Source organism: Lepidochelys kempii, chromosome 9, assembly GCF_965140285.1.
Source record: "Lepidochelys kempii isolate rLepKem1 chromosome 9, rLepKem1.hap1, whole genome shotgun sequence".
Classification (NCBI taxonomy): Eukaryota; Metazoa; Chordata; order Testudines; family Cheloniidae; genus Lepidochelys; species Lepidochelys kempii.
In genome coordinates this window covers 78191011-78263099 of record NC_136388.1, presented here as the reverse complement: position 1 = coordinate 78263099, position 72089 = coordinate 78191011, and positions in this window count along the sequence as shown.

Here is a 72089-nt window from a genome sequence, read left to right as displayed (position 1 = left end):
CTGGATGCATGTTTGTACTGATAAAGCCCATAATGTGTTATTTCTAGATGGAGAAGTCTGAAGTCAGCATTTGTAGATAGGAAGCAGAGGTAGCCCTCGTTGCTGTCCAAATCCTCACTCATCCTTCTCCCATTCATACTCCTGCTAACTCCGCTCCTCATATGCCCTCACTCACAGTCACGTCCCACTCAGCTCCCCACAAACCTATTACCTGTTTTGCCAAGGAGCTGAGGTAGCAATCCAAGTCCGCTTCTCCATCTGTATCCTCATAACCTTTGTTCCCCAGCCCCTGCAGACCTCCAGTGTCCAGAGCTCCATCTGCCCAACATGACACCTCAGCCCCTCTCCTTGCTCCAATTCCCTGCTTCCCAGTCTGCCTCTCCATAGCTGGTGTGTCAGACTGGCTGGCTGGAAGTAATGGAGGATGGAAGCAGCTGGTGGGACTGGGTAGTTCAGTTGGATTTCCTTGTAGGTTATGATGAATATGGGGAATAGCTCGTTTTATGTTCACATTATAAAAGTGGTCTGTGTCTGAGAGGTGAGGGAATGTAAACCTGTGGGAGGTTTGGAGTTAGTAGTGACTGTGATTCTGTAGTTGGAGAAGCCCAAACAAACACTGCGATCTCAGTGGAAATTTTGCAACACTTTAGTTTGAAATGTTTCCTCTGCCTAAGTTTGTAAATATTTGACCAAAAGCATATTATAGAACATTTAGGTAGCTCATGAAAAGGTAGTGTGTTAAGTTCAGAGACGAAATTCAACCATTAAAATGTGGGGGTGGGAGAGGGGAGATTTTGATTCTGTTTTAAATGCAAATTGGAAAGCAACCTTAACTATGGAGTGCCTCCATAATATTTTCAAACAGGTTAAGCAATTGATAGGGAGACTGTGGAGAAAAGTCAAGAACATATACAGTTGGCCAAGGAAAAGTAACTAGAAATTGCCTGGGACTCAAGCAGGGAGAGAAGCAGCTCTGCTAGAAAACAAGAGACCCTACCTGATATCCAAAGTGAATACATATGAGTAGCTCACATGGAAAGGAGTAAGACTGGCCACTTTCTCTCATGGTGATGGCAGATCACTCCCCCAGTCCTGTCACCTCTCAGAGCCCCTTTGTTAATTTCTCTCATCTGCCGGTCTGGATTCTTTCAGGGTGGGACATTGTTCACCTGCTTAAATATCTCTAACGCTACCAGTAAAAAAGGCCTAAATTGGTAACAGATGAACCAATGCCCTTTAGGATGAATGGATTATGGATACAGATCTGTCATCACTCCCTTTCCCCCACCCCCACCTGTTCATGTGCTGCCCACCTGTGTCTTATTAGCAATGATTTTGGCAACTCTGTACACTATGGGGCAAGTTCTTCCTTGCTTATGGCTATTAAAGGTGCTTCTTTATACAGAGATGGACCTGAACTGAAGCCACTGGATCTTTGATGAAGTGCTGATCCAGACCTGGGTTTTGTAATTCAGTCTTGTCTCTCCAGTGAGCAGAGAAGCAAAGAAACTGGGAAACATGGACAGTGTAAGAATGAGTGATGGGTGAATGTAAACCATTTGGAGCAGCACTCAAAAATTTGCATGTCTGGCTGACCTTTCTGAACTATTGTTTTTTCTGGAAATTGTTCTGGAAGCCTTCTAAGATCAGGATCTTGCATAGTTTCTAGTACTTCTTTGTTTCATTTGGATCAGAAATAACGTGAAAGCAGCTTGGCACTTTGGCTGCTGGTACCAACTAGAACAGAAAAGTGCCGAGGCAATTTAAAATAAAAAAATGTTAACCAAATGGTTTAGACCCACATAAAAGGTTCAGTTTGGGTTCACTTCAAGGTTTGAACAAAGTTTTGAGTCATTTTTTATTTTTTTTATGAGTTGGCTGGTGCCTGTCCTCGTAAGAATTAGCAAAGGGGAAACATCACGAGACTCAGAGGTTTTGACTGGTGTAATATCCACTAGACTGGGCTTTCACAGAACTAGCCAAACGCCATGGCCTACATTTTCAAAAATGATTCGTGATTTTGGGTGCCCAATTTATACCACCTTGATTTTCAGGTGGTGCTGAGGTTCCACCCTCTGAAAATGAGGCTCTGGTAAGATGCCTCAAGTTGAGTGCCAAAAATTGAAACATCCCAAATCACTAATCCCTTTTGGAAATTTAGAGCAGCTTATATCATTGCAGCTGGATTGGAAATGCAGCAAGAACAGACATTTTATGGAGATATTTTGGTACTTCAGCTTGCAGACCCTGCCTGAAACCAGGTGTACAGAGGCAACACAGATGTCAAAAGTAATTGAAAGAACAAGTTAGCCACATTTCTTGAACTTCACAGAAGTTCCCAAGCTGGGTTTAGGATGAAGGCTCCAATTGGTTCTTCATTCAAAACAGTTTGCCCATCCTGCCTTACGGCAGATCTTGAGCTTGATGGGGAGCAGTCCCACACATTTGAATTCACACCATAGTTACACTAAACACAGACATCGCCACAAAGGGCCAAGCTGTGTTAATGCTGAAATCCATGAGGCTCTGTCCGACCCGAGAACAAAATGAGGAGGGACATGGAAAAAAGGACCATGGAGAAGGGTGGCTGACAGAAACAGAGACTCTGCTGGCCTGGATCAGACCTCTCCCCTGGAGTCCCTGCCTGTCTGTGCAAGGAATCCCCATCTGCAGACTCTTTTTAAACTATAGCTGAACTATATTGCGCTGTATTGGCCCCTGGGACCAATTAAGCTCTGGGTGGCGAAGAAGGGAGCTCAAGGCTGGGGAAGGGTTTGGTTATGAATGCTTACACAGGGTTTGGAGGTCAGTGGTGAAGAGGAATGGGACAGGGTCTCTCATCTATCCCACACTGTGTCTGTCTGTGCTCTTGCTCTCTGAGACTCTATCCAACCTCCAGGAAATGAAACTCATACTTTCTTCTTTTATTATTTTTAACTGTAGTTTTCCTTCTTTTGATCCTCCCCTTAGGCAGCCCACAGGCATGCAGCTAGCTGGAACCTAGAGAGAGAGCCAGAGAGACATCTCTGGCACACAGGTGGCACACCCCTCCTGCCCCCGATGGGATTCCCCAGGCTCTAGTTAGGGATTTTTCATGTCACTGCTACGTTATTCAAAAGCTGCAGCGATTCCAGCATCTCTCTCTTTGCAGCCTGCTGTCACTGCAGCACCCAGAGCCCTCTCGAAGGCTGGGTTTAGAAAGCTGCTCAGGAGCTCATTTGACTGTTTCCTGCCCAGGTTTGCTTAGGAACAGGGATGAAGGGCTTTGGATGCAAGGTTGCGTGAAGGTGCCTGCCTCCAACAGTGCACAATGGGTGGGGATTTTGTTTCTGCTTCTGCTTTGCAGGTCGCTTTACAAAGGGATCTACTATTCATTCCATGAAGAGTCTTTGGTCATTCATATTCCCAGGAGATGATCTGACCGAATGCACCCCTGTATTCACACCCCACATTCTACTGTAATAATCTTTCTGCAAAATATGTCTTGTGAGGTATCATTTGAAAATTAATACCTCACTGGTCAATAATAGCATGATGAAATGCATGTAGCAAAATTGTATGTAAAGTTATAAACATAAACTGAAATTAGGTCTGAAATGTCCATTGAAGTCAAGGGGGGTCTTTCAGTAGACTTTAATAGGCTGTGACTCAAGTGCTTGATGTCTACAGAGAAGTGCAGTGTATCATTATCCTTCAAAGAACAGAAGACATAGCAGATATTTCATTTTTACTTTTGGGGGGTAGGCAGGTAGGAGATGAGGAAATCTTCCATCCCATTGCCACACCTGTAGTAAGCTAGAGTCTTTAACTCCATCTCACCCCTTTTCCTCACTGCTTCCTTTCTCCCCTCCCCTCACCTGCATACACACATATTTCTGATCACTAGTAACATTCCCAATAGTGTTATCACCAAGGGGAAAGAATATGATTAGTTGTCACTGACATTCCCAAAAGTTGTCCCTTGGGTGTTACAAAGCAGATTTCTCAGCCCTCACCATCCCGCCCCAAACACCCAGAGGTTTGGGTCACATCTGGGCTTGAAGACCAGCTGCAAGACAGCTCAGTCATTATTCATACCGTAGATAATTGGCAGCTACAATCTGAACCCAACAGTGTCTTCTTTGCCAAATCCCCCGACAGAAAACACCCACCTGCTCCATTGCTTTCTCAGATGCGCAGAGCTAAACATTGATATTATCCCAGTGGTAAGTGGTGTTAACCCACTGATGGCCACTCATGCAAAAATATATATATATATATATATATATATATATATATATATATATAAAATTAGGTATAGAAGAGTAATATTCAAACTTATTTAAATTAGAATGTTGGAAGCTGTAATTCTGGAAACTTGGGGTAAAAATTTTGTTGTAGATTTTCTTGAGAAAGTTTTGATACTTCCTGTTTCTCTTCTGGCTGGACAGAATTAACACAAGAATAGCTTTTCTTACCATATGTATAAGTTCTCTGACATTACTGTGAGGATCATTGGATGGGAGAGATAGAGAGAGAAGCTATTTGGGAACATTTGCCATGGACCATAGTCCAGGAGTGAGAGTCTATAGAAAGAGTGAAAACAAACAAAACTTGCCCACATTGTCTCACACTTGAGAATACAGTTGTTTCCATTTCAATTCAAGGTTAGGTTGGGAAATCAGGTCAATTCTTATTTCATCTGGACCAGTTCAGCCATCCTGGGTCTCATGTTTCCTGAGGATGATGAAGTCCATCCATCACTTGTTCATTTAGAGCTGGATTTTGTCACCATAACTCACATTTTGCCATTACTCACTTTGTGAAGAGTCCCACTGAACTCAGTGGGGCTACTCAGAAAGCAAGGTACTACACAATCTGAGTAAAAGTGGCAATAATCTGGCCCTTCATTTTTCTGTGATTGGCTTAGACAACTTTCCCCTGATACATTTGGACATTTTTCCAGCATGAGGATCATTAAATTTATGTGTGTATTTGTGCGTTTTTGTTTTATTCAATTTTTTTTCTCATCTTCATCGAGGGATCTGAGGCGAGGAACCTGCCATGTTTCTCACTCTGGATTCTTTCATAGTAGCCACTAAACCTGTTTAGGCTGCAAGGTCTTTTGATTAATATGGACAAGCTTGGAGTGTAAGGAAAGTCAGAGGGTAATGGGGCACCTCCCTGAGCACGGCTTTCTGTGCAGAGACGGGTCACAGTGGGAAGATGCAAATGTCAGTTAACTTTTTTCTAGGTAAAGAATTTGACAGGAGGAAATGTTTTGGTGCAAGAAAACTCCAGGAACAAAGCAAAATGGGGAGCAGAGGCGAAGTCTGCATTGCTCCAGCCCCATATGTAACATGCAGTGTTTCAAGATCAGGCCTGAGGAAACAGGTGGGGGAAAGAGTCCTAAAACTATAGCTTTTTGACAAACAGAAGTTTCAGCACCACATGGTTCTTTGCTTTGATGTCAGCATTAAAAATACCCTTTGCAAATGACATGCCTCTTGTGTCTGCACCTGCCATAAATGCTTTTTCCCTGCCACACTAGCGCTTTCAAATGGAAAGGGCTGTGTACTGTGAAGGTCCAGTATATGATTGCTGCATCAGATACTGCTTTCAAAACGGAGCATCAGCAATGAGTGTAGGATGAATACAAGCCCCAAGGGGGAAGGCCTAGCCTTGACCAGCCTGCCTCTGTTTGGTGTGATATCAATGGGGGAGGACACTGAGTTGCATTTTCCTGTTAATTCTGAGGTGTTTTTAGTTCTGTCATAGCAGCCCTTTAGACCTGTGTTCTATCTTTATCCACAGAACATTGGCAGGGCAACATGGAGGAAACTTGCCTTGCCAGTCTCCAAGCAAACCCCCAAAGACTCCCCCCCAGCACTATAATTTACCCACTAGCTCCCCAACATCCTCCACCATGGGCTCTGCATCTCTGCTCAGCCAGTGAAGAGAAGTGAATCTCAGAGTCAAGGGTCCTCCTCTAAGAACACCCTGAGACCTCTGTGCTTCTGTGGACTTCTAACCCAAATACCTCAGCTAACTTCATTTGCCAGGGGAGATCATGGAGAGAGGGGTAGGCCTCTCAGGTAGCCAGAACCTATCTATGTCAGATATACAGGGTTTCATGGTCCAAAAACAATATATTGAATATCTGGCTTCTTACTTTCCTCATAAAAATCAAGCTTCTAATCCTCATCTTCAAAGCCCTGCACAATTCCACCCTGCCTAGATCTCAGCTTTCATTTCCTTCTCCTGCTGCCCAGAGTCTTCTCTCTTCTCTGCACCTTCAATCTCCTTCCCTGCTCCCTTTTTTTTCACCACCACTCTGTATGGAACTTCCTCCCTCTCTTCATTGACTCCCTTCTGAAAACAATCCTCTGCAAAGCCCTAAGCCAGAGAGGACAATCCAGGTAGTTACAATATCTTTCCCACTCCTGTCTGGCCCCTCCAAGTGTGCCTCATTTGTTTGAAGTCTATTGCCCTAGTGTGAATTAGACTTTGAGCACACTGGGTGAAATCCTGGCTCCATTGAAGTCAGTGGCAAAACTCCCCTTGACTTCAATAGGGCCGGGTGTTCACCACTTGAGTGCAAGGAATGTTTCCTCCTCTGTGTTTGTACAGTGCTGGTTGACCCTGGGGCACCCATTAAATAACAAAAAATAATGATAGCTATTTTTTCTATCAGTGAAATATCCACTTCAATGGGAGTTCCACTGGGGGGGGGGGGGAGGAATAGATGCAAGAGGCTACACTATTTAGATCCAAGGACAAGTTCATAATACCTGCCCTTATCCCCACAGCCCCTGTGTTCTGACACTCTCACCAAAGTTAAACTGAATAAGCAGAACCATTCTCTATTAATCACTGGTAGTTTGTCAAGTAGCTTGTGTTTCCAGGTGATAACAGGATTGTGTCGAGTATGCTTGTGGCCAGAAAAAGCAACTCTAACAGCAGCCCTTTGGCACGGATGCTCTCCTTTGTGTCTCTCTCATTTAGGTGCTTGGGTTACTGCCACAGACAAATTTTTCTCTAGCCGACCTCGCTGTGGAAGAGCAGGCAAGATGCTATTTTGGCACATGCACCATCAGTGGCTGAGTCAGGTTTTCATTCCGGACTCCTTAGTCCTGATGGCGGAGGGTGACGGTGTGGGAAGGAAAGAGGGCAAACAGCTTGATTTTCACATACCAGACTGAGTTGGTGCAGTCCATAGCGAGAGAAATCACATTGCAAACTGAGCACGTTTTCATCTGCCAGCCACCAAGAGAGAATCAGTGTGGAACCGAGAGTTGTCATTGAGGTGCGGGTATATTTTCCCTGCAGAATCACTTTTCTGACCAGGATCACACTTTAATGTTTAAACGGAGGCAATGTGACTTTTTGATGTCATGGTAGTACCATGCTAGTGTGCAAGTCTGAGGCATACAGCAAGAAGTTCTTGCTTGCAAAAAGCCTTTGGATAACATGCTAAGGAGAAGGTAGACAAACTTCTATTAGGGACTGTATTTTTTAACATGACCTGGATACACAGAACAGTGTAAAAGTTGCTGAATTACTGAGCATTCAAAACCAACTAGTGTACATAGATGGCCTGTATAAACATGTGATCTTATTACTAGTGTTTCTTTTGTCTTCCCACCATCATTTTTCCTTCTTACATTCACTTCTTGTGCCTGGTCTTAAATGAAGGGACTGTCTCTTACTCTGTATTCATACAGTGAGCCCCTTGACTTTCACAGGAGTCCGTGTAATATAAATGAAAATAATGTTGGCTCTTCTTTAATATGGCTGCAAAGATTTTTTTTTAAATGATCTTGTTTTTAACCCTTCCATGGACAAGAACTTGTTCTAAACTATTCCAGAGACCTTGTCTCTCTTTTCTTGTCTTTCCACTCCATCCCCTTTACCCTGTGTCTTTGCCCCATCTCACCTCTAACTGCAGCTCCTGTATCTCCCTGCCTCAATTTCCATCTCATATCAAATCTCAGCTGCAATCCTTTTTTCCCACTTGCCTACCTGTATCTCTTAATTTCTCTCCCCATATCCTATTTATATTGTGATTTTTAACAGTATCATTTAACTCTCTGGAGTTTGGGAGACACTTTGAGTACATATGAAAGATGCTAAACAATAGTGAGTTGTATTGAGGTGACCACTATCACAGATAGAGATGAACCTAATCCAGACCCCTGCGAGCCCTATCACCCCAGAACTTTGGGATAGTTCACTTGACAGCTTTGGTCTTCTTTAGTCCAACCAGGAGACGCTATGAGGTAATGTAGCCTGGTTCTGCTAATCCAGGTTAGGGGGCTTTGCCATTGTTATTTCAACTAAGGTTCCCCCCCACTCCCCACCACAAGAGAACTTTGATATTTTTCAGCTTGACTGTGGATTTTAAATAGGTTATTTCGCAGGGAGTCAAGTTTTTAGCTGGGGCCACAGTTGGAGGCATAATAAAAGCCAGCCGAAAACTCAAGCCCCTTCTCTATCCTCCCACCACCTGCGGCTGACACAGACATTCATCCACACAGCTCTCTGACACTTTTCAACATGTTTTCCACTGCACTGGCCCCACTGCCCTTACCAGGACCAGCCAGAGTCATCATTGCTTTCTGCCTTTTATTTTATTTAACTTTCTAAAGGCTGGATGGTGGGCAGAGAAGACAGAGCATTTCAAGGGAAGGGGGGCATGGTAAAGACCAAAGCAGGAGGCTTTCCTGTCAGTTAGCCCAGCGTCTCCAGGAGTGTGAAGGGTTGCTAAGTGCCAAGGCGGGGAGCAAATCATCACATGTCTCAGAACTGAACCCACCCACTTATGTGCACACACAGAGTATAAGACCCTGGGGGAATGTGTGTGTGTGTGCGTTGCAGCACCTGGCTTGTGTTGTATGGTGGTCAGTGTGTTGTGTGGGAAGGGGCCAGGAGTGAAAGGGGAAAACAGTTGTCTGCTCTTTCTTAGAAGTAACAGGAGAAAAGCCTTCGTTTTTCTTAAATAGGATCACTTGCCTCTAATGAGACTGAAAAGTTTTTTTTTCCAGGGAAGCTGGGAATGGAAAAATGTTCATTTCTAATAAAAATAAAGACCTAACACATCTTACTGTGTCAGATTAGCACCCAGAGCTCCCTGAAGATTGTCAGTGCCGCTCAGTCACACAGCCGTGTGTGAGCTGGCTGGGCTAGGCCCAGGTGAGTCCCTTTGCCCCACATTCACACTGAATCTCCAGGCCAGAAGGAGATTGCCTCCTTCCCCCTGCCACTAATGCTCCCTACTCTCTGAGTGTCCCCCTATGTCCTGGACATGCAGAGTCTCCTCACTGAAAAGCCCTTTATTCCCCCACCCCGCGTCAAACTCCTTTAACCTCTGACCCTGATGTGCTAATCCTCCTGTGTGAAGGGAGTGTCAAACCCAAGCTCAGGGTGGGGTAAGGGGTGTCACTCCCCCAGCGTGATAAATTGAAGCCACTGCTGTAGCCTAAAAGGGCCCCCGCCCCATTGCACAGAGGTCATTTGTTATGAGAGGAGAACTGGAGAGGGCAGTTTATCACTGAGAGCTCTCAGATCCCCAGAGATTCCGGGTTGGGCTGAATGAGTCTGGATTTAACTGGAATCATATAATAATCAAACCTGAAACAAAGAGAAGCCCCCTTTCACACACACCCTTTCCCCGCCCCCCCTCAGACTATCACATGAATGAATATGTGTTAGGAATAAATGGTAAACCTGGAGAAATAGCTACCAAATGGCTATGAGTCTAGCAGCTGCCAGCCTGATTTCCGCTTTGCTTATCGTTCTGTGTGCTTTGAAGGCTTGAGCCTCTGGATAGTGCAACACCTACTGCCAGGAGCCTAAGAATTTTCCTAATTGCTTCCTAGCCAGCATCCCACTCTTCTTGTGAAGTTGAAATTGATGCAGCAGCAGCAGCTGCCGCCACAACTGGAACCCAGGGTGAGACCTTGTGGGCAGACAGGAAGGACAGTCCAATCATTAAGGGACCCATCTAAAAGTTGGGAGACCCGGGTGCATTTCCTTGCTCTGCTACAGACTTCCTGTGGGACCTTGAGCAAGTCACTTAGCCTCCTTGTACTTTAGATCTCCATCTGTGAAAAGGGAATAATAGCACTTCCCTACCTCACAAGGATGTTAGAAGAGTAAAAACATTAAAGACGATATTACAGATATTACAGTCATGGGGACCATATAAGTGGATGAGATTGATTGACATCCAAGTGACTCTTCCATAATGCCAAGCAATGCCCTACTAGAACTGCATCCGCCCCCCCCCATCCCCAAAAAATGCACACTGCCATTGGGAAATCGGACTTTGCCAGTGATATTTCCCCTGTAACGTACTTTTGGAACTGTCATGATTTCGTCCATGGCTGCGCCACCACAGCTCAAAGGAGGGGTTAGCTTGTGGTTAAGTCATTGGGCTAGGGTTAAGGAAACCTGGGTTCAGTTTCTGTCTGAATGATTTCTGGCAATCTGCTTAGCTACTCTCTGCCTCAGTTTCACTTCACTTCTCGACTCCTATTCCCCTTCACACAGAAGTGCTCATGATTCTTTGACACTTCTTCCAGTCTGTTGCACAGGTTCATAGGTCATGCATTTCCAGTCCTTTTCTTGTCAGACTTCTCTTGAAAGAGTCTTTCCATTGCATCCTCAGTTTTCTATGTCCTTTCTTGCTGCCCTCTTCCTCCCATACTTTCTGTGCTGATTGATCTTCTCTCATTCTTATCACATGTCCAGCCCACCTCCTGCCACTCTTCTCACTGAGAGTCCCAAGTTCATTTCCCCCCTAATTTATTTCTTCCATGTGCATCCTGTCTACACCTCCCTTGCCTGCCACTCTCCTCAGCATATTATTTTCTACTTCAAGTGGTATTTTCTACTATCTTCTTTTCTTCCATCTCCATAAGTCCCACCACTTCCAAACCATACAGCAGGCAGGGGCAAACACATGCAGCATATACTTTTCCTTTCAGTTTGTTTCTTAATTACTGGCCCCACAGGACTCCTGCCACCTTTTTCACTGCCCCCTGTGCATATGGGGTTCTTCTTTTCAGTTGTCCAGCTCTCTCCCCAATGGCACAAAGTGTACTTCCCAAGTACGCAAATTATTTCTTCTAATTCAGCTTTTGTCATGAAATGTCAATCACAAGCTTGTCTTCCACCTTCCCTAATTCCAGAACTTCAGTTTTCTTTGTGTTTACCTTCAAACCATGATCTTCAAACACAGATGCCAGCTCTGATACCATATTTACCATTTTTTCTTTGCTGTCAGCCAAAAGGGTCAGTTTGTAAGCATACATTATTTTCTCTGTGTCTCCACAGGCTTGGTTCTCCTACTAATTAACTCCATAACTAGGAGGAAAAGAAGTGGATTTAGCACATGGCCTTGTCTCAGTCTCACCACCACCTGACAACTCTCTGAAATTCCATGTATTGTTTCCACTTTAGCTTTTGACCCTCGATACAGCACCTCTATCATCTCCACTTCTTAAAGTGCCTCTCCCGTCTATCTTAACACTCCAAACACCAACTCTTGCAGAACCAAGTCATATCCTTTCTCAAGACCAATAAATGCTACACAGCTGTTACACCTTCCATTTATCACCTTTTTAAACTTCTGTCTCATTGCAAATATTGCATCTATAGTACTCCTTCCCTTCCTAAAGCCATGTTGCTCTCTCAGGTGTATTCTTCCACCTTGTCTCCAAAACGATCTCAAGGACTTTAAGAGGCTGACTTAACTCTGTGCTTCAGTTCCGCATCTGTAAAATGGGGATAATAACAACCCCTTTCTCCCACCTTTTATCTGTCTTGTTTATTCTGATTGTAAACTTTTCAGGGCAGGGACTGTCTCTTATTATCTCTTTGTACAATGTGACCCCGATCTGGGTTGGGGCCTTGATGTACTACCATAATCCAAATAATAATACTAACAAAGCCCATGTTCTGTAGTGCAAATGGTGAGATTTTAACTGTGAATCAGTTTTTGGAATCTTGCCGAAAAGTCCTCAAGTTCCCTTTTGCACTGAGAAACAAAGTGAGAGAGCTTTAAAAGTTTGGCACAATACCATCTCAGGATCCTGATAACCGTCCTGCCCACCCTAGTGTTTTATGATGATACCACAATCTTATTAAAATACCTATGATATTCAGTGCATGCAAACAGCCTGATTTCATATCATAGTGAAGGGACTCTCCAAAGCTAGATATGTTTTAAACACATGACACAAATTAAATCAGTATGATTTCATTCAGATTATTTTACTGTATTTTAAATACATGGCAAATATATTTAGTTTCACACTATATATTTCTGACTCATGAACTCTGGTCAATTTGATCAACACTGTAGCTTTTTTTACACGTTTATGCAATAAATCTGCTCCAAGGCCTCTGATAAATAGCATATGACTATTACTTCATAAGGAAAAACAGTACGAAGGAATCATTTGATTAAGCTAGTTACTAAAGATGGTTGGAAATGGGAATTTCTGTTCCATAGGAAATTCTGACATTTCTAAATTTGGTTTTGTTCCAAACAGGAACATAAAGCTGAAATTCCATGCCAAAATAAAATTCTAAAAACTTGTGATTCAGAAATATCAACGTGTTTAATTTTGGAATCATAGAAATGTAGGGCTGGAAGGGACCTGGAGAAGTCAGAAAATCCAGCCCCTCGAGCTCTGGCAGGACCAAGTAAACCTAGACAACTCCTGAGAGGTGTTTGTCCAACCAGCTCTTAAAAGTTTCCAGTGATGAGGATTCCACAACTTCCCTTGGATGCCTAGTCCAGAGCTCAACTGTTCTTATAACTAGAAAGTTTTTCCGAACATCTAGCCTAAATCTCCCTTGCTGCAGATTAAGCCCATTACTTCTTGTCTACCTTCAGTGGACATGGAGAACAAGTGATCATGGTCCTCTTTATACCAGCCCTTAACATATCTAAAAACTGTTATCAGGTCCCTTCTCAGTCTTCTTTTCTCAAGACTAAACACACCCAAATTTTTTAATTTTTCCTCACAGGTCAGGTTTTCTAAACCTTTTATCATTTTTGTTGCTCTCCTCTGGATTCTCTTCATTTTGTCCTAATTTTTCCTAAAGTGTGATGCCCAGGATTAGATACAGTACTCCAGTTGAGACTTCGCCAGTCCCAAGTAGAGAGAGGCAGTTACCTTCCATGTTTTAAATATGACACTCCTGGTAATACTCTGCAGAATGATATTGGTCTTTTTCACAGCTGCATCACATTGTTGACTCATATTCAATTTGTGAGATACTATAACCCCCAAATCCTTTTCAGCAATACTATCACCTACTCAGTTATTCCCCATTTTGTAGCTGTGCATTTGATTTTTCCTTCCTAAGTGAAGTACTTTGCCCTTGTCTTTATTGAATTTCAACTTTGCTGAACTCAGACCAATTCTCCAATTTGTCACAGTTGTTTTGAATTCGAATCCTGTCCTCCAAAGTGCATACAATCCCTCCCAGGGTTGGTGTCATCTGCAAATTTTGTAACATAGTCTTCACTCCAGTATCCAAGTCATTAATGAAAATATTGAATAGTACTGGACCCAGGCCTGACCTGGACCCCTCTAGATTTGCCCTCCCAGTTTGACAGTGAACCACTGATAATTACTGTTTCAGTATGGTCAACCACTTGTGCACCCACTGTGATACTGGTAGACCAGATGCCATCTCACGCCAAGGTCTCCATATCTTAGCTGAACACTGACAAATAGATAGCTGGAATCAGTCTGGCTCACCTGTGTGTTAGTATTCTTAAAACAGGTATTAAAAGGTGTTTAGTGTTTAGATTTTATGGAATGCTTGTGAGTTGCTGCATGCATTAATCTAATTTATAACATCTGCATCCCATATTGTAAGGTAATATTTGAGCAGATTTATCACGACTGTAAATCGCCAGACAGGAGAGAGCAATTCATTTGTGTGAAGGGCTGATCATCAACAGAAGAAAGGTCCGTCAACATCCATGGACTATTCTGAGACGTTAAAGAGGACTAAAGACAATTGTTCTTCTGCTCTCCTTGTGAAGATGAGTCATGCAAGTGGATTCCTCCCATCAGCTGAGCTTGCAGCTCAGAGCACATGGTCTGTGTGTGGTGGAGGTTCAAAAACCCCTAAAAGAAGGACCTGATTATCTCTATGTTGCTTGGTCTCTGACAGGCAAGGGTTTCTAGGGGTAAGCAAGAGATCATCAGCTGCTTAGCTTAGGTTAGTCCTGAAAGACTTACATAAATTGCTTATCAGAGAAGCTTCTATTACCTTAAGAACATAAGAATGGCCATACTGGGTCAGACCAATGGTCCATCCAGCCCAGTATTCTGTTTTCCGACAGTGGCCAATGCCAGGTGCCCCAGAGGGAATGAACAGAACAATGATCCATTTCCTGTCACCTATTCCCAGTTTCTGGCAAACAGAGGTAGGGACACTTCAGAGCATTGTTTTGCACCTCTGCCCATCCTATCTAATGGCCAATGATGGACTTGTCCTCCATGAATTTAGGCAGCTCTTTTTAAAACCCTGTTATAGTCTTGGCCTTCACAGCATCCTTTGGCAAAGATTTCCACAGGTTGACTGTGTGTTGTGTGAAGTTTTGAAACTTAAGATTGTAACTCATTTGTGTATATATGTTCACATGCTTTAACTTTGTAAATAAGTCTCTTGTTTCCTTTTCCTATTTAATAAATCTTTATATAACTTATTATAGTATTGGCTACAGACTTTGTCTTTGGTATGAGATCTAAGGTGCAATTCACTTGGGGTAAGTGACTTGTCCTTTGGGTCTGGGAGTAAACTGAATATTGCTGTGACACTTGGTGTAAGGGACCATCTATCACCAAGGTACACTCATCTGGGTGGTGAGATAGATTGGAGTACCCAACGAGACTGTCTGTGACTCCATGCTTGGGCTGTTATAGTGCCAGAGGAGTTTCCACTTGATAATTGGTTGGTAACATCTAAATATAGGACTCACAATCAAGTTGGAGTTTGTGCCCCAGTTCCTACAGTTGGCTGCAATGCTCTTGAGTCACTGCAGGCAGCATTACATCCACCTTATAGTAATTTCATGCAGAACACATTTCCCTAGTTGGCTTATGAGAATGTCATGTGGACCGTGTCAAAAGCCTTGTGAAAATCAAGATATATCACATCTATTGCTTTCCCCCATCCACTAGGCCAGTAACCCTGTCAAAGAAGGAAATTAGGTTTGTTTGGTATGATTTGTTTTTGACATTTTGATAATGTCAAATTCATTTGGTTTTGCTAAGGTAAAAATATTTAATTTTGATAATGTCAAAACGATATAATAAAAATATTATATCTATACTTTATATAGATTGTATTGAATATAATATATAAATATAATGTAATATTAAAATTCATATTTTAATGGAATATAAAAGTCAAAATAAAATGAATCAAAATGAGAGTCAAAAGGAAACATTTTGACATTATTAAAAAGAAGTGAGAAAGTCAAAATGAAACGTTTAGCATTTTTCCTGTCTAAAATGTCATCAGAATCAATATGTTCCCCGGAAATGTTTCAGTTTGAATGAAACTTAATTTTTTGATGGAAAACAGTTTGGTTGAACTTTTTTGACCAATCCCACTTGTGACCCTGTTAAGTCTTTTGTTCTTTATTTTCACGGTGAATTTCATGCAAAGTGGCAGCCTATGTAAATTCTGGGATTGGTGGCAGAGCCAGCCAAAGTAATAAAAGGCCACCCCCTCAGATCAGGGCATGGCCACAGGACCAGGACTTAAATAAATACAGGCAATACTAAAATGAAAGAGCAGGGCCTGGGATGCAAGTCAAAATGAGGGAAACAGAAGGGGGCACAGAGCAGAGAACCCTGGACAACTCCCACTGCTCTGAGAAGTAGTCGAAGGAATCAGTGGACCTTGGTTCTGGGGACTGAAAGCCTCTTGCACAGAACAATACAGCAAGGGCAGCAGCTGTGTAAGTTTCCCCAAAGCCTCCCCAACTGACATGCCTCAGTTCAGATATGGGGTATTCATCCTTTGTGTTCATTCCATCCTTGTCCTTATTATTGGGCTTTGCCAACCACAGGGACAATTAATGTCAATATGTTAGTAGCAGTGGAAATTGCTGTGATCTAGAGTACACTTGTACACTAGGAACAGAAGACCTGACCCAGAAAAACTTTTAAGCATTTGCTTAACTGTAAGCATGTGATGTGAGTGGTTTTTTGACATTAGCAGGGCTACTCACATGCACAGAACTGAGCATGTGCTGAAGTGTTTCACTGCACTGGGACCTGAAATAAGAACCACTCACATCACAGCAGCCACTGAGTAGCCTCTTGAGAACATCCACTGCTACTTTCCAGTAGAGGGAGCAGCTGGCCCACTTGGGGGTTAATTTCTGCATAGCAATGAAAGGAAGCCTAAGCTAAGGAGCTCCATAGCCCTTCACACCTCTAATCACAGTGTAGACATATCCCTTAGTAAGGCCAGACCAGTCAGAAACTAGAAAGAAAGGAACTATCTTTGTTATAAACAAGGAGAACCTGCAGCTTGAGGGGAACTTTGCACATGTAACTGGCTGGAAAGATGTGTGATCTGGGCAAACAGCTTGCTTCTTTCTGGAAAGGAGGGTGAGGGGTGGGTGGGAGAGGGTGAATTGTTTGTTGGCAACTAAGAGTATGTCTACACTGCAATTAAAAATCCATGGCTGGCCTGTGCCAGCTGACTCGGGCTCGTGGGGCTGGGGCAAAGGGGCTGTTTAATTGCAGTGTAGACATTTGAGTTTGGGTTGGTGTCCGGACTCTAGGACTCTGTGAGGTTGGAGGATCCGAGAGCTTGGGCTGCAGCCTGAGCCCAAACGTCTATACCTTAGTTAAACAGTCCCTTAGCCTGAGTCCCACGAGTCCGAGTCAGCTGGCACAGGCCAACCACATGTATGTAATTGCAACATAGACATCCCTAAGAGTTTTCCTTCGTGAGGTTTAAGAAGCTAAAGCTTTCTGTGCTGCTGGAGAGAGGTGTCATGTTTAGAAAGCAGCAGGCAGCTAGAGCTGCTCAATGGATGTTGATAACTATTTATAAGTGCTGCTGTTGTCTTGTTAATGTTCATTTAAAGCAACGATAGGGAATTAGTTCTCTTCAATTTGGCCTTTTAGTTTGCAGCCCATGAGATGGGGCTGATGGAGGTAAATGTGCCCATTTAGGAGCGGGCTGGAGGGGAGGGTGGGTGCTGGGGAAGGGTGGCAGCTTGCATGATATACTGTTTGAAAACTTCTGGCCCAATTTTGTTAACACTCAGCCAGAGGGTGTTGAGGTCCCCCATGCCCCGCTTAATGTTCTCCTGTCAACACATTGTCTCCCAGGCCTTTGGCCAGAGCATTTTCCTTTCAGCCTGTGGTTTGATATTAGAGGAATCCAGACCTCAGATAACAGCTGAGGACGGGTTAGTTCTGTAGGTGGGTTCCACTAAGGAAGAAGGAAACTTATTGGCACAATCAGTATGTATTTAGCAGACTCTAATCTTCAAGGATGAGATCACGGCTACATATTTAAAGGGGCAGGTTAATGCTTAAGCATAGCCCTTACAGGGAAGGGCATTATGAACTTCACAGACTGTGTTAAAAGGGACTTGGTGAAATATTGGGAGTTTTACAGGGTTTGTTTTTATTTTTTTTTTTTTAATTATCCAAAGTAACAGTTCTTGACTTATTGAGACATTTATTGCTGATAACAGGTCTTCCATCCCTGATCCTTCCCAATTAGGATCCGATCCTGCCTGGATCTGGGTGGGCTCAGGGATATACTTGTATGGGATCTAGTCCTCAGTCTCTCCTTTCATCCTCCCCAAGAGTTCCACATCACAGTGATACATCCTTCAGGCCAAAGGGGGCTGGACTGGGCACCTTTTAATAGAGATGGGCCTGAACCAAAATCCCAGCTCTGAAACTCCCAGACTTTGAGATAGTTGAGATCTGGATCCAAACACTGGAGTGCTGGCCCATCTCTCATGTGACTCTCCCCAGCACCACTCTTCAGATGAGTGGAAGGGACTAATAATAAGCAATGTGGGATGTTCCCCCACCCAGCCCACCATGCACTGTGCACCCCCTGCCTCTGCCAGCACAGGGAAAGAGGGAGTAAGCCCCTGTTGTCGCTGTGTTTACTTCTTGTTGGTCCAATAATGTGTGTTAACAGAAACATCATCCACACTTAAAACACCCTTTATGGGGTTGCTCCTCCAGAGCCAGCATACATAGGATACTATTTTATCATTGCACACAAAAGCTTTTCAGGAGGGTTCTCATTCATCTGTGATTTCTGCCCCCAGTTTATTGTCCCTGTGCCTCAAATCCTCATATCATAGTAACTGTTTCCCTGACAATTCCCCTTCTGAATTCATCAGTGCTGCTGCTGCTACTTCAACCCAAGTGTTGTGTAATAGTCCGGAGGCACCCCCTGGCTGCAGGCTGACCAGTTACAGGGGTCATGCCTTAGTTCTCCAGCTCCCTGGAGCTCTTCAGCAACAACACTGTAATCTTTTTCAGTCCAACAACGCCCCTTCTTGGAATCGATTCCTTACTTAACATTCACTTTCCTAATCCACCCCTCCTGCCCTCTACTTCTAGTCCAACCAAGAAGCCTAGAGCTCCTCTTGGGCTTAGTCTTGACAAGTCTCACTGGTTTTGGCCTCTCCAGATTCTTTCTGGCCCAGGCATCACAGTGTCTGGCCTTCCCAGCCTCTCAGGCATTTCCTGACCCAGGAGCTCCTACCACCCAGGCCTCCTTTCCCTGTCTTGCCTTCTAAGCCACCTTATGTTACCCCCAGGTGCTATCCCACCTCCTTAATCAAGCCTAATTAAGGTGCACCTGTTTAGGCCCAGGAGGACTAACCCCACTTTTCTTAAAGTGTCTCAGTCACCCTGTGACAGATTGACTCACACCTGGCCTGAGGAGTCAGAGACACTAAAACAGACGTCTTTTGCATGGTAGCATTGAATATTGGTATCAGGGGACAACTCCGGGCCAAGTCAAACTAATAAATGGCTTTATTATTATTTATTATTATTATTATTATTATTTAATGCAACTTAATTCTGAGGAGATAGCTTTGCCCATAAAATTCAGAGGAAATTTGCTCACAAGATTGGACCCATCTTATTGCTAGAGCAAATTTTCGGTTGCAGATATGGTCACAGGAAATCCATGCCTACACTGAAGTAATGCACCCTGCAAAACATGCACATTGCATGGCTTCCTATATGATATCATACACAGTAATCACAGTGTATCATTTAAGCCAGGGGGCGATATGAGAGCATCTTATTCTCATCACAATACATTCATGTTTCCTTTCAGCCTGTGTTTTAGACTGGTACTCCCCCACCCCACCCCACTGGCTCAGCACCAGTTTCCTAACTATTTGTGGAACCCAAGGTTGTTGGTATTATGGTTTATGGGCTAGGAGAGATGGAATGAAAAATGGGTGGTGGGAAAGGGGGAAGAGAGAAAGAAACAAAGACAGCATTGTTATCTATTCCAAAAAACTGTAGACACTTATTCAAGGCAGAATGACTAGTTGGGATTGTGGTTTGATTTTAAATATGTGTTTAACCTTGTGAAACAGTCAACAGCCTGGAAAGTAAACAGCAGAGTCAACGGCAGAGGCTGCCCATGACTTCCAAAGACCATGCTGGATTTTCCGGTTCTGAGTGTTTGGCGGTAGCCCAGTGCAGTTCCTGATGGTGCCATGGCTGCTGCACCCAAGGGGCCAAATGAATCCCAAATCCACAGATAAAAACATCTCTCTACTGTCCGGCAGAAGCAGCGCTTTAGGCTTATCAAGCTTCTGTCTTATCAATTCCCAACAGACACTATGAGAGGCAGTTTTGTCATATAAGTCCTGGCATGCTTCACTTTTGCCAAATGGCAGCAAGAGCCAGAAACCAAAAAGAGGGAGGAGGGGCATAATGCGATGTGAGAAAACAAATCCATTTTGTAGCCATCTAAATATCAGAGAAAGAGCGAGAGAGAGCTCTACTCCCTGTGCAAGCTTCCAGGGGTGAGGACTCATTTTTTCCTATGTGATGGAAGGCATTTCACTTAACCCAAACTTTTCATAGCTGGCAGCTAACTATGTGTTCCTCACTTTCTGGGTGCTCAACGTGAGACCCTGGGGTCTGATCTGTAGAAGTGCTGAGCACTCTCAGCTACACCTGAAGTCAACAGGAGCTGTACTTAAACATATAAAGTGCTATGTAATGCTAGCTACTCTGAAAAATGAGAAAGCAGGTGTCTCAAATTGGGCACCCAAAATTAGTGGATTCTTTTGACCTTCATTTCTTGGTGCCTCAGTTTCCTATCTGTAAAATGGGAATAATGCCACTTGCTCACCTCACAGGAGTGTTCTGAAGATAAATTAATTCATGTTTGTGAAGCACTTATACACAGTAGTGATGAGCACCACAGGAAAGATCAGGAGGCAATTAATAGTTCTATCTTCAGAACAGGGATTGAATAGTGTGCAATAAATAAGGCCAAGGGCCACATGTTAAACAATTAGGAGAAAACAAAATACCAGATAGCTGCTCAGAAGGGAGCAGCATCCATCCTGTGTACTGAATGACACCGGGGCTCCGTGGAAAAAAAATAGCATGTGATCATGTAATTAAAGACTTTCTTACACACAAGTGAGCCCGAATTAAGGTTGCAAAAGCAACCTTAATTCTAACACTACCTAACTTTTGAGGGTTTGACTTTGCAACCATAATAATGTTCTTTTAACATGTTTTGTTCTTTCTTGTTGTGTGTGGGTCCGTATAATAAGCTTAACAAAGACGAGTACCATGAATTCTCAGCTTCCTCTGTCCTATCAGCCATCCCATAGTCAGAGTAAAAGCTACACTTAACTGACTTTCTGACTGCTAACCAGGGGGTGTCAGACACATCCATTTTCACCTCAGCGAACTAGCTACATTTTACTGTTCAGTCAAGCGTGGGAACGAAAATGCCAGCTTGTGCCAGGCAGGTGCTGGGCAAACTCCCCTCCCACAGGTCTGCCAATGTACTTCATTTCAGAAGAGAAGCACTCTCTGCTGTTCCAGACCTGGGCCTCCTCACTCGGCCCTGTCAGTGTACCTCCTCTAACCTGCCGCTCCCCCTGCTATTCCAGAGTTGGGCTTCTCCCAAGAATGTCAGTTCTGCCAACTGTAGTGGTTTTGTGATGCTGGCAAATATCACAAGAAACTAGGGACCTAGGATTGCTCCTATTGAAATGAGTTGCATCAATTCCGTTGGGCACTGGATTGAAACTAACAATGTCATTAGTTTTGTGACCAAATAAGGATACATTGCCAGGTCAGCAGAAATTAAAACTTTATGTACTGGGTTTTTACCATTCACAGGTAAAGAATGATGGACTTTTCAGGTTAAATCCTTGTACTCTAATGAGTGACGCTTGAGCCTTCAAAGGTTGGAAGGTTCAATTCAGAGAAGCATCCAAAACTTCGGGTGTTTTTCCAAATTTTCCAAGTAACATCTTTGGTGTGCAAATCGGCCAGGAAATTTTACCAGACCAGGCCTTCCTAGAAGATCCCAGTGCTTCTTGGGTTAAGCTCAGGCTGGAAAGGCCCCCTCCTCCCAAATAGCCTCCCTTCTGGTGATATTTTCCGTTTTCTGGATCTGCTTCAGAGTGGATCAGGACCTCAATTTCTGAAGTTGCATGAAAGAAAGCAGTAATGACAAAAAAGATTCTTGATTTTTTTAAAAAAAAAAAAAATCCTAGAAGGGCTTTTCGATGTTTGGTTTGTGTTTGTGGCAGAGGTTTGGACTGAAGCTTGTTTTACCCAAACTGGTTTGCTTGGCTTTTTCAAATTTCTTTGACAGTTCAGAAATTGGGTGTCACCTCCTTAGCCTTCTTCCTACCTTCAACACCTCCCTCACAATGACTGTACCATACAGGGAGGGAACCTTCATCCCAAGGGATTGTCTCACCTGCAATGTAAAGGTGATTTTTAAGCAATATTGGTTTATTCCCATTGACATCAGACGTGCTAAATTTCCCCACTCATCAGACTAAGGAGCACTTCTCACCCAATATTAGCCAGGCGGAGGGGGTAACTTAGCACGCAAACAACCAAAAAGCCTCAGGGCCCCTGAGCCATGCAGTGATCCCAACTTTCCCTTACAGAAGGGAGGTTCATTCACTTCCACAGCTCTGTCCACGTTTCCCTCTTCCCTGCATGGAGCTCTCCACGCGTTCAAAGATTGCCATCAGTAGCAGGCTGGGCAGCAATGCTGGAAAGAAGTCCATCTACTCCCTACTGGCCCTACAGAGGTCAGGGTGGAGAGAGAATGCAACCTTTCCCCTGATGGTATTATTATTTCATACCCTTTGGTCTTTACTGCAAATGTTTAGAAAACCCACTGTCAAAACCCTGAAACACAGCTGCCCTGCGGGTTTCATGGGTTGTATGAAAACAGTTCTGGCTTCAGAGTGCTGCGTGATGGGAACCATTAAACATATGGGGCTGTGGCCATATTTTTGTTTTAATCTGAATCCAGAAGGGAGAGAGCCAGGCCAGTGTATGACTCTGCGTACTACACACAGTGAGATGAAACGGGTCCACATACCTTTGGCCTTTGGACTTTTTTCCTTTCCTGCCCCTGCTGCAGCTAGGGGAAACCACTCTAGCTTCAGAGACCTGTTTGGAGTTGGGTGTATGGATGCAGGATTTTGGTAACGTGCAATTATATCTACAGGCCTCTCCTTGTAGCTTTAGAAGGTTTAATATTACAGACAGGCACTGGAAATCGTGGTCCTTTCATTCTTTTCTTTTTAAAATTATTTTTTAAACACGCTCCTAGTAAAGTTAATGAATCACTTGTGAAAAAGGAGTGTTTTATTAGGGACTGTAATTCTGCACAGGTTCCTTTTCCTTTCTTGGGGCAGCAATATGCCAATTAAATAAAAATCCCTGGTTTGAAACCCATTCCTCTTGCTGAATTAGGATTTTACCCATATACAATTAAAAGAAAGAAAAAACAAACACAATTTTCCTTTGACTTTAAGTAGTCAAAATAAATCAGTCACAAAGTCCCACCCCCATCTCTTTCACATTCCTAAAGCAGATTCCCCTGCACTGGTGCCATTGTCCAAAAATATCCTCTGCTCATTTTAACACCCTTAAATCACCCTATAAAATGTCCCATGAGTTCCATCACACCCAGTTCCCCTATAGGTTCCACTACCCTTAAATCTCCTTCTGGTCCCATAACCCCAATCCCCTGCTAGAGCCATTGCCACAAATCCCCTGCTGGTTTCATTCATTACTTGGTGTCTCTAGTCACTCAAGCAAATCAAATACAAACCAGGCTGCAGGGTTCCCCCCCACCTCACCCCCCTTGCTTCATATTGTAAAAATTTCTTTTGAAAATGAGAATGGAAATAATAATAGTTTTAGAAAGGCCAAAAAAAAAAAAAAAGAGAAAGAAAATACAAGGTTGCTCGCTTTTTTTCTCCCCAGCTGCATAGCAGCAGCCAGCAGGTGTGTGTGTCAATCGGCTGGCTCAGGAGATTTATAACCTGTTTCAGGATTTCTAAGCCAAGTTTAAATTTTGGAAGTATTTTCTGTTCACAAACAAAAGGGCTCTAGAGAGGGGGCCCCAAGGGACACAACAACCGGAGACGAAAAAACAAACGCATCTCTCTAATGCGATTAGAAAACCCTGCTGGAGAAGCAGGGTCTGTCGGGCCAAAGGACTAGTTAGAACAATTTACTATTTCATCAATTTCTACAGCTGCCTCTCTCTCAACCCATGGGAGCGGAACGACCACAGGAAGTGATTCAGAAAGGTCATTCATTTGCTCCCCTGTTTGGGGTAGGTTCCACTGATTTCGGTAGCAATCAGGAATAGATCAGCTCAGGACCTGGCTGGGTTTCCTTTCCCCTTGGCCTCTTGTTGTCCTGCCTTTGCCAAATACTGCACACATCCAATGACTGGATTTTTTTAAAAAAAGTTTCAACAGAGGTCTGTTAGAAATAGAACAAAGCTGCAGGCAGAGGAAAAGCCAAAGGAAGTGGTTTGAACTTCCTGTGGTCACTCGTTCCTCCACCCATGCTCTATGATCTTCAGAATAGGAACAAGATCAGAAATTATTACTGGAATAATTTTCTGCTCATCAAAATAGAGGGAGAGACGACCCATCCTTTCCAAATGCCCACTCAGACCTGGCCACACTCATCCATGCTTGGTCACACCCACCCACACCTGCGTCCTTGCCCCTCATAAACAAATGCACGTAACTGTGTACACTTCTAGTGATGAAGATGTGGTACCAGATTTATTGTTGGCTCAGTTTATTATCCATGGAGGAGAATAATGGCAAAACTCTTGACACTTTGTTTATGGGTCCCTCCCTTTAGAGAGCCGTTTGAATCAGAGGTAGGAAGAAAAGATCATGTTTCTGCCTGTGATATAGATGCCTTTTTATAAGTTTACATAACTTGGTGGGTGACATCATCCTATAGTCTCTGGTTCACTGATATTTTGGAAGGGGTCCATAGAAGAGCTGCAAAGAAGATGAAGGGTCTGGAAGTACCGTCCAACTAGGAAAGACGAAAAGGACAGTGTGTCAGGCATGTGTGTCAAGCATGCCATGAACACCAAAGAGTTAAGGTCAATAAGCACTTTGCAGGAGCTGGTGCTATGGGACTCTCTACACCTGGAAATAAAATAGTATGCCGGGCAAGTCCTAAGAAGGGAACAAGAATTTGAACAACTGCAAGTGCCTGAAGGAGAAAGAGCAGTTACACCAAGTGGCCCAAGGGGGAATAACAAGAAGCAGTGGGGTGAAAAAGAGCAAAAGAAACCTCAGGCTAGACATAAAAACATGACCTAACAATAACATTAATTGAACTGTAAGTTACTCTGCCAAAGGAAATTATGGAAACCCCATTCACTGGACTTACTCAGGATTAGTGTAAACACCTTTGGGAATTTGCATTCAGGAATGTGCACACGTTGGCAGGAAAGATGGACCTAATAGGTCTTCTGCACAGAGCTCTCATTTCTACAGCTCTGTAACATGTAATGAGGTGACACCATTGTTTGACAGATGCTTTAAGGCTTGTGGACTGTCTCTTTGATAGACACCATACCCCCTTCTCAGCACCCCCTGGCATGTAGTATGTCCAGCATTGCAGAGGGAGTGGCAGCTGTGCACATGCAGCTGTGCACATCTGGCACACGGCTCTTCCAGTGTGGATTATTTGCCAGCAGCCAACCATTTTGGAAGAGAATCACCAACAGCTGTTCTAACAGGAGAGAGATGAAAAGCAGTGGCTTGAGCATCTTACAAGGGATTGGCGAAAGCATGCGGGGCTGCCCGTTGGGGGTGGCAATCCCTGGGCAGCTACCATTTGGTTGCTTCAGGTTCCAATCAAAGCATTTACTCAGTCATGTGTTTCCTTCTCCCGCTTCCCCACAAATGAAAATGAAAGGGAAGCCCCTTGAGTTCCCACAAAGGCCAGCGAACTTCCCCACAAACTGCTTGCCAGCACTTTTCAGCAGTTGCCTCTGCAATGTGATGCAGCCATGAAAGGGAACTTATACCTACGTGGGGGACAGAGTGGGAGGGAGTGCTGGGGAGCCCAAGAGCCCATATCTGCTTCCAATGGGCACCCAGGGATATCGCTGCTCAGGGCAACTCCCTGACACCCTGCTACTGAAATGGAACAACATCCCCTGTGGCCAGGACAGCCACCCTACCTGCCAGGGCCAGTATTGTCTGAGCACACAGGAGCTGGAGAGAGGCAGAGAGAAGTCTGTGCATTGCAAAGGCAGAAATGCTCCTCCATTCTCCCATCCACCCTTTACCACACCCTGTTATCTGCCTCCAGGAAGCACTAGCTCCCGCTCTCCCCAAACAAGTGTAGCTTTGTCCAGCATGTTTGCTGCGGTCAGGAGATGAAACCAAAGGAAACAAAGCAGTTCAAAGGCTTAAAGCAGTGACTCACACTGAGGGCTTTCCAGGCCTTCTTCACTTGGCACATTGTGCCGTCCCAAAAGAAAAAATGACTCAGTCAAAATAAATAAATAAAAGTCAATAAATCTTGTGCTGTGGAGTTGGTGAGTGATTTGGGAATAGAAAAACCTGTTCAAACAGCTCAGCAGTTTCCATGCAGAAAATTCAGTGTCGCGTTTCTGAGCGGAGGGGGACAGTATGGCTAGGGTAAAATAAATAAATATACATTTCCCATGTCTGTGACAGAGGCTTCCAGAAAGCATTAGCGTGTGGCCTCGGCGTTAGTGCCGTGTGCTGCCATGCTAAAGACCCAGGGTTGAGTCTCACTCCCCAGGCAAAAGAGAGCTTTTCTACTCTGTTACTCAGCAGAGCCCCCTGTAGGCAGGAAGGGAGCAGTATCATTGGCAGCTAAAGGGAGTTCCGTGCAGGCTTCCTTGGCCATAGAAAGTTTGCTGTGTTAGGTTAACATATAGATGCTGCGGGTGTGAGGGAGCTGTGTGAGCAGCCGAAAGTCTTAAACCTTCCACAAAGTGAGGTCTGCTGCGATGGGCCTGACCCAGAATCTTGGATATCATTTCCCTGAATGATATGTTTCAGATCCAGATCCACACTGAGTGGCTCAGGCCTGCCTGTATAATGGGCATGCCCCAGAACTCCAAACTTAACACCCCTGCACTGGATGGGCATTCAGATTCAGATAGGTTTGCGCCCTTTGCTGCTTGTTTGCAGCTATTAGCAGCTGGCATGGAATCACCCTATACCAGCCCTGAGCCCAAATGGACTTTCCTTCAGGTATATAAATACCCTGGTGAATCACCTGGTAATGCCAAAACCTGCCTCAGCCTCGGTGGGTTTCAGCTGGAGTTGGAAATAGCCACTTACTGTGCTAGATACACTAACTGAGCCTCTCTTGGAAACCAGCAAATGCTTATTGAATGGAGACTGAACTGGAGAGGATACCCCAGGGTCTAGGCCTGACAAACCCTGACTCTCATTTGGGCTGCCTCACACACCCAGACAGAAACCGCTGTTCCTCACTTTGAACAGTAACTGTTAACCCTCTGTATATAGGGTAGCTGCACTTTTCCCCTTTCCTGCCATCCCTAATAAATACCTTTACTTTAGCCATATGCCTGAATGCTTATTGGGAGCCACCAAGGCTAGCACCTACAAGGCCTAGCTGCTGAAGCACCTACAGCGCTTGCCTCTGAGAGGTGATACACTGGGCATGCTACTGGTATCCTAGGGGCCTAGAGTAATTCCAATACCATGTGAGAGACTGTTCCCTCCGAATTTCTGACCTGAAAGAAATCAGAAGGGACTGACTGAAAATCCCCCAAGAGCATATGCCCCAGTGAGGTCTCCAGCTCATTATCTTGCAGACCAGATGAGGAAGGAGCTTGTCTATATCCATCTCAATTTCTTTCATTCTCAGAAGCAGCCAGAGGCTCTGCAAAGCTTTTAACACCTGAATGAACATTACCAGAAGGGCAGCAAGGTGAGTGAGCTCTGCCCTCTCCTCCCTACATTACAGATCTGTTCACTAAATCTTGGAGATTAGAGGGCTCATGAGTTCATCAGGGCATCACAAGTTATACATACACCACGCACACAGCCCTGCATGCAACATTCAGCTAACCACATTGTTTGTAGTCTACCAGGCCAGTCACCTATCAAACCAGGGACCCTACAGGCTGCATCAAGAATGTGGGGAACTCATTTGTTGGATGGAAGAGGGGAATATGCACACCATAAAACTCCATAGGGGTGAGATTGGGATGAAGCAAGCCAATCAGTGTGAGTGTTCCTTTTCCTCTATGTGCCTCCATTGGCTGCCTCACTTGGGACCATGCGGAGCTTCTCATTGGCTCATAGCATAGCTTTCTGTGCAGCAAGACTGATGGGCATTTTGCATGCTGGTGAGACAGAGAGGAAACATAGTGGTGGATGACACTGGTGGCTGCAACTGCAAGCTTTCAGGCACTAACTGGGCAGACTGATGTTGTCCTGTGTTATGCAGAAGGTCGGAGTCCATAATCTAATGGCCCCTTCTGGCATGAAAATCTAGGAAACTAATCCACTCTGGTGGATGGTTGGCCATGGCTTTAACTCTCCCTTTCCCCAATCCAGCAGTAGAAATTTTGAAGGCACGAACACCTCTGGAATCACACCAATATTTTCTTGGGCTAGTTTGTGCTATTATTGTTGGTCTGAAGCCTGAGGTTAATCCTTGATCTGTTTGATATCAATGGGTGTTTGATTTCAGTAGGACTGCTTGCAGAGTAAGGTATTTACTCCATGCAAGTATGGGCAACAGAATCTGACCCTAAGGGCATGTCTAGATTGCCCTGTAATTTGGACTATGGGGGTGTGAATTTCAGTGTGCACCAAAGTGCTGCGCTGTAACTCCCCCATGTGGACACTGCGGGCACGAACTAAAAGGTTCCTAGAATAGTCCTCTTCCAAGAGGACTACATTACTGCCAAATGGGAACCTTTTAGTTCGTGCCTGCAGTGTCCACATGGGGGAGTTACAGAGCAGCACTTTGATGTGTACTAAGAAAAGGAGTACTTGTGGCACCTTAGAGACTAACCAATTGGTGCCACAAGTACTCCTTTTCTTTTTGCGAATACAGACTAACATGGCTGTTACTCTGAAACCTTTGATGTGTACTGTTATTCACACCCCTGGAGTCCAATTCCAGGGCAGTGTAGACGTAGCCTAAGCGAGGAACCTAGAATTTGTCCCATTGTTATCGTTAATTAATTAGTTTTGAGAGAGACACTTTCCTCTCCAGAATCTGGATCCATTAGGAAAATCACCTCTGATAGTTAGAGTAATAGCGTCTGACCTTTTGGGCCAAGGGCCAGTGAAATGTATTGTTTTAAGACCATCAACTTTTGCCTGCTCCCTTCCCCCTGTTGGATCTGGTAACAAAAGCTTTGCAACAGCACCAGGGCAGTGTGTATGCACAGATTAAAGGGGAAGGAGAATTCGGAAATGGGCTCTTGATAGTCTTTTCTGGTCTCAGGACTCCTTGTTTTGATGCCAAGACAAACAAATAAATCATGTTCAAAGGCATCTGCCCACAATAGCGATTAAGCCAGAAAAACATATAAGAGGGGAGTACGGTGCAGGGGTCAGGATTCCTGTTAGACACAACGGCTTTGCTTGGTGCTTTCATTTTGCTTTATTGCCTCTTCTACTGCAGCTCGGACTGGGGTGATTATTTATTTTGCAGCCTCTCCTCAGCCTCCTTTTGCCGATAGAAATTTGTGATATACCATCGAAATTTCCAGTCCATTTCCAGTGTCTGCTTTCAGTAACCCTTTCGGTCTTTTGAGAGGGGGCTCATGGGCAGGACAGGGCAGGGCCATTATATATACAGGGATCAATCCACTCATCACTGGAATGCAGCCACCTCTGGGATGGAATGGACAGCTGTTTAAAGGCACACAGTAACACTGTTTAGCCATCTGGAACAGGAAGCAAATAAGAATACAAAATCCAACCAAAACTGCGGAAAAATGTAACCTGAATGTATTTATGCAATTTGAATTTATAACAATGGTGCTAACATAATTATTCTTGAGAAAAATCACCCCAGAATCTTTATAGACCACAAGTCATTGAGTCTTGTTCTACACCTCATCTGAAAGACAGCATCTCCCACAGCACAGAACCCAAGTCTGAGGCTGGGAGCTTGGCACAGTATTGACTCAGCAGGAAATCTGCCAGCAACTGAATCATTACAGCTTCCTGCAGTATATGATATGATCTCCCATCCACATATTGACCCAAACCCATCCTGCTAGGTTTGTGAGATCTGAGAAGGCCATATTCCAAGCTGCTATAGCTGCAGACTATATTGATTGCAGGGCCCCTTTCGAATGAGCAGCACATTCTTTCTGGTACACATGGGGGAGCATAGGCTGGCAAGTGGCACCGGAAGGTACCATTTTATTCATTCAGCAATTTGTGAGAAGAGACAATTGCCTCCATTGTTGCTCTCTGGGGCACAATGCGAACATTCCTGGGGGAGGACGTGCTTCTTAATGGGCATAAACTGGGAGATGCCTTTGAAAATGAAGGTGGTAAGTAGCATTTCAAAGGTCTTGCTGGAAAGTGACATCATGTCTGACTCGGGCAGCGTGAGGCATACCCGGTGCCTCAATCCAGCTGGGTTTAGCAATCAGCAACCAGAACTTAAGTGCTTCCAAACTAAGCACTTTTATATAAGTGCGAGAATCTCACTGCGAGGGAGTGGGGGAAATGATTAAATTCAGCTAGGTCTCTTATAGCTTGCAGAGAGGCCAAAACTACCTAATTGGGAACTGGTTTCAGTTGTTTGTTTGCCAGGGTTCAGACCAAAAAAGGCTCAGTCGGGGGAAAAAAAAAAAGGAATTTCCTTCATCTCATGGCTTGGATTGTTTCTTAATGTTACTTTAATGTAGGTCTGTTTGGTGTTTATATGGAGCTTAAAGTGACAAAAAACCAAGGTGTGAGCCAGTAATGATGCTACATAGAGCTGGTCACACTATTCATTATGAGTCATATTCATTATGAATTAAGCCCCCGTTTTCAGGGTTGTGAATTGTTTTTTACCTGATCATGATTTCATTCACATGCATCCATTATTCATAAGAATATGCTGAATAGTCCGGACAAATAATTTCCAGCCTCCAAGTTATTTGCAATCTGACTATTTGTTATTCGTGTTGTGGGGTTGGTCATCTAAGTCACATGGCACTGTTTCTGCTGCCTGGTTGGATAACTGGAACTTTTTAAAGGATAGGATTATGAATAATGAACAGCAAATAACTCACTTTCTCATCTCAATTTTTGGCAATTAATTATTCATGCAAATAATGTGTCAGACTTTGGGCTTGTGAACATTTTAATGAATCCCCAGTGGTTTTCCAGTTACTCTCAAATAACAAATAATATGATCCCATAAAACATTGCAAAACAAACTCAGCACTTCAAGTCAAACATATTGAGAAATCAGGGATTTTTTTCACTCTCTAACCAGCTCTTGTACTATCTCATGGCAGGGGATTTGGAAACATGCAGCCTCTTGTCCTAGGGTTACCAGGCAAAATGTAAAACGACTGGGAGTAGCTAAAACTCCACTGAAGTCCATGTTCTTTCTGCCACCGGGGAGTTTGGCCCCTGGCTACTTCCAGGGCCCATGCTTAGTACACCCAATGAGATGCTTGCTCTGTCTGTTCTGCTATAATGGAGAATCCAAGTTCTGCTTTGGATTTCTATTACCAGCATTCAAAGGAGGTGATTCAGCACCTTCCTCTGAGAATGCTGCAGAGAGTGGGACTGCTTGTAAACCATCTTTGAAACAATTCCCATGCTCTCCCTCAGCAACCATCTCATGCCTGGTCAGCTTTCTATGAATAAACTCTGCTTCCCAAGTGTGTGATGATGCTGTGACATTGCACCCCATAATTCTTTATAGAAATATGCTTATGAGTGTAAATATGACATAACTGGAATATGTTTTATGCTAGATATACTATGTAACATACATATCTCTGCAAAGGTTATGATCTACTGAATATATTCATCCTATTTGTATGCATGTATCATTTTTGTATTTGAAGTTATGAATATTGGCTATGTATTTGTTTCATTCTAAGTAGCCTCAGTGAAGCATTTGGTCAGCTTCTTGAGACAGGATCATTCTCAGTAAGTGCCCAATCAAGAAACACTTAACTGACAATGGACTTTGGAAGATGCCAATCCACATCTGAGCTTTCCTGGGAACGTTCAAACTAACATGTAAACAATGGTGTTGGCCTGCGGAAAGCTGAATCATTCATAGATATGTGACTTGCCCAGATGGCTAGAGACCCCATCTTGTGGCTGTGATGTTGCACAAGAGAGAGGATCTAAAAGGCCCTGAAAGCCCCTCCATTTGGTGTTCAGCTGGCTCAGAAGATAGCCTCTCCACCCCAAAGAGATGCCTGAAAGGACCTGGAACAAAGGACAGCAACTACAAGGGTGTGAGTGATTGCTGGACCCAGACTAGGAGGAAGTCTAGTCTGTAAAAGAAGCTTATTGGAACATCTTTGAGGGTGAGATTTACCTGCATTTAGTTTCTTACCATATTAGGCTTAGACTTGCGTGTTTTATTTTATTTTGTTTGGTAACTTACTTTGTTCTGTCTGTTATTACTTGGAACCACTTAAATCCTACTTTTTATATTTAATAAAATCACTTTTTACTTATTAATGAACCCAGAGCAAGTATTAATACCTGGGGGAGCGAACAGCTATGCATATATCTCTATCAGAGTTATAGAGGGTGAACAGTTTATGAGTTTACCCTATATAGGCTTTATATAGAGTAAAACGGATTTATTTGGGGTTTGGATCCCATTGGGAACTGGGTATCTAGGTGTTGGAAACAGGAGCACGTCTTAAGCTGTTTTCAGTTAAGCCTGCAGCTTTTGGGGGATGTGGTTCAGACCTGGGTCTGTGTTTGTAGCAGGCTAGCGTGTCTGGCTCAACTCGATGGGGGTACTGAAGTCCCAAGCTGCCAGAGAAAATGGACTTAGAGGTAGTCCCAGCACATCAGGTGGCAGTCCCAAGGGGGTTTCTGTGACCCAACCTGTCACAGTGTCACAGAAACTCCCTCTGGAGTTCTCTTTCTGAGGGGCAGATTTGTTGCCCAGAGGAGCCCTAAATCCTCAGGACATGTAAACAACTGGTGATGGGATCAGTGCAGTCCTGGCTAGAGAGAATAGATGAGGGGACTTGGGTGCATTAGGAAAAGGAGTGAGGTCAGAGGAGTGCTGGGGCGGAATAGAGTAGAATCAGGAAGCGGGGGTGGAGGGGAATTAGATGATGGTAACATGGAAACCTGAGTTATGCAATGTAAAGATGAGGAAAAGCAATGTGAAAGGGACAGAGGCCCTGACACCTTGCTGTATTTGTTTTCAAAGTCAATTTTTGGCCGTGTTTTAGTTTTTATGAAAGTGACAGGCTGACAGTGCTGGCTGCAGTCAAGTATAATGCAGGCAGGCACTGGGCATGCTTCCCACACACCGCACAGCCAGTGCTCCTCCATCCTGGCCTACAGCAACTCTACTGTTCCACTCCTGGGACCCACACTCAGCTCTACCAATGCATCTTATTCCTGACCCATAGCCCCTCCTCCTATTCCAGAACTGGGGTCATTCCACACCCCTGAAAGCTCTGCCGGTGCTCCTCAATCCTGACCTGCAGCACCCCCTGCTATTCCAGTCCTGGGCCTCCCTCAAGCAGAAACTGCCAATCATGCGGAATTGCACAGTGGTTTTGTGACACATGTAATAGGGACTAAAATGTCACTCCCCGATTTATTTTCACTTGTGATTTAAGAAAAGATTGAGGACTATGGAGGTGACAGGCTGATGCACACGCCCACGGAGCCCACCCCCACTTAATCTCCCTCTCCAATCCATTTGGTCACTCACCGTGCACTGGAAACACTAATCCATTGGTGACTTCAGCTGTAATTGACTGCAGTCTGGCATCAATAAACTGAAAAGTTTATTGCATAGACTAAATGTAATACAGATTATAACAACCCAAATCAGGCTCTTTATCATCTGAACCAAGAAACAGTGGGTCTGCTCTACTAATTCTTGATCAGCAGGCTGGAGAATCTTCTACCCCACAAGGATCCTCTCCAGCCATTTGGTCAGAGCGACCAGTCTTGACCTGCTATGTACAAAAGCTGATGTGGACCCCAAAGCATTTTTTTTCCTGCTCAGCACTAGTGTCCATATCCTGGATGTTTGAGTTTGTTCAGTGCCTACCGCACCTGGATCTGCCATTCTGGGGTGGGCATAGCTGTACCTCTGAGCTCAGGTCAGCCCGGGCACTTTGTTTGTGCAAGGAGGATTTCCTTAATATCTGTAACATTCGGGCACAGCTGCAGAGTGGTGTGCTAAAGTCTGCTCATTATCTTGGGATCAGCAGTGAAATTATTGAGTTTTTCACAATGTCTGGACCAGAGTCAGGAAATCTGATTTGTAATAACATAATATTCCTTTAAGTAACATTTTAAAGACATTATTGAAGTTTAAAAGAGGCCATTATGCAGGGTGTATTTTCTTAATTTTTACAATTATTTTCTTGTCCCTTTGTTGTTTAACCCTTGGAAGGCTGAAACCAAACTCTGTCTTTGCTAAAGGAAAAATTCCTCCTGCACATATGCATGCTTGTTTGTTATTGTAAGGGTGCTGATAAGCATTAGGCAGTGCCCCGCAGTTTGTTATTGTAGGGTTACCCAGAGGCGGGAGCTGTCCATACCACTTAGTTATTGTAGTGTTGACTGAGAGCATTAGACTACTGGAATTCATTTTTCTTAAATATTATTTTTTAAGATACCCACATAGAAAGAATAGCACAAAGTTTGCAAGCAGGGTAGAAAAGCAGCTCAAATTTAGAACCCTACCAACCTTGACAGTAACAATTTTTTTTTTTAACAAGCAGCGAGGTAAATCATGCACACAGGATAAATGCAATCTCCATGTAATGAACCCAACAAGATATAAATGGCAAATGTCTAATATTCTCCTGATAAAATAATGCCTCTGAGAGGCTCTTCACTGGCATTTCAAAAAATAGGACTCATTGGACTTTCTCGGCTTCTGTCAGTTACCTGGCACAGTGTGTTGAATTTGCCCTGGGCTGCATGCTGTTCAGAGGAATGCCAATGGAAAGTTAGCTCGTTGTCACCATCTATAGGCAGAGGTGGAATAGCAGCTGTTGCAAGTCACAAGGAGCAGGGTGAGGGTGGTTATGTGGGATTGGGCTGGCAGGGGGACGAGGAGGGAGCGAGCGTTCAGCAAATAGATGGATGGTGGCCAGAAGAAAAATGAATTCAGAAATATTGGGTTTCTCATGGACACCCACTTACTCTGCCACCGCTCCAGTGATTTTGAGCTCCCCAGATCTGATTAGGCTCTCCATTACCGTCTGCCACGCATTAGCATGCCAGGAATCGTTTAACAGGGACCGGCTGGAATGCTTCTGTGAAATGAACAGTAAGAGCTTTTTGGTGTTTTTTTCCCTCTTCTATATCCAGGGCATGTTATTACTATCAGAAATATCAGACATTTCAACTCAAATTAAAGTCAGGTTAAATATCTCAAATGCAAAAATTCCACATGGTTCCAGATGGAAAGTGGTTCCTTAACTTCATACTGAAAAAAATAAATAAGAAACCTTTCAGACCTGCGACTGCTCCTCAGTCAAGGGAGAGACGAAGAGCCCCGCTGAACTTGAGACCTTTGAAGTTGTAATTTGGCTGGACTAATGCAAAGCATGACACACTGTACTGAAGTACAAACAGCGTATTTGCCAAACGCACAGTGGTAAATACATTGTAATGATAGCGACCAAAGCAGAAACATATGTGCACATACACGCATAAATCATGCGCAACAGCACCTAAACATGTCCTGCATAAGCACACCCAATTGACACACATGCAGCAGGTACAAACACACATACACATTGAACAGATACATACATGGGCCAAATCACATACACTTTACAATATTCACAATATATACTTCACCACACAGACACAACACACAGACATACACATTTCAACACACTTGACAAACCGTGCTGACAATTATCTCTAGCTACACAACATTAAGCGTGCAACTTAATCCAGGAAAGGTATGAAATGATGTTGAGGATGCCTTGCATTCAGCTTTTACTTCTTGATTCAAGCACTTTTGGTGTACTGGCTATTGCAAGTGACACGAGTTTGATGGTCTCAGCTGAGATCTTTGTTTAACCCTTTTACTACTAGATCCCAGCAGTGCAGGCATTGTTCATTTACTGGTACGTTCCACTGAAATCAAAGGAATGTTAATATACCTGACACATGCAAAAGCAATGCAGATCCTGTGCCAGGATGTACCTGGAACATTCAGCAGCTGTCAAGCACTTAATCACAGTGAGAAACCATACCAGACAGTTTTGCACACCTTCCATCAAGTCCTAGAATTTGAATAATAGAGGTGCAGTGCATGACACAGGCTTCTGAGACAGAAGGCTCACAGGCTTTTTGGACAGCATTACGGAGGACTTTTGGGCACTATGTCTGCCTTTGACAAGTTCAAGCAGACCTCACATCCATAAGCACAAAATGGGAAAACCCAGTTTCTCCCGAGGTCCCATTTCATTGTGGAATCCTGGTGCTAAGGCCCTTTCCCACTAAAATGGTGGAATTGCCCAGGCATCTTCTCTAAGGGAAGGAGAGAACTCTTCTTACAGAGGCGTTGAAGCCAATCAAACTCTGGGGCATTGAACAGCCCAAGCTGTTCCAGAGCCCATGAAACTGGAGATGCCCTTGTCTCTTTCTGTCTCTGACCCTCCCATATACAGATGGGGCCTGACCTCCTAAATTCAGATCTGGTTTCAAATAATCCCAAAGTGCAGGGGTGTTTGTTTAAGATTAGGCCCATTTCCACTCTCACGGGACTACAGAGACCCCTACCCTTCAAACCCACCACTCCAAGGAACGAGACTGCCAAATCTTAGCAAACCCAGGAGAGTAAACTGCAATGCAGCAAATCCCATTACCCCATGGCTAACACTCGAAATAGTGCTGTGCTACAGAAGGAAGGGAGAGAAGTTCTTAGTGTCTCCTGCACTGACGGTGCTTTGTACAAACTGTTGGTAGATTGTATCCCCAAAGACACCTTTCTCGCCCCACCCCTCCACACAACACCAAATAACCTGTCCAATGTCTCCTGTGAAATTCAATCTACACTAGGTTTCATTTCAAGGGCTTCTAGCCCTGAGCGAAGCACAAATAAATAAATAAAATTACAGGCCCCATCCTGTTCTCAGGCACAGAGATCTAAATCTGGAACCGCCACGGCACTGAATACAGCAAAGTGACTCTGGATTTACACAAATGTAACCCAGAGCAGAATCTGCCCCTTGCATCTCAATCTCCACAATGTGCCGGGGGGCTTGACTTTTTTTTTTTTTTTTTTTTGCTTCCATCAGTTAAATTGTCTTAATAATGGAGATTAACAACTCTTTTAAAAGGGCAGCTAAATTGGTTCCAAGCGCTGACGCCATTCCATTCCTGAACAGGCTGACTGACGTAGCTACCTCTCCACAACGTGGAAACAGAAAGAAAGAGAATAAGAAATGCTTGCTGAAAAGCATAGCCCGGGCCTGCATCAGCTGCGGGGGTGTTGCTCTGAGGCAGATTTCAGGGGGCCCTGGTGCTGGTATGTTCTATTTATTTGTTTGTGGGAGTGTATGGGGACGGGGGTTAATTCTCAGCTATGTCAGACAAAGTGCAACCTCTGGGTGATCTGCCAACAAGCAATCCTTACAGCCACGCAGCTTGGAAGGGACCCCGGTTAATAATGCTATTAAGGGCAGAGCTCTTTGCCTTTGCTTGCTTGCCTTAGGGGCTGTGGGTTACTGCTGACGCCAAAGCACCTCCTCCATCCTCATTTCAAATGTGCTAGGGAATCCCAAGGGGACCTCTCCCTCCCCCCCACAAACACACTATGCAAACCTCACAAGTAAATAAATATGTGTGGCAGTAAGAAGCAGCCAGCCTTTTTCCTTTGCTTGGTGCAAAATGTCTCCGCTTCCCCTTTGCCCCTCATCCCAGTGTGCGGAACAGAGGCCCTCCGCTGACTAACTCCTCCAGGCATTCAGAGACAATCAGTGTTCCAGGGAATTTGCCATCATCTTCCTTTCCGGTCCCCACCAGCCAGTGTTCAGGAGGGAACCGCCTTCTTACTCTGGCACCAGGTTTTGATTGCCTCATGGCCTTCACTCTATCCTGAACTTCTAACCCAACCCACCCCCTGCTGCAGCAGCAAAAATACCTAAATATTCATGCTACTTCTCCCTGCAAATCCAACCCCATCCCCTTTCAGTTTCTTCTGTCCCATACGATCACCTTTCCTCGAGCTTTACGTCAACTACCTGTGCCCTGGTGTTTTAAACCCTGCCTCAAGTAACTGCCTTGAGATCTGCCATCTCTGCACTTTGGCTGCTAGTGTTTGTGAATACAGTGTTAACTTTTCTCTCCTTGCCCTTCTTGTTTGATTTACCTTCTGCCTCTCTCCTCTAACGTTAATCAGTGGATTAACTGCTGCTCGCCCTCCCTTTCCCTTAAGTCCTTATCCTTCATCACTAATCTAGGAAACAAAACAGGCCAGGTAGTTTTCCATGGTAGCAGCCAAAATATTTGCTCTTCTATCAGCCTGCCTCTCCCACACCCCTCTCAGCGTCTTTCTTCTCCCAGCTAGATCCAGCAGTCTGAAAACTCCCGAATCGTCTGAGCTATCCCCACTAGTCAGCCAGACACTGTCTCCCTCAGATCCCACTGATCAACCCTGCTGCTCCCCCAGTAGCCAGTGCCATGTCAGCCCTGCAGTTCTCAGTCGTGAGGGGATACCCTCAGAAGGTCTGGAGCTTGAGTTCATTTGACTCTCCCGCACCTCAGAGAACAGCCCTTCCCATTTGCTTTCCTTGGCTGCTGGCACATACTCACGGCATTTCAGCCATTTTGGTTCTGGTTCTGGCTGGAATCCACAAGTGCAGGCAAATGAAAAATAAAAACATAACAACAACGTTTTCAATCTTCAGAAAAGCTTGGATTCAGTCTCAGGCAGGGCCAGTTTGCCCATCCCTCATTTTGAACCTTTCCTTCCTCGAAGTATCTAGGCCTGAAGTTTTCCTGAACTACTCTCAGATTCCTGGTCTCTGAAATCATCTCTATCAGCATGAGCTACTGCATCAGGCTGGCATCCAGTTGTCAACCCTCTGTGTCATATCCTTAGCTTCTGCTCTCAGAAGACCAATCACTGTCCTGTTAACTCAGCCCTTTTGAAAAAAGAAATAGTTCTTCATAAAAACTCCTACTCCTGCTGCATCTCCACTCCAGGTACTCTTCATTCTCCATTTAATTCCCTCCTCCCTCATGGCTTGTGTTGTGCAGCCCTGCCCCTGGAGTCACCCTCAGGGATATCCGATATCTCAGACCTGTGGGATGCCATCAAAGCAATTCATCCTCCCCTTCTGAAGAGAGGGAAAGGAGCAGCTGATAATTACAATGCACCTTACTTTTTAAGACCCTTCATTTTTCTAATCTAGACAGCAGCTCCCTGCGCTGACTAAAGGTGAGATAAACCTCGTCCACCCTACTGCAGAAGCGTAACCCAATAGTAATCCAGGAATGACAAGAGTCTCAGCCAGAAATAAAAAATGAATCCACTGTAGAACTCTGCCAGAGCCAGTTCCCAGGAAGCATCTTCCACTCCAAACAGCAGCTATGAATGAGGGGGCCAACCTGGCTTAACTCCTCCTGCAAATCCTCTTGATAACTGCATTATCCAGGCATTAAGGGCCTCTTCCTGAGAATGGCTGAGCACTTGCAATTCCCCTTGTTCACTGCGTGTTGCAGGCTCTCAGCAGCTCTCAGCATAAGGGCCCGAGAAAACATTCAGGTCTTTGAGAAACACCAAAGGAGAGTTTTAACAAAAGTCATTGCTGAGACAACAAAATCTCTGCAACCTCTCTTTGAATGAGGATTGCTGAAATTCTGTCTTCTCCTGAACACTCTTGCCAAGGTTTCTGGATAGCGAAATCATTGTGGTGTTGAAAGATGTTCACATGTGTTTGGGAGAAAATTCACAGATAGCAGAACTTTGCTGAAATCACCAGGAAGCTTCCCGTAGGCAAGAGAAAGCGACAACAAGAGAGCAAAATGTAGCTGGAAGTTGTTCTTGGGAGCTCCAAAATCTCATCTCTCGCTAATGAGGGACAATAGAGCCCCATGCAGGAAAGGCCATTTACAGTGCTTCTCAGACAGATGTACGTACCGACCCACGGAACTGGCTGATGTTAGCTATATCCATTCTGTCTAGCTTAAGAATGCTTGTGTGGTTCTTATTTCAATCCCTGCATTACTTCATTACAGCAACACTACATAGGACTAACTTGGCCTCTCACATCTTGTTTTCTGCTGACCTGTGTGTCCTCTCGCTCAGCTCTGCAAAACAATGAACAAAAGGAAATTTTGCAGCCAAAGTTATGCCCATCCTTCCCCGTACTGAAGCCCAACCTCTCCATTATGCATCTACTGTTTTGCACATATCCCCGATGTGATAGCCCTGCCACCCTTCTGTCCAAACCTAGGGTGCCAATCTGGATCTTCCTGGTCCTCTTCTGTCACTAGTCTTGTTAGAATCATAGAATAGAATTATAGAAGATTAGGGTTGGAAGAGACCTCAGGAGGTCATCTAGTCCAATCCCTTGCTCAAAGCAGGACCAACCCCAACTAAATCATCCCAGCCAGGGCCTTGTCAAGCCAGGCCTTAAAAACCTCTAAGGATGGAGATTCCACCACCTCCCTAGGTAACCCGTTCCAATGCTTCACCACCTTCCTAGTGAAATAGTGTTTCCTAATATCCAACCTAGACCTCCCCCACTGCAACTTGAGACTACTGCTCCTTGTTCTGTCATTTGCCACCACTGAGAACAGCTGAGCTCCATCCTCTTTGGAACCCCCCTTCAGGTAGTTGAAGGCTGCTATCAAATCCCCCCTCACTCTTCTCTTCTGCAGACTAAACAAGCCCAGTTTCTTCAACCTCTCCTCGTAACCATGGAGGAGGCGATGGGAGGAGAACCAGAAGGTCCTATTTAGGGTTAGACGGTTTCTGCAGGAAAGACTGAAGCCCTCTTTATTATGATTATTTAATTTCTATGATGGTAGTACCTATGGACCCCAACTGGGATCAGGGCCCCATTGTGCTAGGTGCTGTACAAACCCATAGTTCGCGACAGCCTCTGTCCTGAACAGCCAACCATCTAACGAGACAAAGGGTGGGAGAAAGGAATCATTATCATCCCATTTTATAGATGGGGAGCCAAGGCACAGACTGAACAGTTGTGAGTAGTGTGTGGTTAAACCTCTCCTCCAGCACGTTGTGCAACATTCACTCTGGAGCAAGCGGCAGCTAGTGCCAAGCACAGTGAGATAATCACTCAGCGGGTTTCTGGGCCTGCACAGCATGCGAGTGGATGTTGACTGATTCTTAGGCCACCTGCCAGCATTGCATCAGCACCCAGAAAATGTGCTGTGTCTGTGTTTATTTATTTTTTGGAAGCCAATCATCTACCTGCTTATGATCAGGCAGCCCAGGAACCCTGCATACTCTCCCATTACCGTTGTATCAATCATAATGTCTGAACCACAGAGGGTGGGGGGAAGTGGGAAGGGCAGTGTGGGGGAGGTCGTTGTGAAAAAATGAGTCCGGCAGCTCGCAGCTCCAACCCAACTTTTCAGCTCAGCTGCTCCTGCCAAAGCAGCATTTCCAAAGCTGCAGCTCCCTGATAAAACCTAATACCATCTCCCACAAATTGTATTAAATAAACAGCAGCTGCAGATCAAGGTATATTCATCAAGGGCTTCCTCTTTTTTTATGAATGGCAGAAGACTCAGAGATGCTGTTTGCCAATAGTCTGTCAGCAGAGACTACATTTAAAATCGATTTGGTAATTACAACTCTGCCTCAGAGTCACAAATCAAAAAGGAAACTTTAGCCCTTTGGGATATTTTGGACCGTTAGGGAGCTGGTAATTATGCACCCCAGCTGGGCATTAATTTAAGGACAATATGGAAATGCTATGGTGTGAACTGGAGATGGGAAAGTGACTGTAAGGAATTTCAAAGTTTAGGAGAGTCATCGGTCCATTTACAACCACCTTGTTTAACATGGTTACAGTCTGATAGGAAATGCTAACTGGATGTGAAATTGCTATTGTGTTGGTTTGCCTTTCCCCCCTAAAGAGATTACTACCTTGTTGGAGAGGAATAAAGAAAAATGGTATGGCCTTTGTTTGTATAGGACCTTCAACATTTTGATCCAGCAAAGGGAACATATTCCACATGCCCTCCAGAGTGAATTCTGTTGAATGACTGTAAAAATGACCCTCCCTTCTCACAGGACTGGTAACAGTTCCTGGCTCCAGGACTTGGTTTAGAACCCTTTCTCGTGTTATAACAGAACATACCCTTGGGCCACCTACCCCAGTACCCCACCTCCTGCCTTCCCATTTGTTCCCCTAGCCTGCTATCCTGGCTCCACCAATGTCTTGTACCAGCTGCTTTAGAGGAAAGAGAGCCATCCCATAATGATTCTGGCCAATTGTTCTGGGCTGTGACACAGGGAGCAAAGAGATTCCTCCTTGGCACCTCCAATCCGTCAACCTTAGCACTGAAGCACGAGGTCTTGCTATCCTTGTAACACTGACTTTTGCTTGTATGCAGTAGCTGCAAATGTTATTAATTGTCATAAAATTATCCAGTCCTTCAGAATATCCTGTTACACTATTTGTCTCACTGGCCTCCTGCAGGTTAGTCCCACAGTCCCATGTGTCTGGGCTCAGACTGCTCTTCAAAGTATCACATCTCTGTTAGGAGCACTGTGAAGACAGTTAAGCCCTGGGCACCTGGAGAGGGCTAAGGCCAGACTTTGGATTCTGAGGAAAGGGGAAACCATTGACCTTCCCCCCAGATGGCCAGCTTATGCCTGTGTGTACCTTTGTTTTAAAGGCCTAAAAGAGGGCGGTGAGAAATGAGCTGTCTGTGTGCCCCTGGCTGCACCTCTTTAAAGAGTGATTATGGGTAAGAAACGTGACTATAAACATGGCACCTTCTTACTCCCCATCTAGTTCTATGCCCCCTGTGTTAGCTTTGCTGACAAACACACACTTGTGTTCCTGTCAGAGCTGACAAGCCACCAGTGCACCTATGGAGAGTGAGCCTTGTTTGTGCTCCCTCCACTGAACCTCCAGCTATGTTCCGACCACAGACTCTTCCTGCAACACCAGAAGTGGAGATGGCAGGATCTTTCTCATGCCTTGCACGCTGAGCCGCGTAGGGATTGAGGGTCACCATGGGCCCTAAAAGGGACATTTTTAGAAAATTGCAGAGACTTCACCTGTAAGTTCTGAACTCCGCCCTCCTCTATTCTTCCCTCTGTGCTGCTTAGCTCCTCTTACAGTTTCCCCAAGCCTCCAAGCCAGTTATTCACACCATGCATGAGTCCAGCTGGCTCTGGCCACTAGACAGAGGAAAACACTGGAAGAAATATGATGGCAACTGGGCAAAGAAGAATGGATAATTCAAGCAGGATTAAAATTAATCACGCTAAACATTCTACATACAATAATGTTTAACAGCATCGCAATTTAGGGCTCTTTGGGGTTGATTATGCTGGTGATTCTGGGACTGCAGTTGCCTCAGTAGTTCAGCCAACAAACAAACGTGTTTGGGAAACAAGCAATCATGGTTCTGGGCTGCTAGCTACCAGCACCAGAGACTCTGTCTGGTAAATAATGAACTAAGTAGGTGTCTCACTACGGTCTGTTAGACGGATGCACCCAGTCTGCTGGCTGGAAGAAGATCCATGATAACTAGGGCTTGGGAGATGCAGTCACGGCTAATAGTTTGATTAAATATAAACCTCATTCCAGGGGAATGTGTGTGAGAGAGAGCTGCTAAGTCAATGAATAAATAACTCTCCTGTTTAACCAGAGAGAAGTTTAATGAGGACAGAACTTGAGAAGAGGTGTCTTTATTTCAGTGGAGGTATATTTATTACAGGTGTGATTTTCACAGTAACCACAGGGCAGGGCCTGCAAAATTAAACATGAGTGGGTCATGTCTCTCTGGTCCCAATATTTGCTGTCTGGGATTGTAAGATGTAGTTTACTCATGTTGGAGCGCAGAGGCTGATGTCTAACTAAAGACTCTCAGAACCCCCTTCCTGAATCTTCTATTGTCACAGTCCTGGGCCTGCAGTATGCTCCCCATCTCCCTCCCCCACCCCGCTTCGCCCAGATACAATAGGACACAGGGCAGAGTGGGACAACTGGTGGCACTAACCTCTCCTCAGAGTGGAGACAGACCAGCCCTCCTGAATGTAGGACCCTGAATCAAAGCCCACTGAAGTCAATGGGAATCTTGCCATTATCTTCATTGATCTAGGGCAGGGTATCAGAGCAGAACATAAGAGGCAACAGCAAGTGACGTCAGTCAACCCAAAACTGAGCTGGGTGCTAGAAGGGAAGGAACAGCCATCAAAAATGGATCTCTTTGTGTGATTAGAACAGTGCGACCTCCCAAGAGCACACAGCACATGCCCTAGGATCAAAGAAATCAGAGAAGGGAAAGACCTAGCATGGCAAGTCACTTGGTCTCCTATGCCCTGGGGCTGGTGCGGGATAGTTCCCTGCAGTACAGTATTTTGTCTAACCTGGATTGAAAGGACCCAGATGATGGTGCTTCCCCTTGGAGGCTATTTTTGCACATCTCAGCAGCAGGAAGCTTTTCTTTGTTTTCAGCCTAAATGTTTTCTTTGTTTGATCTCACTCCATTCCACTAAGTAATTCCTCTCCCTCCTTAGTGCTTACACCCTTTCAATCCTATAGATGGTTATCATATTGCCCCTTCCCCCTGAGCTGTCATTTGGCCAAGCTAGACATATTTAGCTCTTTAAATCTTTCCTCATAAGTCAGTCCTTTGCTGCCTGATGGATGAATGCCCCCATTACCTCATCATTGCAAAACAACAGGCCACCCACGTGAAGACCTGACCTCAAGGATCACATTCTGCATGTGGCCTGCAAGGGACTCGTTCTCCGTAGCTATATATTAATTGCATAGTGGCTGCACCCTGGTTGCACATTAATTGCAATGTACCCGGCACCAGTCGAGCTACGTGCTGCAGAACAGCACCCTCCATCCAGAGTCTCAGGCTTTGCCATGTGCCCTGAATGAACTATCAGGCTTCTGAGGTCTTTTGCTGCCCCCCCTGTTTGCCTCATATAGGAAGCATCACCCATTGAAAAGCTGCCCTGAGCAAAAGCTCTGCCTGCAGGATCTCTTCAGTTAAATGTCATTTTGGAAAATACCAGGCATTTCACAGTAAAAGAACTGAGTTATTTTCTATCACGGACATGTCAACGCTTGGCATTTCCCATTGCTTTCCTCAAGTCCCCCCAGACAAAACCTAAAATACATATAAATATATATTGGAAATGGAGACGTCTTTATTACAAGCCTTGCTCTGGATGGCAATTTCTGCATTTGCTTTAAATACATCCATTTAAAGTGACAGGCAGAGACCCACTCAAGCCTGCATCAAGGAGGCGACAAAGGGGGTGGTTCCCCCCCTCCATCTCTCTTTTTTCCCTCAGCCCTTGTACGACTCATATCATAAAAGAGGATGAAATTAACTTTAAAAATGGCAAAAATACAAGAGTTGACAGGAGGGTGTGTGTGCGTCAGAAGGAGCAGAAATTTGGCATGGGGGAGAGGGAGGAGGGAGAGCAGGGGTGATAGAAGGAAACCAGGGGTTTGAGAAATAAGATTGTCTAACATTTCTCTGATGCCAGTCTGAGATGCCTGGAGGAAGGGTGGAACGGAGAGACTACGAGAGGAGAAAAAGAGGATATTAAAATGTTCAATCAGAAGTTACTGACAAACTGTCAGATTTATGGACTACGCACAGAACAAAGGTTTACATTTGCAAATCAATAAAAATAAATGAGGAGGGGAGATACATGAATATTTTAACATAAATCTACATAAACCCTCGCCCTGAAAATGCCTGTAAATGTGTCATCTGCTGACTGGACTCCTGTCACTGATGCCAGAGCAGGTGGCAGAGTCAGGAGGTGGAGAGATTCCCCTCAACCAGCTAGAGCTGGCACTACATGCCGGGGAGCGGTGGGTCACTGTGCCCATGACATGCCACCCAAGCTGGATCCCCTTTATCTAATGCAGTCCCTGTGCCTCATTTGCTGCAGCAGCTCAGGCCGAGTAATGCAAACTGGCTGTGCAGGAAGTGAGCGATTAAAGAAGGAAGATATTGTCCAAGCCAAGCCAGGGTGATTTCACAGGGCTGCCTCTTGTTTCAAGCTCTGGGGAACCCACTAGGTGAAGGGCTCAACTGAGCTCTCCCTAAACGAGAGGGTGGAACAGGAGATTACACTTCTTGTGGAGACAGCTCCTATAAAGTAAGAAGCCAATCATTTTTATGTATATATAACCAATCAATGGCAGCATACAGCATATATATTGAAGCACTCTGTAAAATAACCCTACGCTGTCACCAGAGTGATTTTGGAAGCTATTCACTCTGATGCTGAAGGGAAATACATATGCAAATAGGACAATTTGGGTTGTTTTTTCTATATTGTTACCACCTGAATTTTAAATTTCTCTTCAGTGCAATTCATGGAACTCTAAACAGGGGAAATGACCCCAGGAGCCACAATCTGTCCTTCCCCATAGGAGTTTCCAAACTGCTCATCATCTTCTTCATCATAAGGCTTAGTACTTATATCACACAACAACTTCACAACACTGGTTGAACTGTAACTAGTAGAGCTGGTCAGGAAACCATTTCTGCCAAGTATCAGAGGGGTAGCCATGTTAGTCTGTATCCACAAAAACAACAAGGAGTCCGGTGGCACCTTAAAGACTAACAGATTTATTTGGGCATAAGCTTTCATGGGTCAAGTGGGGGTTTTTACTCACCAAAGCTTATGCCTAAATAAATCTGTTAGTCTTTAAGGTGCCACCGGACTCCTCGCTGTTTCTGTCCCATGGGAAATTCCAACATTTACAATTTTTTTTTATCTTAAATTGGGACAAAAAGTCAAAATCTCAAAATATTTCACAAAATGACATTGGAAACATCGAAATGACCTTATTGAAATGTTTCCTCTAGAGAATATTGAAATGTTATAGCATAAGGTCAAAACAAAATGAGCGATACCGATGGAAATGAGAAAATTAAAATGACTTATTTCATTTTGAATAATTTAGAAAATTTTCTGTTGAAAATTGTTGAAATTGACACATTCCCACAAAACATTTCAATTTCAACAAAACAACATTTGACAGCTCTATTAACTAGTTAATTCTAACAACTCCTCTGTGAGTAGTATTACCCTCTCTTATACGGGGAAGTTGAGGCAGAGGTGCTCTCTCTCTCCTCCTTTCTTCAGATGAGCAATCACCATAGTATCTAGGTTCAGTTAAGTGACGCAAGGCAACAGAGCGAATCATAGTAAGAGCTGGGATTACATTTTAGGGGCACCTGGCTTTCAGACCTGCACTTCTTCCATTGCATAATGCTGCTTCCCCAGCAGATTCTTAAAGCGGACATAGGCCATTAGATGTGTGGCCAAGATTAAAGTAGAGATGGGAGACTCCAGACGGAGACAGACACATGCCCCTGAAGTGCTATGGCATGATCACACTGGGGCAATGGTGCTGCATTAGCCCAGAAAGGTCACAAGCAGATTTGTGGAATGGGTAAAGTGAGCTCCCATGTCAGCCACCCCACTCAGTGTGGAAGACTTGAGAGGGGCAGTTTCTGTGGCTGGATGCACCCTACATATAACACCTGCTTCACACCTTGGCTTCTTAATAACCTCCGTTTTCCAAAGGTAACAGCCACATCAGGGAATCACCAGCCACTAGGCCTGCTAGCTGCGTGGTACTCAAAGCTTTTCTTCACCCCCACCCCAATGCTACGCTTTATAGTTTGGTGGGGAGGGGGTGGGATCTGGTCCCTGTATTCCTCTCTTGTTGCCATGCCTTCTTTGTGGCACAGCACGTATGGAATTATCCTGACTGCCCAGCTGAGCTCACAATGGGAAGGGCAGGATGGAAGGTCACTGACGTCCAGATCTCCAGTGATGAGTCTCATTACATCTATGGAGGAGGTAATGCTCCATGCACCACTGTACCTCCTGCATTCCCAGCTAATTAATTGCCTTTTCTCTCCCTTTTCTTTTGCCTTAATTGGGACAAAGACATCTGGCAGAGATTTGTTTGTGCAGGCATCCATCTTTAACATATAGACACATTCTGTTTACTAGGGGAGTTAAAAGGAAAACTCCCCTGAGGATGGAAACCATGAACAAACCAGCATCTCTCTCGAAAGCTGTTAAACCATCACATTTTTGGGCCTTCAACCACAGCATGTGCCAGGCATGTTCCCCTCCTGCGTGTGGGCTGCATAATGGCCATCATTCTCCCATTAGAGCTGGAGAGGTAGGAAACAGAAAGCTCATCGGAATGCACCGTAGGCCACAACTGCAGAGCAGATGGGCAAAGTGGCTGCTCTGAGAGAGGCTGTTTTGTATACTGAGAGGGGAGGCAGAACCGGGACAGGCCTCTCCTGGCACTTGCACTTTGCCTCGTGGGTTGGGTATGCAACGTAGTGCACATCTGGATGGCATTCTCGATCCAAACCTTACCAATCCCTCAGCCCCACATCCAGACAGACATGGGTAACAAACACACACAGTCTCACCCTACACACACGCAGTCACACACATGGATACTGCTGTATGCACAGACACCGCTGCCCCTCTGGTTTACGCTCTCCTGACTTTTGTCTCCATCCCCCTTGCCCAGGACTGAATATCTGCCAAACCTATTGAAATTAGGAGCGTACTGGATTCCCAGGGACGAGACATGGGGTGCTGCTCAACCTCCTTCTTTACTTAGCTTGGACAAAGCTGACTGGAATATGTATGTGTGGGGGGTAATATTTCCATGACCAGCCAAGCTGGATCTGCCAGACATTTGTGAACTGCCTGGGGAAAGAGCAGAAATCCCAGAGAGCTGGCTCTGATGGCTCCCATCCCAGTGCCCTCAGCAGGAGCCCAGATGCTCCGACTGGTGGTATCCTTGCCCTGGTTCCAAAGCTTTTCTCTGGAATCATCATAATGTGCAGCTTTGCTGTAAAACCCCCTGAGGACTCAGGTGCTGCTGTTAGGATGATTAGAGGTTTGTGGCTGGGAGCGCTGGTTTTGTGCTCACACCTCCTAAGACACTAGCTGTTGTGAGAAGGCTGCTCCCTATTCAGGTCCAAGAGTGGGGAGGAAGATATCACAGTGTCATCTCCCATGCGGAAACACAAAAACCCTGGGGAAGTACAGGCAGTGGGAGAATGGGACTCTTTACTCAGAAGGAGGATTCTTAGCTTGAAATGGATGGGGAAATATCCCACTGATTGGCTGATATTCCTATTCAGAGTTCCTGTTATGAATGTCCAGCAGTAAAATGCTCTCATTTTTGTTTCTCAGACCTTCCCCCACGTTGGTGCCATTCTCTGATGATTATAGAGGCAACTCCCTCTCTGTAAGTCCCTTAAGAGTAGGGGAGATGGAGAAGATGACTTGGAATTGGCCTTCCTCTTGAAGCACTGTTACTAGTCTGAACGTAAGTGATGTGATGGCACCGGGATGCCATAGGGGTGGGAGCCCTAGAAATGCAAACAGCTAGTGATAGAGGGATAGGGAGAGTGCTGGGATCTAAACCCTTAAGTTCTTTCATGTCTCCTCCTGACTCTAGCTTCTTATCTCACCAGGGATGGCCTCATTGCCTCTTGGTCTCCTTCTTCCATCCCTACCTTTCCACCATCTGCCATGCTGCCTCCATTAATGGCTTCCTAAGCCCCATTCATATCCCTACTAATGATCCACTTCTCCTATGAGACATCCCTCCCCTGACCTCCCAGCCATAGTACTCAGCTTCCTTTTTCCCACATTGTAACTGACAGGGGAGTAAAAGAGAAGACTGAATGGAGATCCTCAAAACCCACCACCAAAAATTGTGAGCTAACCCTTCCTCTGGGTGTCCCAGTGCAACCTGCCTTATTTGTGTCTGACTTTTAGATTATATAAAAAGTCTTTGGGACAGGGACAATCGTAATTTACCTTTACAGCATTGAGAATATTATAATAAGAAAGAAAGAAAGAAAGAAAGAAAGAAAGAAAGAAAGAAAGAAAGAAAGAAAGAAAGAAAGAAAGAAAGAAAGAAAGAAAGAAAGAAAGAAAGCTGTCCATCCTTCTAAATAATACTGGTCAGCACTAGCAGTCTTTGACTAATTGTTAGCAAATCCCTTATCAGACAGCTTTAACCTCTCTTCCTGTTCATGAATTTCCCATGACTACTTACAATTTTCTTGACTGTAATTCTGATTCTAAATTATTCATCAAATATTTCCAATAAATAGTTCCTGGGCCAGGTCGCTCTTTAAATGTGCTGTTTCCATAGACATTCCTGCCAGTGAACATGCTTGCTTGACTATTTCTGGAAAGCGAGCTCAAAAGTTACACAAAACACAATTTGCAGGCAACGTTCACAGAGCCTTTTTAGAGGAGATTCCCCACCTCTACTTAGCACTTATGAGGTGCTTTCTATTTTATTTAATGAACCTTCACAGTAGCCCATGGAGCAGGTAAGTATCCTCCCCATTGTTATGGCTGGGGAAAATGAGGCAGGGGAGCGATGTGTCTGACCCAAGGCCACAAACAGAATCAGCAAGCTGGCATTAAAATTCAGGGCTTCCTGATTCCCAGGCATGTCTTCAACCACTGAGCCACACCTCTCTACAAGAACTCACTCTCCCAGACAATAGAAAAAGCCACCTCTCCATTAAATGCCTCCTTCCACTAACAAATACATGTCCCACTATGTGTCTCTTTTCTCACGCCAGCTCTTACAATGTGAATTCAAGGCTGCCCAGCGCTATCAGTCTAATAGGTTAGTGGAGAGAGTGGGGCACCCAAGCCACAGAGCAGGCACAGGGAACAGCTCAGACCACTTCTGAGCAAAGAAACCAGGAGAGGCTTTACGCACCGTGCAATTAAAGAGCAATACTCTGCGTTTCCCAGCCCAGCCCAGATCTACAGGCCAAATCCCTCAGACCGGGAGACAGAAAAGACCATCTGTCAGTCACTCACCAGAGCTCTGCTGCTCTAAAACTGTGCTATTGTAATTCGTTCCTTGTGGGGTCCCTGAGAGGCGGTTTAACTGCTTGTCATTCTAAGAGGGGTGTGGTGTCATTTGTACATGGCAACGTTGGTACCTTCCGTGGTGATCGCCCACCACAGAACGCATCTAACCATTTTTTTTAAAAGGCCAGTAATTTTGAGAATGAACCTTCATTTGCCCAATAAGTGTCTTATGTTCCTGTACAACATCATCTGTCTCAATTCAGCGGCAAGTGCCAAAGGGCGGAGACCTTATTTTTCTCAACATAGTATGCACTAAAAAGCATACTGAGGGCATTCAACAAATGACAGGGCTGACTTTTATCCAGGTACGGTAAAGAGGGCATTGGCCCGGGAGTCAGGAGACCTGGGGAGCTGTTGTTGAACATTGGGCAAGTCACGTGCTCATATATACCCCTGTTTCTCCTCTTCCCCTTTGTCTGTTTAGGCAGAGAAGCTCTTTGCGGAGGGGCAGTCTCACCATGTGTTTGTACAGTGCCTAGCATAATAGAGGCCTGGGACATCTAGTTGCTACCGTGTTACCAACACTTAACCAATTAACAACAATAATGTCACTTTCCCCTGAAGGAATGTTGGAAAGTGGGAAAGGACCTCATTTCCTGATGCATGGCAGTAAAACAGTCAGTGGAGAGACGCAACTTTCCTTCACAGCCTACCCATTGGTACTGGGCACACAAGCTCCAAGCCAAAACACCTGGGTTCAAACTGAGATTGGGTTCAGCCATCACCTTGCTATTTCAGTGCTGGGCCCTGACACAGCTCTGCTGATGCACCCTCAACCTGGCCTGCATCCTCTCGTGCTAAAGATATATTCTAGTTCAGCCACAGAAATTATTCTGGGGAAGTCCTATGGCCTGTGTTCTGTAGGAAGTCAGACTAGATGATCACAGTGGTCCCTTCTGATCTTCAAACTGGTGAATCTATTAATTCCTGGTTTCCCCACATACAGCTCCCCCGATCCAATTCTGTTCTGATGTGCAGCACCCCGTAATCTAATCCTGTCTCTCATCCAATCCTGACTCGGATGATGCACCCCTCAGTCCTGATCTGCAGCACCCCTTGCTCTCCCATTCCTCTGGCTCCTCTGGACTAGCAAATTTCCTTGCTGGCAGGGGGGTAACCTTTCCTTTTACTTTGTGGACCTCGTAGATTAAGGACCATTTTACCAGCTCATGCAAAGAGTATGCAGGTGGCCACTGGCCTATCTAGTGATGTAATAGAGAAATAATAGATCATTAATTATTAGTAAAATGGTCCTTAATCAAAGCATTGTATAAACATTAACTGATTGATCTTCACAGTGTCCCTGGAGTTGGGTCCCAATAATTATCCCTCCATTGTACAGAGGGGAACCTGAGGCACAGCTTCATGCTGCTACAGAGTAGAAAGATCTAAGAATCTCAGGTGACACTTCATCACTCCCCCAGCTCCAGAAAGGAACTATCATTCCAGGCGGCACGCACACAAGAATGGCACCAACCCTGTTCAAGTAGCTGCATTCTGGTTTCCGGAATCTTGATATGCCCATGTGTGCGTGTGCATATGTACGTGCAAGCAGGGGGCACAGTGTTAATGAAGACAAGGTGGGAACGTCAGCAGGAGTCTGAGTGCTGACCTTGTCTGCTCCTCAGATAATATATCTCGGAGACCCAGTTCAGGTTTCCTGGCTCCAGTGCAGCTATTTAAAATTTATGGTTTGAGAAAGTTCTTATTGCCCTAATCCCTCGACCTATCACCTTTTCAACCTTGTGTTTATCGAGATGCAAGTTCCTCCCACTCCCCGTCCTTTGTTTTCTGCTCTCTACAATCTCAGAGGCTTGGTTTTGCTGCTGACAAACCCGACACTCGGGTTCCAGCTGATGTGAAAATGGCAGAATCCCTCCCCAGTTCCTCCTGCCCCTCATTCTGCACCTTCTTTTCCTTTTCTCTGAAAGGGGGAGAACGCTGTTGTTGTTTGTCTGTTTGCCTGCTTTAAGCCTTTGCTGCCTTCTCTTGCCTCTGCTCCCAGATTTGCACCTACTGTCTTCTGAGGATGGGTAACCTGGATGACTGTGCATTTCAAGTTGCCACGGCGACAGGAAACTGACAGTGACCCTGGGGATGGGAGTTGGACTTCCATCCTGTGTCAGTCCCCTGAAAAGTGCATCGTTGATCAATTTCAAAGGCCTTCCCAGGCCGTCAGCTTTAATAATGAAGCACGGTGCACTGAGAGACACAGACAGACAGACACACAGTCAGAGTGTTCCCAGTGCCCTAGGCGGGGGGATAGGGGGAAGGAAAGAAGGCGCTGTGTTTAACTAGAGTTTTTTATTGTTGGAAAAAGGTATACCTCCATTTATTTTTAAATACGTTTTCTGCCACACAGATTTTTGTCACCTCTGGGGGGAAAAAACCCCCACTGCAGGGCGTGGGGATTTTCCAGGCTCATAATAGCAGGACCTAGGGCAGGGCAGCAGGGCTGTCTGTTAGGGAGTCAGTTACGGATAGGACGGAGTGAAAGAACCCAGGCCCGGAGCACCACAGTGCAGGAGATGAAGGAGGAGTGAGGATGCTGGACCCACTCCAGTGCAAGGTGAGTGACGCGAGAAATAAAAACAGACAGCAGCACAGAAACGCCATCTGACCACTGCTTATGTCACCCATATGCTGCTGCCCTGCGTGTTCGCTGGATACCACATTGTTAGGCACCTCTGTCTCCATTGGAAAAGATTAGACAGTGGGTATGTCAACCTAACTGGAAAAATAAAATCGATCCAAAACATGTCCCCAAATTCTCTGCCCTTGTGGGTTCTGTAGAGAGCAGAAAGTCCCAAAATGTCACCAGAGAGATTCTTCCCATGGTATTCCCAGCTCTGCCAAATCCAGGGAACACTGGACAGCTCAGGAGAAAAGCCTGGTCTGAGAGCTCCCCGACTGAGGAGCGCAATATGTTTATCTGAACTGACCTGCCAAACCTTGAGAAGTTCCCCACTGCCCAGCCAAATCCAAAGCAAAGTTGAAGGGAAAGAAAAAAACAAACAAACAAACAAAAAAAACAGAAAAAAAGCACACCCCCACAACAGCTGCTGCCAAGGGTGTGATGTTTTCCTCTTAATATTGAAGCAGAAAAGGACTTGATCCATAATGACTAGCCTGAAAGGGAGACACCACTGTTATCTTGGATATTTATTCCCCAGCTGGGCTCACAAAAGCCCTTCACGGAGCGAACACTCCAGATCTCTCTCGACCAGTTATTAAAATCTGATAAAACTCCACTCCAGTTAATTCCATCAGCAGAAAGCAGCAGACAGATGTACAAAAGGCTGTCCCTCTTGGCTCGCTCGTGTCTGCTCATTTATTTATTTCCAGTGTATACTTCAGCTGCACAGCAAGAAAGCTGGGTTTGAAAGTGACACAGAACTGAGACTTGTCACAGCAGCTGAGACAGCTCCCGACTTCGTAACATTTGCTGGAAGATGCGGGCGCTCAGACCCTCACTAGTAGAACTGCACGGATAAAAAGCTAAAAAAATTGTTCGGTTTAGGTTGAAACAAAGCCTGAAAATCGGAAAAAAATCAGTTCAAACTGTTTTGCTTGACCTGGAACAAAACATTTCATTTTGGGAAAGGAAGGGCTGCATTCACCAAACCATGGGCACTAACCTGGGATGTGGGAGACCAAGGTTTCATTCCCCTGTCTGGCTCAGGGACTTAAGGCAGGTCTCTCACATCCCTTGTGAATGCCTAGCCACTGGACGAAAGGTTATGTGGGAGGCAGCTATCTCCAGCTCCTCCTCAGTTTAGAAATCCTCTTGTGAATCTAGCTTGAAAAATTCAAACGTTTCATTTTGGAAATGTCAGAACAGTTTGTTTCAACGTTTCTGAATTGCTTTCTTTTTTCGTTTCAACCAGAACAATTTGTTGAAATCGATAGGTATTTGTGAAATGGTTCCATCGACTCAAATCCTCATTTATCAGTGAAAAAACAGTTTTGCCCAGCTCTGCTCACTAGTACCTTGCAACACATCATCCTACCCTTTAGGGGTTCTGCCGTCACTCCATAGCTCACGTCTCTTGCTATGGTTAGCCCCCCAGGTCTGGAATGTCTGGCAGACCACCACACCCATTTCTAAACAAGCAATTCCAAATACTACTCCATTGGAAATGTTTCCTACTTTAAGAATAGTCAGCATTTATATAGGACTAACTACACATACACCTCATACTGTCTCCCACATTCATTCATACAGATATCCTCCCTCCCATTCTCTCTTACTGCTCGTTCAGACACACATGTTCAATTCAGACATATGAACAGAGAGAAAAACAGTTTTAATAGCAGCTTTGCAAGTATTTTTAATATTTGATTTAGCTTTTAGTCTGTATTTTATGATGTTTGAATAATTGCTGTTTATAGATATAGATTATGTTTGTGATTTTAATGTCTGGGTGGCACCCCATGTGTTTTGGCTTGAAAAGAAGCACTTTATGTATTCAATTAAATGTCTCCTTATTATGTTATTATTGTTCAATGGTTTGTTGTCCATTTCAGAATCCAGCACTAAATCCCCCTCCTAGGCTGTGTTGTGAGGATATATGAGGATATATGAGACTGTGTAATAATTAAAACAAAAACAAAAACTTGGCCCTAAATCCCCTGCCCTTTTATGTTTTGTGGGTTCTCCTGCACAAAAAGTACCAATTCTTCTTGTGGTGTTACCAGCCCTGCCAAATTCAGGAAGTGCCACACAGCTCATGAGAAAAGCGTCCAGTGCACTTCTCAGTAGTTGGAACACATAGATCAAATCACCCTCCATAGACCCCTCTTCCCTTTCCCCCACCTCTCTCCAGCCACATCTTGCTCAACAGAGACGTGATCTTGGGCACCGGCAGTTGCACTGTGGGAGCCCACCAACACCTCCACCATATAAACTTCAGATGCTGCGTTCAAACACTAAACAGCCACCTTCTCCTCTGATTGTTAAACCGGAGGCCGACTGATTAAGAGAAAGCGGGAAATGAGAGATGAGTTTATCAGGGACTAAGTTAAAAATCAATCTCCAGCCATTGACTCGAGAAAGCAGCTGTCCTTCCACTCTAGAGAAGCCAAGCACCAGGCATCCGTTTGCTGGCATATTGCGCCTGTTAAAGCCACTCATTTTAGCATCACCCACCGACACAGGCTGTTCAAAACCAATAAAACCAGATTGCTGTAAAAATTTCAGAGCCGGGAATGGGGAAAAACATATGGGGAGCGATTTAGATAAGAGAAAACAAAACAAAAAAAATCCCACAACCCACCCCTGGCCAGAGCTGTACATATGGGCCACTGATGCTAGGCATTGGAGGGTGGATGCAGGCAGGAGCTGGGGAACAGATGGGTGCTGTGCTCAGAGATGGGGGAGGCTTTGGCAGAAGCAATAGGCATATGGGTGCCCAAATGGGACTGCGAAGGCAAGCAGCAACCTGGGCGAGCGGGAGCCAAGAGCTTTGCAATCAAGGATTGCGTAGTGCAGAGAAGGAAAATCACCTCTTCTCGCAGCCTGGCCAGAGGCAGGGCCCGGCTTAAGCAAGAGGAAGCAGGCGCCTTGCGGTCTCCTGGATTGAAATGACAATTGGGAAAGTCAGTGCCACCATCTAATTGCCTAAATGGCCCCATTTGCTGCTCTGCTGTCTGAACTCTCAGTCGCTCACTTCCCACCCCTCGCAGTTATTGATGTTTTTATTGCCTCCCTCGCAGTGAGACCAGCTGTCATGAAATCCAGCTTCCTACCAGCTGGGATCTTAATTAGGTCAATTAATTAAGATCATTACGCCACCTTCTCTTCAGGCCTGTGCAGGGAGGACTTGGTGTGAGCGGCGGGGAGGGGGCTGGCACTGCACACGTTGCCTCATGTGGTAGCTGGGGAGGGGGCATGGAGCCCTATGCCAGGGACTCCAAGCCCCAGCAGCAGCCTCACAGATGAACAGCTCACTTCTCAGCCTTTAAACCAGAGCTGAACGGGCTTGTTTTGGCACCAGGCTGGCTGGTGGAAAAGGGTTTTTGTAGCCCCAGCTGGCTTAGCTGTCTGAGCATATCAGCCTGCCAGCTCTCCTCCCTGAGGACAGACTCAAAGCCTAGCTCAGCAGCGGTGCAGGGCAGTGGCAAGTGACGGCAGGCCTGGCTGTGCTCTCACTCACACCAGTGTGACCCCCATGGAAGTCTGTGGGGTGACACCGGCCCGTGTTCAGAACCAGACCTCGGAGATGGATGCAACAGGCTCAGGCCTTGTCACATGAAAAAGGGGCTGAGACTCAGATTGGGGTCCAGCAGTGAGGCCCAGACACCGCCCCACACACAGCGGGGATGGGTAGATATTCCCTGATGCAAGCAAGTGGGGAGTAAGTACGTCTTCCTCTATGCATAGACAAGAGAGCGGTGGAAACATGCCTACATCAAAGGGATGGGTACCGCAGCAGGGCTAGAACTGAAGGGAGACTTGGATGGTTGGTATAAGAAAGACCCTTCTCCTCAAGAGAGTAATAAACTGCAGACAATAGTAGGGGTAAAGTGTCCTACTTGCTGAATGGCATCTTCCAGATACTTCAGCGATGAGGGATGGGTGGAGTAACTGTCCTGGCTTGTGAAATCAGGGACTCATCCATGGAACCCCAGGGAACTACAGCTGTGAAAAACCTTATACACCTCTGCTTTATTTTTCCAGAAAGCTGTCACCATAGAGGTGGGTGGTGGATGGGAGGGTGACATAACCTGGACTTGTCTGCACATGGCCTTTCAAGGTTTCACTTGATCTGAGTGGCTTTGGCTAGCGTCATGAATGATGCCAGGCCTACTGCAAGGTAGTGAGGTCGATGCCACCCTCCTGGATTTCCTGACTACTACTTCCAACACGTTTGTCTGACCTCCTCAAACTACGACCAAGGAAATGATTTTCTCCCCCACCCCTTATGAAAACCTCAGGGCATTTGTCGTGCACACTGTATAATTATAGCCCTCCCTCCACTTTATCACCAACAGCTTGTGTTTTTACAGCCCTCTTTTAAAGTTTTAATACAAAGCCCTGTCCCTGAGGCACTAGCCAAAAAACTCATTTCACCCCTGCTGGGAAATAACTTCCCAGTACAAATGCAGCCAAGTTGGTAACATCCCACCCCAAAAAGTGGCACAGTTGAAGTGCTGCCATTTCATTTAGGGTAAGCGAAGGAAGCTGTTAATCTGCAGGATTCACCTCTACAAGAGATTATTGAGTCACTCAATTTAGTGGGATTTAAAGCAGACTCTGGCCTGATGAACTGAGTATAAAGAGCTATAGTCAAAGATAGCAGGTTAGTTGAAAATTATGTGATTTCAGATCCAATTACCTTTAACACGACAATCAGCCCAAATGACCCTCTAAAGCAGGGCTCTACTTCAGGTTAATGGGCAGACCAATCCCAGTGCCGGAGATCCAGGTTTAAGAGGGACACAGCATGCCAGAGGGTTGTAGCTGAGTGACTGGGTAACAAGGGCCCTCACTTAGTAAAAATAACCCATTGTGGCTGACCTGAGGCCCAATCTGAACATCTGCACAAGCAGTACATGGTGTTGGTGTCTCTCCACTACATTCCCTCAGTCATGTTCCTCCATTCCCTTCCTTCCACAGAATTCAAGTGAACGGAAAAAAGAAGTTAATCTTAAAAATGACCCCAGATGTGTGATGTGTTAGGCTATGGAATAATCTCCCCAAGAAAGTGATGGAGGGGCTTTTACTTGGGACCTGTTAAACTAGACTGGACAAAGCACTAGATTACGTAAATGGGAACAATCCTGCCTTGCCTGGGACTAGTGAAATGATTGGATTTCTCAATCTCTAGCTTTCATAACTGTGACTCAAAGTGAAGTCATTTTCTTGGGATCCTAGCTTCCCTCCTATTTACTCACTGAGCAGATATAATATACATTTAGAAACCCCATTGACAGGTAATTGCCAGCAGACTCCTGAACAGACTAGAGCAGTGGTTCTCAACCTGTGGCCCAATCAACACACAGCTGCGGCCCATGTGACATCCTCAGGGCCATACAGGTAGCATTGGATGCAGCCCACATAACACATTGCAGGCCGCATATGCCTGCAATAGGTTGAGAACCACTGAACTAGGGTGTAGTTCTAGGGAAAGAAAGATTTGCTGGGAGCAAATGCAGGGACACAATGTGGCAAACCTATGGCAGTCATTCCACATGTACCTTCCTGAAGAGGATGAAATCCTGGGGGACATAGAATCATAGAATATCAGGGTTGGAAGGGACCCCAGAAGGTCATCTAGTCCAACCCCCTGCTCGAAGCAGGACCAATTCCCAGTTAAATCATCCCAGCCAGGGCTTTGTCAAGCCTGACCTTAAAAACCTCTAAGGAAGGAGATCCTACCACCTCCCTAGGTATACATCTCATCAAGTACCTTTTGTAGCACAGACTTTCCTTTAATTCTATTAAAAACAAAGATGAACACACACAAAAAAAGGAAATTAAATGTAAAATCTGCCCATTTAAATAGTTTTAAAAGCATTGTTGGTAAAACTGACTAAGGCCAGGAAATTGAGGGCCAGGTTCTCAGCTATGTAACTTGGCACTGAAATCAGTGGAACTGTACTGATTTACTTCAGCTCCTGGAGATGGCCCTGAATGCTAAGGCACCAGCTCCTCCCATAATCCTTCAGTGTGCTGCACACAGCACCGGGTCTCTCTGCTGTGGATAGCCTGAGGGAAGGACAGAAGCCTGTGTCATTCTTGGATTTCCCATCTTTGCCTCACAACTGTTATGTGATTTCAAGGGGGGATTTGGGGGGAGTGGGGTTGTCGTATTTAACACAATTGCTGCCAATGTGGGTTGCGGTGCTTGGAGCGAGATCAGGGTGACCCATCGCTCTCTCAGGAGTGACAGTTTATCCATACTGATACCTTCCCTCAGCAGTGGCTTAATGCAAATCAAAATCCAGATTTCGGGATTAGGAGAGAAACAGAAAGGTCAGCCTGGATCAATGGTGATTAGCTGAAAAGAACCTAAAGAGGCCTATTGTTTGCTCTGCATTAATGATTCCGCCACTGAGTCAGGATTCTCTCTGAACCACTTGAGAAATGAAAGGACAAACACACTGAAGAGGAGGAGGAGATTAAAGCTTTGAATCTACACCTGCAAGCATGCTAATGTCATTCTCTCTGGCTCTGAGTATTGTGGCCACAGGCCAGTATGTGGACTCTGCTGTGCTGCATCTGTGGAACGGGCTATGCTAAAGGGCACTGCACGGCTGGACCTTTAGGCTGTGATTGGCAATACCGCCACTTGCCACATTTGGCTCTTCCCTTCTTATTAAGAGGAGATTCCAGGGACAGACTTAGTTTCTTGTTGCTGCATTGCACAGCACAGAGCGCGCCTTCCTTAGCCCCACTCTACCTGGACTCAACCCTGCTCATCAAGGCTTGGTCTAAAGCTCCCTGACAGACACCCAAAAGTCCCCACCTGTGAGGTGATCCCAGTCAGAGGCATCCCCTTCGAACTGTCACAAAGAGGGGAGAGGAGCTCTTATGTTGGCCCCCCTGAGCAAAGGAAAAATTAGATTGAACACCAGCAAACATTTGTTCATGGTGAGATCAATTTGTCTGGGGGAGACTCTCCCAAAGGAAGTGGTGGAAGCCCCTTCATTTGAGTCATTTAGACCCAGACTGGACAAAATCCTGGCTACAAACTTCTTGACTGTGAGCTCTTTGGGGCAGGGACTGTATCTTCCTGAATGTGGGCAGACAGTGCCTAGCACTATCAGAATACATATCATTAATAATGAGTACATGCTACAAAGGGACAGTCCCACGCAGGCTCCTGGATGGGAGGAAGCAGATGAAACCTGGGAGGCCCTTCCCAGTTTAACGCTATGATTGGCAGTCAGGGCTGCATGAACAGTTTTTATCTTTTCTGGGTGTTCAGGTGGTGAAGCCACAACAAACACAATCTTTCCTAGAGCTACCCCCTTATGTGCAGATGAGGACAAAGTCTACCCTGAGGATCAGGTGAAAGCTTGGTGCTTTGGCTATTCTTTAATACTTTCTGTTCTGGATCTTTGATTTTTCATTGTAACCTATCCCAACCCAGCTGTGTAACCACCCTCCAACCCCATTCCAGCTCTCCAATAAGGGCTTCATTTAGACTGAAAATGATATTTTCAGCATGCTAATTAAATGCTAATTGGTGATTAGAAACATATTTACCAAGGTCTAACAACTATGTAACAAGTGATGTCTTATTACACCGCCATTCCGTGGGAGTTAGACCTGCAGAAAGATTGTTCTAATAAGCAATTGGCATTTCTGTAATGTGCAGTTAGCAAGCCACAGAGCTTCTCTCCCAAATGGGAGAAGACAGTTATTTATGTTAATGAAATGCCAGCTGATTATTAGAAACACACTGATAGAGGATTTGGGCTCCGATGTAAGTGATATGTATAACTGCATACAGTAGCTGTGAAACATAAGTGAATATGTTTCTCATAATCAATCTGTATCTCATGAACATAAATAGTATCTCTGATGCTCATAAGAGCGGGGCCCTGGTTGAGCTATTCTCAGGAACCCCAAAGGTTTATAAGAAATTCTCAGCTTCACCCCCACACCTCACATACCATAGGATTGGTATTTGTCTCCGTTTACTTCCAAGGGTAGAATCAAGGCCTGGTTTGCGCAGTGGCACGATGCACCTCTATTCTGTAGCAAGAATCCTGGTCCCTATAGCTTTCTGGAGGTGTATAACCCAGGGCACTGGGAGCTCTTTCTAAAACACAGGTTTGTACTAAACTGAATATCAAACCAGGACAGAATTGGTCACTGTTTCCGATATTAAATTCAACTCCCACAGACTTTTTATATGGAGAACACGCAACTGTACTGGAGAAGATGTCAGCAGGGAAGCTCAGGGGTTGGAGACCTTGGTTCATGGGAAAGCAAGGGAGGTAAATGGGTTTTGGTACCCAGGAGGTGTTAAGGGTTTGGGCTCTGGGGAGGGTTGGTATCACCCCTTTCTCTCCCTGATGAGTAGAAAAGCTTTGACATCTGGAGGTGTAGGGAGGACTAGAATTCCTCATCCCTCCTGCTAGCGACCAGGTTCCCCATAAAACCACAGTGCTGTCCACCTGTTAGTACAGTGTATTGGAGGAGGGTCACTGTGAGAAATAGCAAGCTCGCCCCCAGAGCAATGAGAACTCCCCATTGGGCAATACCAGTTATGCTGAATACTACCTCCGACTCTGTGGAGAGTGCCCACAAGCCACGTGGCAAACACCAAAGGGAACTCCCCCCAGAGTGCCCAGGTACGCGAGCTCTGAAGGCCCCTGCCAGATGGAAAAGCAGATGAGGACAAAGTAAGATGGAAAGAGAAGATGAAAAAGAAATTTCAAAAATCAAAAGGGAGCAGAGCAAAGCAGTGAGGATGACACGCCGCACTCGGCTCGCGCCTCATGAATGCTGGAGAGGGGCAGAGAGGGAATTGTTTGGTTTTTTTTCTTTCAGCTTTCTTCCTTCCTTTAATCTTTGATCGGGAAACAAGCTGATTTTAATTAAAAAGCCCTCCAATTAATGCTGCAGCGGAGCTTTCATTTCCTGGGCTGCAGTAATTTGCAAGCACAGGTTTTGGAGGCTTTGTGTTCCCTCTTGTTATATATATATATATATATATATATATATATATATATATATATAGGAGGGAGGGAGAAAGCTGGGGGGAGATACAAGCTCCGGAAGGTAACTGCACGGCTGGAGGAGGAAGCGCCTTCATTGTCCAAGAGAATGAGAGCACGAGAGCTGGGTAGCTCCTCCAAGGGAACATGAGCATGAAGGATGACTCTCCCTCGGACTGGGAGGGGCAGCGGTTGAGGGTCAGTTACGGTGACAATAATAATGATACTTAGCACTTAGATACAGAGGAGCTTTATATCTTCACAGTGCTTCACAAACACTGAATGCGTAGCCCAGCTCCCTTTGAAGGCAGAAGGAGTTTTGCTAATGGCTTCAATGGGAGCGGCAGCACACCCCTGGCTAATTTATTTTCACCCCCTCTCTGACCCCCACAAGATGACAGGAAGTGAAATGGTCCAGTTTGTTGCCAGACTTCAGCTGTAAACCTGCTCTGGAAAAATTTTCTCTCTCCTCAACACACCCAGTCCCTCCGCCAGCAGTCCCATGGGAGCAGCCCTTTCTTTCTGCTCCTGCTCTGAACCCAGACACGCTTAGTGGTGTGAAAATAAGGAGGTGAAAAGTTAACCTAGATATTTGAACTTCAGAAAGAGTTTCTGGAGTTCTGATTTCTAAACAGAGGTTTGGGTCACTTCTTATCTTATCCGACTGGCTTTGAATCTTCAGGGGGCCAGAGCCGGGGCTGCTGCATGCCAGCACTGAGGCGCATGGGCACAGCTCATTGGGACACACAGGACTGGAATTGGGGGAAGGGCTGCTGTTCAGGATTGAGGAGCATCAGTAGAGCAGTGTGTGGGGAGCCTAGCACAAAACCAGCCCTGGGTATGGCACTTTGGCAGAGCTCTGTGGCAGTCCAGGGCTGGAATAACAAGCAACATGGCAGGTTAGTAAAGCATCCGTAGAGTTGTGTGCTAGGAAATTTGAACTATACAACCTCTGACCATGGAACCCCATCTTCATAATCCAGGGCACTTTTTTCACCGCTTCCTTGCTCTAGCTGGCAGAAGTGCAGAGGAATTATCAGATGTTTTCCTTTGTCAAAAGCCTTTACCCATTGTGCACTGAGCACCCTTAAAATGCTCCCAAGGAGCTATTCCAAAGCAGAGCATGACAGACCCACCACAGGGACTCACCAGAAATGGAAGTGCAAGAACACGCATGCTCTCGCGTACACACACACATGCATAAACACAGACCCCCATGTACAAACTCGCACTCACACAGTTGTACATGTATAAGAGCATGAACATTAAAATACTAAATCCTGTAAAGCTGCCTGTATTATCCTCAAACCCATCTATTGTTAATGTGATCGTGAGGAGGGAGTGTTTGGAGAATTCATTGGTGATAAATATTTATACCCTGTGTTTTTGGGTTGTTATCTGTGAAGTGTAGCTGTTTGATCTGCTGTTTTTAGGTCATTTACATTCCCTTTCGTATGAGCCCTTGTTCGATAGCAGCTATCAAATAATTATGTTTCTTTTGCTTATCCCTAATCCTGTCAAACCACCTACTTATCTCTAATTTCCTGTCCATTACCCTTATTTTTTGAGCTTAGCTCCCTAATGCAGGACAGAGATGGCTTCAGAGGGTCTGCAAGACACAGGGGCATCTGAATACCATTGGAGTCAGAAATAGGCTAATGGGACTTAAACTCCCCAGCCCGCTGGGTTAGCTCAGGGGTTTAGAGCACTGTAGGGGAACCAACAAGGGAATGGGTGGCTGGCAGGGACTGGTTACATCACAGACACCTGCACACTCCAGGGGTTATAAAGCCCAACAAAGTCCAGAACTAAGTGATTATCCATATGCCTGGGGGGAGTAGCCGAATTCAGATAAAGATCTGGATGCCGTTGGGGCAGTTACGCAGGAGAAGATGAAGGAGTGCCTTCATCACGGATGATAACACACAGCACGGTGTACAGTGACTAGATAGCCACCCAGCTGGGGTTAGTAACCCCTAACAAGCTGCACACTCACTGGATACTGGGCACCCTTGCACCTTTTGGTAATGACAACACACAGCAAGATGACATCTATGCCAGAGAGAACACATTTCGGGGCAATAGTGCACCCTTAGTAACTAATAACCTTGGAGCTGTTGTAGTTCCACTAAAACGGCATTTGGCCCATTGTTGCCAGCGCAACCTTGCATATGAATTACAAAAGTGTGAGCGATAACACAGCAGTGAGCTGTTCTGCCGCAGTGTTGTCCGGCCATTGCTGCTCTGGTTTGCTGTTCTGCTTGGTCACTGACTGTATGTCTACCCAGCAATTAAATGCCTGCGGCTGCCTCCGCTCAACAGACTTGGGCTTGCAGGGCTGGGGCTGTAAAGTAGCTGTATAAATGTTCTGGCAACCCAGATCTGGGTCCCAGAGCCCAGGCTCCAGTGCGAGCTGGAATGTCTACACAGTAATATTTAGCCCTGTGACTGAAGCACTGCGAGCCTAAGTCAGCAGACTCAGGCCACTCATTGCAGCGCCACGGGTCTTTTATTCCACTGTAGACATACCCTAAGCAGTTGCTGATCTGCTACTGGTGCACCAGCTCGCTGTTCTGGAGCACTGTTCCTCCTCCACAGCCATAGCTCTGGCCGGTTCTTCTTCCACATTGTGGCTTCAGTCTCTTGTTGTTTTGCCTTAAAGCTTTGTTATCACTGTGCTCTGGTTTGCTGTTCTTAGCTGTGTTTGTTGCTCCAGATATTCTGGTGACCTGGTTATGGTACAACATACTAACCACTGTTTCTGTCTCCTGGGCCTCCCACAGTTTACAGTGCTGGCCCCTTCATTCTCAGGAAAGTGGGGTTGTTTGGAGGAACAGTTATTTATTGCTTTTGTAAAGGCTGCTGAGGTGGCACAGTGCTTAGACTGATCTGCTACCACCCAGCCTGAGAGGGCCCGGGACGCACCTTGCTGCAAGAGGGGTGTGCTCTTCCCTACATGTTGAATGCACCAGAAATAATCTGGGTCCCCTGAGAGCCTAAGCAATAGTTCAGATCATGATCTAGTTCCAAAAGTGCCATCTGTTTGCATACAAGGTCTGGTTCAGATGGTGGGCACCTCTAGACTGTGAGAAGTTAATGCTTGTGTCAGATGTAAAGAAATAGACACATCATTTTCTAGATTTTCTTGTTAATTTTCAGGAATCATTGATTGATTTGTGTATACGGCTATACGTAGAGATGGTGCTTTACAAGATATAAAGCTGACACCTTGCCCTGAAGAGCCTAAACAGTGAGTCAAGAACAATACATGGGACAAGAGATCAGCTGTGAGAAGGTGCAGGAAGCTCCTGTCAGGAGATTGGTGTAAGAAGGTTTGGGGAAAATAAGTGTGTTTTAAATAGAGGTGTGCCTAGATTAGATTCCTAACTCCATGACACTCCCAAACATTGCAATCAATTTGCAGTCTAAGCCATTATTATTAATTCTAATAGTTATTTGTATTACAGTAGGGGCCAGAGGCCCCAGTCAGAGCAGGGCCCATTGTGCTGAGCACCACTGTATGAACACCCTGAGGAACTTACAGTCTAAATTGAGACAAAGCGCAAGAAGTGGGTGTGACAGACATGTCAGGAGCTGGGGGAGGGTGACAGAGAGGATCACAACCTGGATTTCAGTTCTGTGATTGGTGTCTCTCTCTATCATGGCTACAGCCAACAGGCTAAGTCTGAACACTCCGGAAATGTAGGGGAAGCATTTGATATTCTAGCCTGGACTTTGTGTCTCAGGCCCATCTCTGGTTTCGAGGCTGGATTTGGAGGAGGAGAAGGAAGGGTCTCAGCACACAGGGAGAGGGAGGAGTTCCTAGGCATTGGGGTGAGGGGGTGCTGTGAAAGAGGGCATGACGCTGAGGGGAGAAGGCAGTGCAGGGAGTGGGTAGGAGTGAGGGTTCAGCGGAGCATGGGGGAGATAGCCACACTCAGGCCTACATTTTCAAAAGAGACGAGTGATTTGCAGTGCCACCATTTTGTGGGTACCCAATCTGAGATGCCTTAGAGGGGCTCTGATTGTTAGAGGGTGGATGCACAACATGTGCTGAAAATCAGCCCCCTTTAGGGTGTCTCATTTCAAGTGCACCAAAGCAGTGGGACCCCAAATCACTAGATTGAAATGGTGCACCTTAATGAGACGCCGTTCCTGTATTGCGTGTACCCTGAATATCCCCCTTCCTGGGATGGGTGCTAACATTGCAACTGTTACGTGTGGAAGAACAAGCAGCCATCATGCACAGCAGAGCCGTGACTAAGTGCCAGCCCTACCTCTCATGGTTTTTAGATTGGAGTTTTACTTCAAATAAATAGAGACCCATTGGGGAATCTCTGTCTGCCACCGACACCTCAGTCTGACTGCAAATAAACTGCATCGCAGTCAAACAAAGAGCAGAGACTCACCTCCACCAAAGGAACCATAGGTGGCATGCAAGGCCAGTTTACAGGAATGGCTCTTCCTGCTCTGCACCTACTTTGCTATGGAACCGTTTGCTGTCTGCATTTCAATGATGTTTTCACTCCCCTCGCTCACGGCTCCTTGTTTTAACAGAGATCTCTGCCATTTATTCAATTCCTTTCTCTCGTCCCCCTGGCCTCTCGCGCTGCTGGGACTGGGATGCATAGAAAGCCACTGCTGCTGACCCATGGGAGAAAGTTCCGCACTAGCAGAAACAAAACCGCTTCCTGGACTGTTGCATGCAACTTGGGGGTGGCTGGTGGAGGAAAGCATCATTTTAACCCTTTTTTTTTTGGCCTTTTTGTGATTAATCTTCCATATTTCACAACTCTGTCCTTTTCTAACACTTCTGACCCCATTGTTGCTCTTATCCACTAGGTATGTAGGTCACAGCCTGTAAACCAGACGGAAAACAGCAGGACAGATAGGTGAAGTGTGCTTGTTACTGTAACATAAATAATATTATCTAGCTCCCCGTTCTGTCATTCATAATAACAGCAGCGAGGTGCATCTCAGGGGCTGTGGGGACTGGGCATGGTCGAAGCTAGCCCTTGCTAGCAGACCCCGTCATACTCGCCTTTGTATCCCGCACTGAGTGTGAAATGTGCTGAACAGCCTGACTGCCACTGGGATGCTCTTGTTCTCTTATCCAGCTGCAGAGTCTGGAGGCTCCCAGGCCCCGGCAGGATGGGAATGGGAGGAGAACATATCCATGGGCAGGTGGCACTTATCTGGATTCTGGTAATCCTGCAGTCTTTGTGGTGATAGCCAGTGACTCTGTATTGCAGGGATTGGCCACCTTTGGCACGTGGTCCGCTGGGGAAATCCACTGGCGGGCCAGGACAGTTTGTTTACCTGCAGTGTCCACGGGTTCATCCGATCGCAGCTCCCACTGGCCGCGGTTTGCCGTTCCAGGCCAGTGGGGGCTGCATGAAGCGGTGTGGGCCGAGAGATGTGCTGGCCCCCGCTTCCCACAGCCCCCATTGGCCTGGAACGGCAAACCGCGGCCAGTGGGAGCTGCGATCGGATGAACCCGTGGACGGGGCAGGTAAACAAATTGTCCCGGCCCGCCAGGGGCTTTCCCTGGTGGGCCCCTTGCCAAAGGTTACCGATCCCTGCTGTACTGAATGGATGAGAGGCCAGTGCAATTGACACCTATCCACAGGCACTCACAGTAATTGGAAACGTCCTGAGTAGGCGTGCTCGGAGCCACGATGCTGGAAAGTGACAGGCCACCGTAGAAGCATTGCTCTAGTTCCAATAGGGCCTTGCAGAACACCGGCAGGGAAATTGGCTGAGTACAAAGAGCCCAGGAACATGCTGGCAAGGAGAGATGGAGAAGATGTGACTTGATAGGTCTTTTCTAGCTCTAACTTCCATGGTTCAGCTTATCATCCTGCACTTACCCTGGGGCTGAACACTGAGGACAGGGACGGGACTAAATCCATTCCTCTTAGTCACATTCACTCATGTTTCTGAGGTGCTTAGCTACTATGCTGAGGAGAGTCACATAACAATAAAGACAACGTTTTACAGGGTTTTCAAGTCTGACTCCTCTAAATCCTCCCAGTCCTGCTGGACACTTGCTTTGCGGAGAACACAGGTTCAGTAATTAGAGCAGCTGAGCAGGCTGGGAAATGGACGGAGAGAATATATCACATGTTATTTTCAGCAAAAGCATTCACCATATGAGGTAAGATCTTCTTCTGTGGGATATAGGCTAGTGAAGTGCCACCAACAAGCAGAACACAGAATAAAAACGCGTGAAAACAGATTCCCTCTTTCCGCAGATATTCCCCTCAACAGGAGAAATTGGATGTGGGAAGTTGCATTTTTATTTATTTATTTTTAATATACAGGCAATGGATAGCTCTCAGCACACTGATGAGGGGAACCCATGCACAGCTCTGGTTCTCATCACCATGTACCACTTGCACCAAAGATGTTCTACCGAACCAGTGCCAGAAGCTGGAAACTCCACCTCTCCAGGTCTCTTCTTCAGAGAAACACAGTGGGCTGAGTTGTACATTTAGATGCAGAATGGCATGGCTTTGCAGAATTTACCTAGGGATGAACAAACTGGTTTAGATAATATAAGAATTGATTTGACCCTCAACCAGCTGTTGAATAGAATCAGTCTTATTTGAGGTTCAGAAACAAAGGCTGGCTAGTCAATTCTTTAAGTTATTTCCTATTTTTCATTTTCTCTCTTCCTGTGACCTCCAGGGACTGGGATGCAAGTTTCTAAAAGGTAGTTTTCATCATTTGGCTGACTCATCTGGAAACACAACATGCTGCAGGTCTCATTGAAAGCCCATTCCCTCTAGACTTGCACAAGAGATGGGCCAGAGCATGGAAACTGTGTACCAGATCAAGACAGTGTTGTGTCTATCCAGTATCTTGTCTCTAACAGTGCCCAGTGCCAGGTGCGTCAGAGAGAGGTACACACAGTAGACAATTATGGAATAACCTGCCCGGGGGGCGGGAGGGGAGTTTCCTCTGAGCCGCTGGCTGTCAGGACCTTGATCGAAACACCCTCAAAGTCTGAATCTGGATCTTAGCTGTGTGGTCCAGCTCAACCTTAGTTTGGACTGATCCTCTAATCCCCAAGTGACAGCTGCACACTGCAGAATAAATTCCAAAGCCTCTCTAAGAGTAAGGACAGCCAAGTATTTATATAAAACCCCCAGGCATAACATGCCCCTAACAACTAAGCTGCAGTTCTTTCTATCAAGCTGTGGCAATCCCAATGAGGGAGACAGCAAAAACATTCTGAGTGAGCATTTAAGTGTCTCATTTCAGCTAGCAACAAAATCCTTCCTCAGAAGAGTAAGATGTTTTCAATATTGCCTTAAAATTAATCCAAAATGAGGGAGTCGTCCTTCCACATGAATGAGAGTTGGCAGGCCTGAAACTAAGACTTTTCCTAAGCCCTTCCTAAACACTACTGCTTCCTGACTGGGCCGTCTTCCAGCTATTTATAGACCTGGGCTCATAGGGTGCATCCACTAATGCATTCCCTCTAGGAAACAACCTCCACTAAAGACTAAAATGTAATGGTGCCTCACAGCTCTCCGCACATTGTGTAGAGACTCCTCATCACTCAAACAATTCCAATCTCACTTCAACTGAGATCATTCATGGACAACTCTGACTGCAACTCTGAGATGTGTGTGTGAGAGAGCAAGTGAACGTGTGTGCAAAGGGGAGGGGTAGACTGTACCAGGCTTCTCTACCATCTTCACCAGGAATGATTGAAAAGGAAGGACCTGGTTTGCTGACCTGAATATTTGACCCATCTCAAACCTCACACCAGCCCCTGTTTTCAGCAGAGATTCTTGAAGCCCTGGCCTAACACATATCATCTCCTCTATATACAGGCCAGAATGTCACAATAATACGCAGCATTTCTAATCCTTACATTTCAAGGATGGGTAGGAATTGTCCCCATATTACAGATTGGGAAACTGAGTTCTGAAGAAGGGAAGGGATTTACCAAGAGTCATGTAGCAAGGAATGGAATAGAACCCAGGTTTTCTGAGTACTCGTCTAGAGCGCTACCCACTACCCCATCCCCACTGTAGCAGGGGTAGTGGTGCAACACTAAAATGTTCTGATTTTATAGAAATGCTTCTATTCCCTGCTGTTCTCATCTCCGTGGTTCATGTCACCCCTAGGCCTTGCAGCCCAGTAATCCTTACTCCATCTGGAGAGGTCTGGGTGGTATTTCTCCCAAGGCCCTCCCATGTACCCCTCAGGTACTGACCAAAGGCAATGCTTCATGATTAACATAAGCTTCCCTCCCCACCTCTCTCTGTATCCTGGAGTACAGAGCTCTCCTAGCTATGCGGCAGTGCATTGCACTCCCCCAGACCAGTGGCCCTACCATACTCCATTTTGCAATATCTAGGTGTACTTTCTATGAAGAAGAAGCTTTTATCTACAGAATACTGGCCTGAGATAGGTCACTGGTCCAAAGCCAGCTCATGTCTATAGGGACAGTGACCCAAAGTCATTCCCACCAATGGCAGTTTGGTGGCCTGCGTGAAATGAGTTGTTGGGTCTCATTGCAGTTTCCTGCAAATAAGTGTCCCCAGCCCAACTGGCTCTAACATGTCCCCTTGTTAGAGTTGTCAGCAGAGGGGCCAATGAGTGAATGGGACATGGACTGCCCTTCCCTCTCACCCAGAAGAACAATGCCAGAACAGCAATAGGAAATAGGAGGCGGGAAACTTACATTGCTGCCAATGTCGTACCTGTTCTAAATAAAGGGCTTTTCCCCCCAGAACTGTCAATCTGGTACTTTTCACCGGAACTAAAATTCAATTAGTTAAAAAAACAACAACTGTGGCTCCAGACAGATCGTACCTAACACATTTGTTCCTTTTATTATTAGCCGCTGCTTCTCAAAGCTCAGCCAGAAATATCCTAACTGACTCCCACTCAGTTTCCCTGTTTTACTCTACTGGGATTGAGTCAACCCTATACTCTCCAGCTGTTTCTTGGTTGAGCCTGGATACATCTTTATATTCTCACATTATTAAGTGGACTGTGGCCAAGCTGATGGAGTTGCTCCAGGAAAGACAAGGCCATGTAGGTCAATGATAGTCCTGCCAGCTGGGCAGACACAGAGGACTCGTGATTAGTTAACAAGGCTCCAAGTTGTTTTCTTGGCCTCTCTGGACATCTTGGGCTTGGCTTCTGTATAAATACCGACTCTAGCAGGGGTGTTTGATTTCTTGGCGGAGATATGTAGTAATTTATCTAGGAATATTATGGCGTATTCTGGGAAATATGTCCTCAGTTTCACTTCTTCTGATACACTCTTCATTGGAGCTTTTGGCTTTTATGAATGGACACTGAATGGACTAGCAACCCCTGCTTAGTGGTGCAGTTGGAAGGCAGCTTAATCCAGAAGCAGGAGCACAGGTTGGTTGATTAGAGCTGTGGCCAACTCATATTTGTCCTCAGAAACAAAACCATTACCTTGCAAGATGCTGTAATGCTGTGTTTTGATGTTTGCATCTTCAGCCC